We start from the raw sequence: 55,811 nt of genomic DNA on the forward strand, positions 1-55,811 counted from the left end.
TACCGGAAACCTACCGACCGCCAGCAGTACCTACATTTCAAAAGCAGCCACCCACACCACTGTAAAACCAGCATACCCGACTCACAGGCCCATAGATTCCGACGGATTTGCTCTGAGCTAGATGACTTTGACCGCCATGCGGAGCAACTAAAAACAAATCTTCTGCAAAAGGAATACCCCCCCTTCATTGTTGATGATGCTATTGGGAAAGCTCGAGGCTTAGACAGAAATGAAATAATCAATTTTGAAAAATCACAGCAGAACGACAGGCCAACAAACCTCGTTCTTACACATTCCTCAAACATGCCACGGGTTAATAATATCCTCTCGAAACATTTTAATATAATCCAGCAAAGCAGTCACTTGTCTTCCATTTTCAAACAGCCACCGAGAGCAGTGTACCGGCGCTCTAGAAACCTAAAGGACATGTTAGTTAAATCTAAAACGACCGCCAATGCTAACCCTAACCCCGGATGTAAACCGAGCGGAAAACCACGCTGTGAAGTTTTCAATCATGTGCAGGCGACAAATATTGTAAAGGGCAACTTCTCTGATTTCACCTTTAAGATCAAAGAATCCTTGAACTGCGACAGTGCCAATGTGGTATACATGCTAAGCTGCGATGTGTGCGGCATGGAATACGTCGGCCAGACCGAAACACCATTCAGGTTTCGTTTCAATAACCACAAAGCCCACGTCCACACACTGCCAAATCTCCCTTTTTCTAAGCACCTGTGCCTTCCAAACCACACTTTCGAAAACATTCGGGTCATTCTCCTTCAATCAGGCTTCCAAACAAATCGACAAAGAGAACAAATAGAATCGTACTTCATACACAAATTTCAGACTCTAACCCATGGTATTAATGAAACATTGGGCAACTTTGCCTTTCTGAAAAGCCTACATAACTAATAGACAAGGCCTTTATCTCCCCCCATTTGCCCGCTCCTAAGAATTTCCTCCTTCTCACGCAAACTATACTGTTCGTTATTTAGCTCCTTGGCCTCCCCCCTCTGGTCGGTTTTCTATCCCGCAACAAACGTCTTCACTTAGGACACGCTCGCGGGAACCACTTGACGCGAATGCCCGGCTGCGGCATTGGGTTTCGGGTTTCGGGAGAGCGCGTCTGGCCGACGGCTCTTTCGTCGCCGCGGCGGCGCGCCGCCCTGGCTCCGATCGCTGGCGTGTCGCGGGGTGGAACAACTCCGTCTAGAACACATAACTCTTATCCCAACGGTTTCTTGAACACCTGCACCGCTGGGGAGCGGGCCGTCCTGATGTGCATGCTCGCGTTGTCTGTTTTTCAGTTTCTATTTTTTTTTTTACTTTTTTTTTATGTTATTCTGCACCTTCCATCGAGAGAGACTTGTCTTGCTTTTAGTGTCGTCTTCGCGGAAGCACGGCGCGTATGTAACATTCGTCGGCTCTCCACTTTCTCTTTTTGCCCCTTTTCTCTTCCCCCCCCCCCCTTTTTTTTTTTGTTTCTCTCTTTCTCCGTCTTTGTTGCATCACCAGCCAATAATCAACTGGAGCTTTTCGCCCTTTCTATCTATTCAGTAATGTTTGCTTCTCCAAAGACGGAGAGCGAGAATTCCTTCTCCCTCTCCTAACAGTGGCGTAATGTGCAGACTTATTCTCCATACTCAATTCTACCTTGAAGAAGGACGGTCCACCGTCCGAAACTGTTGGAATAAAATAGATAATCGGGAAAGTTGTGTGACATCCTGTTTGAATTTAACTCTGGCCCATTAGTAACAAGCAATCCATGTCTATATATATATATATATATATATATATATATATATATATATATATATATATATATATATATATATATATATAATTTTTGTTTCGCAATTACTAAATTAGCTAATTATGTTAATTTTTCTAATTTAATAAATATCGACTTTAGACCAAACATGGGAATTGGAAACTTGCAGAGCACCTTCAGAAACCCCCATTCCATTAATTGCGATAAAGAAAGTCTCACGTGTATCTTTTTTTCCGGGCTGAAAAGAAAGCCCGCGAAATACAATTAATACCACGTGACTAGCGCATTTGAGCGCCGCGATTGTGGTGCTCTCAGTCGTGGTTTGAGCGAACGAAATCAGCTGCTGCCGTGACCCGATTGTCCCGTTGCAGCGGCAGGCAGAAATGTTGGCGATGGTTAGAGCGAGCTCGAGCTCGCCCGTCGCCACCGCGATCTTGGCCAGGCCTACGCACAGCAGCAGCCCACATCACGACAAGCGGATGACGATAAAGAACCGGCAAATGAAGATGCAGCGCTAATTTTAGTCGAGTCATATGATGTCATCTCGCCCCTTTACCCAAGCCTGTATGCGCAGATCACGGTGCAAGATATATTCTTACACCGGGGCGCAGATTCAGTGGATGATACCGTATCGCTCATCCATTTGTCGTGGCGTTCGCTGATGGGAGAGAAGCAGGCCTTGTTAGAATCTCCGTGGTGTCGGCTCGCCGCTCTCGCCGCTACTTGCACCGTCACGTGGGCCGGCTGTCTGACGCGGGCGAAGAAGCCATTGCAGGCATATCGGCCTGCCGCTTTAACGGGGCCGAGACACGGCCGCCGCTAATTTCGTTCGCTCAAACCACGACTGAGAGCACCACAATCGCGGCACCTAAATGCGCTAGTCACGTGGTATTATTTGTATTTCGCGGGCTTTCTTTTGAGCCCAGAAAAAAAGATACACGTGAGACTTTCTTTATCGCAATTAATCGAATGGGGGTTTCTGAAGGTGCTCTACAAGTTTCCAATTCACATGTTTGGTCTAAAGTCGATATTTATTAAATTAGAAAAATTAACATAATTAGCTAATTAAGTCATTGCAAAACAAAACAATGCCTGTAGTGCGCAAGGAGGCTGGCAGTTGAATGCAATTGGTTTCACTGACCTACCTTAAATGTATTATTTTGCATCCCTTGGTTCAAGTTGGCTGGGACACCCAAGTGGCAGGTTTGGTGAAATAAATAGTTGGAAGTCAGCGCTCTATTCTCTTGTGTTCTGTTCTACCCTGTCCCTTATGATTTGTTCAAATCCATGCGAAAGAAGATCCGAAGATATGCTGCCCTGTCCGCCCCCACCCCCCTCTTTCCCTACCTATCGAGAGCTACTCCTATTCGGCCCATACCGCTCTTTTCGGTTGGAAGATCGGCCTTCCATTCTATATTTCTATATTTTCAGCCATGGACGAGCACCCGGGATGCGCCGCAGCCATAACTGATGGAAAATATACCTGAGCCGCAGATAACTGATGCACTTTATTTTCTCAAAGCCGTAGGAAAATTGAATAATTGCGCCAATAGCGCCGTGCCTCCATCTATTGTGAGATAAACGAACCCAGGCGCGTACGGATCGCTGACGTATGCGTCGATGTTTATGGCTTTGGCTACAAGCTGCGATTAATAATTGAAAGTAGCATCTTTTGCTAGGTGTTTCACGTCCGCTGCAGAAGCACTGGACTGTCGGGCTTAGCGGAGTAAAAATGTCCCGCACAGCTTTTTTCGGAAGCGGAGAAGCAATGATTTATGGGGAAACTATTTGCGAGCTGCCGCCGCGCGGAGCAACACAATATGGCGGGCGCTAGTGTGCGTTGCTTTCTGCGTTGGTGACTGTTGTAGTAATGCGGTGTATTTTTCATTGCAGTAGACGCCTTGTGTCGTGACGCGATGCTCCTAGTTTAACGCAAAGATGAAGAAGATCGTCCTGAGGCCCGTCGAAGGCGGACAAAAGGCAGTGGAGCTTACTATCGGCAAAACCATCATTGGCCGGGGACCGCTTCTAGAAGTAAGTCGCCGATCGCTCCTGAGCGTTCGTTTCTGGATAGCGCGGCGCGCTGCTAGTGCAGTAATTTGTTTCAAGCTTCGATCGTCGAACTTGCAATCTGCTAACTTCTTGCAGGTGCATGCATACCGATACGGCTGAGCGTTTGTTTCTAGAGGCGCCTGTAAAACGGCCCAGATCCATTACGGCGGCGTCCCCAAATTTTTAGTGCATTTTTTGTGCGTGCGTGTGTGTGTGTGTGTATGTGCGCATAGTTCTTCCTTCACGGCAACAGTGTGGCGGGTGACTGACCGGGCAGGCAGGGCTGAAACAACGCGTCTTGAAATGAGCCATTTCTTCCACTTACTGTGCGTGATGCTGCGTCGCGATTTTTCGCTGGCCCAATCGAGCATTGGACGGGATCGCTATCGCCCAGGCCTCGAGCGCTGGGATAAGGTACATCGTACGCGCGTGGAATTTGCGAGGTTCAACTTGCCTGTTTACTTGACCCCGGTGTTTTAAACTCGCTTGGCGCATGCGGTGCACGTATGCTTCGTGATGACTTAACAGGACAAGAGGCTTTAAAATCATATAAAAAAAAAAAAACTGCGACTTGAAAATGATGCAGTGCTGTCTAAACCCTGGCTGACATCCGCCGGCACTGCGCGCTGTGTGAAAAGCCTGATCACTTTCTTGCAAAAACTTCTCGCATTCTCGCAAAACACCTGTTAAAACATGCATTGACACCTACCACAGTTCTAAACATAGGTATTCGTCTAGGCGGCTTTTCGATGGCTCAAGAAATACCTCATCACTTAAGGGACAGAGGCTTGCTTGTAAACTGCCTCACCTTTGATAGTTTTAATATCACTCGCTTATCACCTTACTGTCATTATTTCATGCAGTGCAGCGACAAGAAGGTTTCCAGAAACCATGCTGTGTTGGAAGTCACAGAAGGGGGCGAAGTCTTCCTCACACCTGTGAGTCTTTTGTGCTCACATAAGTTGTGTTGAGTGGAATGAGTAAGCGTAGTCAGCTTGCCGCACTGCCTGTTTGTGTTTGAATGAATGCATGCATGCAAGCTGTAGCCTTTTGTTGGTTTGCGAGTCATAAAGGCAGTGATTGCGATTCTCTATTACCATTTCAAAAGCATAAAGCTTTGAAGAATGCCTACTACATTTTATTGTTCTATAAAAAAAAAAAAAAAAAAAAAAAAAAAAAAAAAAAAAAAAACTCCTGTCCAGCTGAAAGAGTTCTCTGCCTCTCACGTTAAGTGTTTGCTATTTTGTAACAGGTTGTTGTTTAATAGAGTTTCAGTACTGGCTATACTGTTTGTGATGCTGAAATCTGAATTGAGACTTGATCTATTTTGTAAATGTACTTTAAAACTGTACCTTTATCGTAGCGAGCACGTGTCTGCCTGGCTGTTTACAGCAGCAGTTATCCTACGTTCATGATGCCATCTGTAGTTGGCACTCTTAACCAAATGACATTTGTCAGGATTTTTATTTGATTTGCAAAAATATCTGGAAAATCATAAAGCCATTCTTTATTGATTGTTCCCCTACTACACTGTGCGCTTTCACCTACAGCATTAGTAGGGCTTTGGTGGATAAGTGGCTCAATTAGCTGCAATAAAAATGACGTTACAATAGGGTGTGGGTTCATTTGAAGCGGGTTGACAGCTTAAATGACCAAACCAGTTTACAGGGCCATATTTTGTACATTAAGTTTGCCTTGGCGCAGAGATGGTAGAATAAGGCCCATGAAGTCATGAATGGCCTCGCTGCTTATGCATGACAAAAGTTGATTTCCCAAAGTTGCAACGCTATTTAACTGAAGGAGAACACAGATGGTCTCTGTAGGGAGCTTGCATGAAGCGATGCATGCTGGGTGATCCGCCATGATGTTGTCTCTGGCAGCAGACGGTGGGCAGCGCAGCCAGGTTGAATTGAGCAAGTGCCTTGTCGTTTTCAACGTTCCACCGAGCAAACAAGCGTCTGTTCGTGCGCTGCCATTCAGTTCAGTTCAGTCGTGTCCGACTCTTCGTGACCCTATGGACCATATCACGCCGCGCTTTCCGGTCTCTCACTATCTTCCTAACATCACATAACTTCATCTGCAGTGCCTCGAGGATGCCATCTAACCATCGCGTTCGCTGCCTCCCCCTTCTCCGGTGACCCTCAACCTTTCTCAACATCAAATCTTTCTCCAGTGCCTCCTCTCTTCTCATCAGATGACCAAAGTAGCTGAGCTTTAACTTTAAAATTTGACCCTCCAATGAGCAGTCAGGGTTTATGGTCGACAATATCGACTGATTTGACCTTCTGGCAGTCCAAGGAACTCTCAAGAGTCTCCGCCAGCACCACAATTCAAGCGCGTCAATTCTTCGGCGGTCAGCCTTCTTCACAGTCCAACTCTCGCATCCATACATCACAACTGGAAAGACCATAGCACGAGTTTTACGGATCTTGGTTGGCAGTGTAATGTCTCTGCTCTTTACTAGGTGGTCAAGGCTAGCCATGGCTCTCTTTCCCAGAAGCAGATGTCTCCTAATTTCATGGCTGCAGTCTCCTTCCGGGGTAATCTTGGAGCCCAAGAAGAGAAAATCTGTCACAGCTTCCACTTCTTGTCCTTTGATGATCCAGGACTTGATAGGGCAAGACGCCATGATCTTCGTCTTTTTAATGTTCAGTTTAAGCCCAAACTTCTCTCTCTCTTGTTGTACGCGCATCAGAAGTCTCTTGAGTTCCACTTCACTTTCTGCCATTAAAGTGGTATCATCCGCATATCTAAGGTTGTTGATATGTTTCCCAGCATTCTTCACTCCAGCTGAAGTCTCGCACAGACCGGCCTTCCTCATGATGCACTCAGCACATAGGTTAAATAGGCAGGGCGACAGTATGCAGCCTTGTCTCACTCCTTTCTCAATCTGAAACCAATCAGTAAGGCCATACCCAGTTCTGACAGTGGCCTCTTGCCCTTCATACAGGTTTCTGAGGAGACAGATAAGATGAATTGGAACTCCCATCTCTTGGAGAGCTTGCCACAATCTGCTGTGATCTACGCAGTCAAATGCTTTCGCATAATCAATAAAGCAGAAGTAGATGGGTTCCTGGAACTCTCTTGCCTTTTCCATGATCCAGCGAAGGTTGGCAATCTGGTCTCTAGTTCCTCTGCCCTTGCGAAACCCAGCTTGCACGTCCGGAAGCTCCCGATCCATATACTGCTGCAGCCTACCTTGAAGGATTTTCAACATCACCTTGCTAGCATGCGAAATAAGCGCGATCGTGCAGTAGTTGAAACAATCTTTGGCACTGCCTTTCTTTGGAATGGGGATGTAAACTGACCTCCTCCAATCCTGTGGCCACTGCAGGGTTGTCCAAATTTGCTGACATAATGTATACAGAACGTTAACAGCGTCGTCATGGTTGAGGTTTTGAAGCAACTCAGCTGGAATGGCATCAATTCCGCTAGCTTTGTTCTTAGCAAGGCTGGCTAAGGCCCATTCAACTTCGCTCTTCAGGATGCCCGGCTCGAGGTCAGTTATCACAACCGTCTTATGTTGGGTTTGCACATCCGGGTCCTTCTTGTACAGTTCTTCTGTGTATTCCTGCCACCTCTTCTTTATCTCTAATGCTTCAGTTAGATCCCTGCCTCGTTTGTCCTTTATTACGCCCAGCTTAGCACAGAAGCCTCCTTTGATATCTTTGATTGTCCTTTACAGAGCTGCCATTGTGTGCCTGCAATTGTCGGCAGGTTCCTGAGGAATGTACGCGTCGACGTTCTGTTCGAAAAATCGGGCGCGCATGAAGAAATGCAAAACAGTGCGACACGGACCTCTTCAAGCTTTGTGCAGACGACTGACAGCACTTTGCGTCTGAACCTGTGGCTATCCATCCACATCGCCGATATTCATGATTTCTATTTCTGGCGAGTAGTTTATACTTGCCCGGATTGGTGTCGATCTAACGTTTGTTGGCCCGTGCGAACCATTTGTGTCAGCGTCGCTAGATGAATGCTTTGCCTTCTCGCCCTCGTGCAGACGTAAGTTTGTTTTTGGAATCGTGAAGAGCCAGCAGTAGGCCTGTCCGATCGCGCCAGCATTGTCTGCGCGGACTACACGACCATGCAGACAAGGCTATGTGGCAGTGCCGGGCTGCGTCGTCTGCTGTCAATGACAACATGGCAGATTACCCATCATGCATCGCTTCATGCAAGCTCCCTATAGGAGGTACTCACTGCCATACTACCAGATGGTGTGAGCATCGTCACGCCTCGTCTGCCGTGTCGGAGGTCGCCAGTGGCATTGGCTCATGCAGCATTAGGTTCGCTGTCAGGTGCTCGTTGTCTATTGGAAGGGATCAATAAAGTTTTGCCAAGTTGTTAAATACTTTCACATCCACATCTCATGGAGCCCTTTAAGCGCATGGAGTCTGCAGGGGTATTTTGGTTCTCTGGGACATAACAGTGCCTTTTCGGTGTTGCAATTAGGCATTCACCCATGCAACAGCTCGACAACAGAAGCGGCTGGCTGCCCATTGTGCGCAACACGACTTTCGGCTCATTAAATCCGTTGTTAGCTGCCACTGAGGCAGAACACATCTTGAAGAGACAGCGCAATTGCCCCAATTCCAAAGCTGGCATGGCCACAAAACGCACAATTCTAGTGATGGTAGTTGGCAAGCCGCTGATCGCAGCTTGCACAGACGCTGTTCCAGCAGTATTGCTTAATTTGGGTGACAGAAGGTTGAGCAAATACTGTCACATGCTCGCAGCATAAATGGTATACCCAGCGAACATGTTTTACAAATTTAGTGTCGGCAACGTAACTCTGCTTAAAATGCGCATAAACCATTGAACCTAGATTCGCAACAACGTGATGTGCTGCGATAACCCTTGCTAAGTTGCAGCATGTTTTTTGCAAGTCTGCAGAGGTGACAGCGCTAGCTAAAGGAACAGACGCGTCGCAATTTACTCACCTCTAAAAAAAGGCATGCCAGCCATTGATGTCCTCACGCACGTGTGGCTCTTGGCCTCGCTCGCTTACGAAAAAATTACTGTACATTTTAATTTCTTCACCCCTCGCAAAACTTAAGACTGCACTTCACAAGGCAGGCCCCGAAGTCGGGGAATTCAACGCGAAGCTGTGGTCTTATAGTACACCGCACACCACGACGAAGTTACCGCAGTCATAGAGGCAATGTTTTAATCGAGGCTGTCGTTTTCCTTGTTCGACGAAGTGCACTGGTGTATCCACTAACTCTCATGGTTTTTGCTGGCACACGCAAAAATTCCGACAAGACAAGACGCTCATCCCACAGATTGCAACGAGTTGAATACTACGACTAGCTGCGGCGGCTGCACACCCAACCACGCATGTGGCGAATGCCGCACCAGCCGCTAGCGCCCCTTGCGGATGACGTTACGTGCATACCTCCTATAGAACTGAGAGTATTGTTAGCTCTCATTTCACATGCAATTTGTGGTCATGGTACTTGTAGCTAGAATTCTCATTGTATGAGCACAAGCAAAGTAAGTGCCTATCACATCAGCAGTTACATGGCCTCCGTTGCACATGCTGATTAGTAGTGCAAACAAATTACTTCTTTGCATTATAAAGCTGCCTAATCACAGGTTCAGACTAAATTTAATCAAGTTGGCTCTGACTAGACAGTCATTGTTGTTTGATAAACCTAACTTAACATGTTTCTGTTTCCAGACCCATGTCAACCCTTGTTTTTTTCAAGCACAAAACAAAGGGCCATCGAAAGTTATGAAAAAGGACAAACAACAGTTGCTGCAATCCGGTGACTCCATAGCGCTGCTGCCAAGTAGTTACAAGTATATTGTGGAAGTAACCAACTCATCGTCATCTTCATCCATGTATGTCATGCTTGAGCAGTTGTTCTCTTTGCCAGTGTTTTTCATTGAGGGTGCTGTCGATCCACCAACTTCTCTCAGCGTTTGACAACGGAGTCGATATGTCTCATTACTTATCTCGTTCCACATATTATGGATTTCCTTAGTTCTGTGTTCATATCACTGCACTTTTAATGATTGTTGGCTTAGTCCCGGTTTATTTTACAAACAGCTGGAGGCAAGCACTTCATGTTCCATGGGGATTTATTTGTGTGCTAATTTTGGGGATTCAGCTTGTTTGTTTTACTCTCATACTGTGCGGTCTTTGTTTGAAAGGGAAAGAATATGCAGTGTGTGAATAAGATCAGAGGAAACAAATACAAGAAAGCATGTTGTATAAGTTGAGTGTTACAGTTAATTGGGGGTAATAGGATAAGAAATTGTATTGCGTTCTTGGCTAATATCGGAAGCTTGTTGTATGTAATGATGTTCTGAAGCCTCCTCACTTTTGTAATAGATATGTTTGTGCATTACTGCATACTTGCACTCGTTTCTTCACAAGTCCGAGTCTGCCCACGTTTTGCTCATGCCATGTAGTCGTGTCTGAAGTTTTTGTCACTTGATATTTTGCACAGAACAATCACCGGGAGATAAGGTAGGCTGCCGTATTTTACATTTGAACAGTGTCACCTATTTTTCTCGAAGTATTCAGCCTTATCTCGCATGGGGCTGCATTTGCAGATCACCAGACCTGAAAGAGTCCAGGCCTGTGGACGATGCTGACAACAAGGACAGCATTGGTGAGGCAGTTATTTGTCAGGGCCTGCTTGAATGGGATGCGAGAAGGTCGCTGTTCATCCTTACCACTGTGGTGTCTAGCTGTCTGAAAGGATAGCAGTAAATGCCACTCGGCTGGTGTAATTGTGCACTGCGTCACTTTTTAAAATTATTTTTGAATTTTTACAGTACCTACAGCGCCCTGATGGGCATTGTTGTAGTGGGGATTTATACATAAATATAAGAATCAGCAAGAGCAGTCTACAGATACATCAATAGTATGTTTGCAGACACTGTGTACACTAACATGTTAGTCTCCAAGTTTCACCTTGCGAGTTGTCTAAACTCTACAGCACTGTGGAACTGTGGATGATCTGAACCAACCAGAAAGGAACATGTTATTTGTTCCTCCGTAACCATCATCCCGTGACTGATGGCTCCAGCGCAGAGAAGAAAAAAACACTCTACTGGGTGCATTCCAAGTTTACAGTTGGCAGCGCACCACCTTGTGACAGGTCTTCGTGGTGCTATCTATGTGGACCTCCACGACTAGTTCTACCATTTAATGAAACACTAGGTGTACTTCTTGAAAAAGAAGGCATCATTGCTTTTCCAATCACGGCGATAATGGTTCGAAAAGTAGTTTGACGTTGCACAAATATTTGGTGGGCTATTAGCTGTGCTCCTGCAGCCCTGATAGGACAAGAGAACCATAGGTTCCGTGATGCTACTAATTGTTAGGGTGAGTGTAGGTCTTAGTACTTTTTATTTGTTACTGTTACCTTTCCTTAGCGTTAAAAAAAAAATAATAAAGAGAATATAAAAAAAGAAATGCCGGAAGAGCAATTACATGACATATTGTTTGCTACCTCACTCTGGTGAAAGGAACCGGATAGGAAGAGGAACCATAGCTGAAAGGCAGCAAAAAAAGAGTGTTGCATCACTCATTGTTTTGCCAAAGCACGCTTAAGAATGCCTACAAAAAAAAAGAGGCAAAGAGCAACTAGTGCTCATTTTTCGGTCTTTCCTTGTGTATGTGTTCTTTCAAGCATTCAACCATGAAACCATTCACTTGACTAGTTAGCCATTTTGCTCAGCCTGTTTGCTGCATTGTCACTGCCAGCTGAATTTCGTTGTGCTTGAGCACTTGTGTTGGTGCAGTAGGATTAAATGCCTGTCGAATTTCGCAGCCGAGAAGCCAGCGACGGCAGTCATTCCATCTGAGGAGGCGAAGAAGAACGGGAGTGCCGAAGAGAACCACCATGTGACCACATCCACCACCACCACCACCAAGACTGAAAATGGGGATCGGGGCAGCTCGAAGGAGCCCAGCCCTGAGGCTGTCTCCAAGGTGCCACCAACGGCGGCAGCACGGAAGGGTGTGGCTGGCACTACTGCCAAGGCGGGTGACGACAGCAAGAGCAAGTCTGTGTCTGGGGGCACGAGGACGCTGCCACGTTGGCTGCTGGACAGCGCGGCCAAGTCAACATCAGTGCCGGCCAGCGGGAAAGCCAAGGCGACCTCAAATGTACAGAAGGGAAAACAGGCCACCGCTGGTGAGTAGATAACCTGGTGGAGGTCCGTGCAGGGCCTGTATTCTGGGAGTGCCCACGAAGCTACCATATCCTGAGTGACGGCATCTGACCAGTAAAAATTCATCTGGGGCCCTCCTTTGTGTCATCTATGCAGCTATGGGATGCTAAATCTCTCGTACCCTACTGTGCTGATTTCTTTTTATCATTACGCCCTTCTGTAGCTTGGCGGCATGTGTTTCATATGGCCTTGAACATGTGGCACGCGGCCTCCACACTGCTCACTATTTCGTGTGGAGCAGGTGGCATTCACTTCTGCTGCTTTGCTGCTTCTACATCGCACACCTGCTTTTTCTTCTCCACACACCTAGCAAACTTTATTCGTACCAGTACATATCTTCACAAATATAACAACATTGCCTGACACAATACCACACAGCCTTCCCTTTCTTGCCACCGCTATACCCATCTGGCTCGCCTTCTGGGACCTCCCCCTTCGAAGTGCCCTCAACACATTTGTGTCATCTAGAATTGTAAGGAGAGTTTACTCAAGGCTAATGTCCCACTATACAGCATTAACAGTGGCACTAAGTATCCGCCGTTACCTCCTGGAGTGCCTTCCTTTTTTTCATTGTACGCTATACATCATGCTAATGAGTTGTAGCCATTTCTCTGCTGTAACTGTGATTATCGCAGTGGGTTCCATTTCACTGGAGTCTCTATGTGAAGGCTGTAGGTTACTTGTGAGTAAGCTTCTAGTTGAGTGACTGAAATACCACCAAATTTTAAAGCTGTAGCCTCTAATGGCTCATGCCTGTGGATCATGTCCGTCTGTCCATCCGTCCATAACGCTTTTGTTACATAGGAGGCGGTAACTGGCAGCTGACATAGCCGAGCACTAACATGACGCAGGACTTCCTGACATTGCATTTGACAGGAGCTGCCAACTCTGGCCTCTCCTTTCATATGGGAGGTTGACATCACAATCAGCCTGCCAAGACCCTTGCATTCATGTTATCGCTAGGCCACGCAGGCGCTTTCATATGTCTCAGTTAAAGCGGGACTTTATATGTTGGCTGGTAGCTTACGCTATCACGTCATCACGAAGGTGGGAGTGAAAACGGAGAGAAAGAGGGGCCGTAGTGGAGGGCTTCGGACCACCATGCAATAGAGGCTTTCGCCTCATCGCAGTCTAGTGATCCAAAGTTTCCCTTGAATTTTTTGTGCCTTTGTTTCGTATTGTTTAACACAAGACTGCACAAAGAGAACGGAAACGTGATAGGCTAAATTTGATGGTATACTTTCTGCCGTATTTTAAAGGGATAAACGAGTGTTTCCTGATGTCAGTTGTATAACTCTCTGGGTATCTAATGTTACAAAGCTGAGGGCTCTGGGTGGTGCAGAACTTGCTGGCGGTCAGCAAAATATCCCGCCATCTGTAGCACTCCACTGAATTACTGAAGGCTCCATTTGTAAACATCTAGCTGCCCACTACTATGATTCCGTAACTTTCTAGCGGCTCTGTAACCTAGCATGCAAAAAAGAGTGGACACAGGAACTCTCCGTGCATTTTATTTGTTCCGGGGTGGCTCAGGGGTTGAGGTGCCCAATGACATAGATTCGATCACGATCACAGCATGTCGGGTACGTTTAGATGGAGATGAATTGAAAAGCACTCGGGCAGTGTGATGTCATTGCACATTAATGAACTCCAGGTGGTCAAATCTCATTCAAAGCCCTCCTCTAAAATGTTTTCCCCTAACTAGCCGATGTCTCTTGAAGACGTTAAACTTCATATATTATACCATATATACTGTACATAATCTACTTTTTTTTTTTTTTTTGATCCTGCATTTTTGTCGTACTATGGTTGCTGAAGTATTCTCTCTTTCTTGTTTTTGATTTAGAACCAACGGCACTACGAAAGAGTGCAAAGGAGCCAGCGGCCAAGGTTCGTGGAGGGCAAGCCAAGGTTTCTGTGAGTGGGGCCGAGAATGAGCCCGAGGACCATTCAGAAGATGAGGGTAGCGAGGAGGAGTCTGAGGAAGAGTACAAGCCCAAGAAAAAGAAGACGAAGAAGCAAGAAGAAGAGCGTCACCCTGCTGTCCCCACTCGTGACCGGAAGGGTGGCCGATCCTCAAGGCAAAACCGGGGGCTCATGCAGAAAATCTCCTTAGGTGAGTTTTGTACAGTGGCTGGGAGGAAGCGTTAAGCAATGACTCAAAATAACAGTTCTTTGTGGTTGCTCTTCTCTTCCCTAGTAAACCGAGTAAATTTACCAGTTAGTGCCTTTCGCCCATATTTTGTGTTGTGGTAACACCTCAGCAAAGTTTGCAGAGAGGAACAATTTCAAGATACTTATCCACAGATGTTAGTGAATCAAATTACATTTAGTCTTGGGTCACAGTAAGGTGTATTTCTGATAATTCAAGCAAAAATACCTGCTGCATACTTTTTAATGAACTGCACAACCGATACACACTGGGAGCTGCTAAGGTTTTTGACAGTTGGCTCATAAAATATTCAAAGAGGAATCTGAAGTTTACCAATGAAAAGTCTGTTCATCCAGTATTTGTGGAAGCGGTTGGTTATTTTCCACAACTTGATGCACCACGCAGCACATGTCATCCGACCAACTAGCTCGACTTTCTACTCTATTATCTTTCCACAACGTGTTTCAAAATCTTATTTTTCCAACATTTTGGATTCACTATTATAGTGGCAGTCAGCCTATTTCACGAAGTTACTGTTTTCCACCGTGCAAAGGCTTGCAAATGTTACAAAGAGCAAGATATTGGTAATGATCGGTGGCTTCAGCAATTGGTTGGTCAAGAGTTGTGTTCAAGGCTAGTAGCTTATCGTCTTGTTTTCCGAAGTTGGGGAAGTTGTTGGATGCTTAGCTCTGACTTTTTTTTTTACTTTTGAGAAAGTGCTTTTATACAGTCTGTCTGGCAGGAATTTCATCATAGCAACAAGATTTTCATTGCTGCTTGATGATCGAGGGCATCCACTGCTTTCCTCATTTATACTGTCTACATGTCCGCTTTGTGATTGCTGAAAACATTCCAAAACAGGGGTCCGAGATGGGGCTTTCACTCCCAAGATGTTTTTCAAGCTCGACTGGTCACTGGGTGGAGGCTGAGACCATGGTGAAAGGGGCACAGCCTGACTGTTTGTTTACCCATTTGTGGACCACTTGATTGTGCTCACAGCAGTTTCAACTTTGTTTGTGTGCCGGTCATTACGCTTTTTTGGAGAAGCTGTGTGAAACAGTGATGCCTCTATAACAGTAGTAAAATCAGGTTCGCTGTCTTCTTTTCTTCACTTCTCCTGCACCTCCTCACGGTGTTCTTCGATTTTGTGGGCGGCATGTAGTTCACACACACAGTGAGACAAAGGAGGAGAGACTTGCAGTAACAACAAAAACTCAACTTTATGCAATAAAAGCACGATGTACGGAAAACTATTTACAAAACACAGCAAGACGACTACACTTGACAAATGAAGCTGACTCATGCTACACACTGCTCCTCGAGCAGGCGCATTAACTGAAACGTGAGCTCCTAGCTCTCTTCGTGACTTCGTCTAAGCCGGGGTCTGCCTGCTACCGCTGCCATAGCTTCTTGAAAACCGGTGATCGCTGCATGGCGTGCTCTCGAATAACCACCACCGAATGTTCGAGGCGCGGAGAAGGAGTGCAAACAGCGCGGTGCTCCCAAAGCTATGTTCCTCTCCTTCGGCTCGCTGGAGAAGCTTGGAACTCTCGAAGCCATGGTCTGCAAGTTTGGCCTTCTCAAGGACATGAATTGAGGAGGACCTTCGGCCTTCTCAAGGACAACAAATCTTTCTCCAGTGACTCCTCTCTTCTCATCAGATGACCAAAGTAGCTGAGCTTTAACTTTAGAATTTGACCCTCCAATGAGCAGTCAGGGTTTATGGTCGACAATGTGGACTGATTTGATCTTCTGGCCGTCCAAGGAACTCTCAAGAGTTCCTTGAGCCTCCACCAGCACCACAATTCAAATGCGTCAATTCTTCGGCGGTCAGTCTTCTTCACAGTCCAACTCTCACATCCATACATCACAACTGGAAAGACCATAGCACGAGTTATACAGATCTTGGTTGGCAGTGTAATGTCTCTGCTCTTTACTAGGCGGTCAAGGCTAGCCATAGCTCTTTCCCAGAAGCAGGCGTCTCCTAATTTCATGGCTGCAGTCTCCTTCCGAGGTAATCTTGGAGCCCAAGAAGAGAATCTGTCACAGCACAGCTTCCACTTCTTGTCCCTTGATGCTTCAGGACTTGCCACGATCTTTGTCTTTTTAATGTTCAGTTTAAGCCCAAACTTCTCACTCTCTTCTTGTACGCGCATCAGAAGTCTCTTGAGTTCCACTTCACTTTCTGCCATTAAAGTGGTATCAGCTGCATATCTAAGGTGGTCGATACGTTTCCCAGCAATCTTCACTCCAGCTGAACACTCGTACAGACCGGCCTTCCTTATGATGCACTCAGCATATAGGTTAAATAGGCAGGGCGACAGTATGCAGCCTTGTCTCACTCCTTTCTCAATCGGAAACCAATCAGTAAGGCCATGCCCTGTTCTTACTGTGGCCTCTTGCCCTTCATACAGGTTCCTGAGGAGACAGATGAGGCGAATTGGAACTCCCATCTCTTGGAGAGCTTTCCATAATCTGTTGTGATCTACGCAGTCAAACGCATACGCATAATCAATAAAGCAGAAGTAGATGGGTTTTTGGAACTCTCGTGCTTTTTCCATGATCCAGCTAAGGTGGGCAATCTGGTCTCTAGTTCCTCTGCCCTTGCGAAACCCAGCTTGCACTTCCGGAAGCTCCCGATCCACATACTGCTGCAGCCTACCTTGAAGGATTTTCAACATCACCTTGCTAGCATGCGAAATAAGAGCGATCATGCGGTAGTTGGAACAATCTTTGGCACTGCCTTTCTTTGGAATGGGGATGTAAACTGACCTCCTCCAATCCTGTGGCCACTGCAGGGTTGTCCAAATTTGCTGACACAATGTATACAGAATGTTAACAGCATCGTTACGGTTGAGGTTTTGAAGCAACTCAGCTGGAATGCCATCAATTCCGCTAGCTCTGTTCTTAGCAAGGCTAGGTAAGGCCCATTCAACTTCACTTTTCAGGATGCCCGGCTCGAGATCAGTAATCACAACCGTCTTATTTTGGGTTTGCACATCCGGGTCCTTCTTGTACAGCTCTTCTGTGTATTCCTGCCACTTCTTCATAATCTCTGAGGCTTCAGTGAGGTCCCTGCCTCGTTTGTACTTTATCACGCCCAGCTTAGCACAGAAGCTTCCTTAATATCTTTTATTGTCTTATACAGAGCTCTTGTGTTCCTCAATTGGCTGTTGTCCTCAACTGCTTGGCACTGTATGTTCAGGAAGGCATTCTCATCTGTTCTTGTTATTTTCTGAAAATCTGCATTGAGAACCTTGTATCTTTCTCTTTCCCCCATAACTTTTGCCATCCTCCTTTCCTCAGCTATTTGCAAAGCCTCTTCAGATAACCAGTTTGCTTTCTTGCATTTCGTTTGCTTTGAAACTACCTTAAGCAACTTCTTGTATTATATCACGAACATCAGTCCACATCTTTTCAGGCTCTCTGTCTTCTAGATCTAATTCTTGAAATCGATTCCTGACTTCCACAGCATATTCTGATGGAATTTGATCCAGATCATACCTGAAAGGCCTTCTAGTTTTCTGCGTTTTCCTCAATTGAAGCTTAAATTTGGCAACAAGAAGCTGATGATCGGTGCCACAATCGGCCACAGGCCTTGTTTTTACTGCTTATATAGCGCTTCTCCATCTCTGCCGGCAAAGAATATAATCAATCTGATTCCTGTATAGACTGTCCGGTGAAGTCCATGTGTACAGGTGCCTCCTGTGTTGTTGAAAATGAGTATTTGCTATGGTCAGGTTGTTTTCTTGACAAAACTCTACTAGCCTCTGCCCAGCTTCATTTGGCTCACCAAGACCGAACTTTCCTGTAATTCCGGATATTTCTTCACTCCCCACCTTAGCATTTCAGTCTCCTATGAGAAAAAGGAAGTCTGATGATGGAGTGCAGTCTAAAAGCCATTGCAGGTCAGCATAAAATATCTCGTCAGCTTCTTCAGCAGTAGGGGTTGGTGCATAGACTTGGATAACTGTTACGTTGAAAGGGGGACCTTGGATCTGAAGTGAAATCATTCGGTCGTTTTTGGGTTTGTACTCTAGCACTGCTTTGCCCATTCTTCTGTTTACTATGAGAGCGACCCCATTCCTTCTCCTGGATTCGTGCCCACAATAAAAGACATAATGGTCGCTGGAATTAAATTCTCCCATTCCGGTCCACTTGAGCTCGCTGATACCCAAGATATCAATGTTCAATCTGTCCATTTCTCGCTTGACGACGTCCAGTTTACCTTGCGTCATAGATTTTGCATTCCATGTTGCTATGTGATATATCTCCTTGCAACATCGGACTTTCCGGTCACTTCCCGACACATCCACAACTGAGCGTATTTTTGACTTTAGCCCAGCCGCTTCATTCGTCCTAGAGCTACTAGGAATCGCCCTTTGTTCATCCCCAGTAACATGTGGGATGACTTCCAACCTGGGGGGGCTCATCATCTGGCGCCATATCATTAATGCTATTGTGACTGGCCATAGGGTTTTCTTGGCAGGAAATACTGGAGTGGGTTGCTATTACCTTCTCCAGTGAATCGCATTTTGTCAGAACTCTCTGCCGTAACCATCTTGGGTGGCCCTACACAGCAGAGCTCACTACTTCATTAAGCTTCGCAAACCCCTCCGCCACGACAAGGCAGTGATCCATGAAGGGGATCTTAGCTAGTATATCGATATTGCATATGTTGAAATAAAAGCATATATCAAGCTGTCAAGCTATCCCTTTGAAATTCCCTTGCAGAAGTACATAGTAACAGCTCGTTAATTCAAACTCTGGGGGGACCGTAAAATTGTTTGAATTAAGCAGAGTTCAAATTGATGACCGGATGCTAAAAAAAGCGCCCATTGCACCCGGCCATATCTGGCATCTTTATCACACTTGCGGTGCACGACTATGGGCATTGAAATCATGGAGTCCGAACACCGAAGGAAATAAAAAATATCCAATCAGTTTGTGCGCCTGGAACTAATGCCAAAATGTATCCACGTGAGCGTCATGCTTAATGATAAAATATGACATTATTTATGCTTCAAAAATTTTTATTAACAATAGAATGTCGAAGCATATCAAAATGAAAAATAATCAGTGATGCGGATTTGTTTGCGCTTTCTTTGCCGCGACTCAGCAAGCATTGTCAGCAACTTTCCCAACATCTCCGCTGCGGCGTCCGAATTCTCATCAGTGGAGAAATAGCATGCAGCTAGATTGAATGCCGGTACTGTTCACATGCACTCGGGTGTGGCAACGGATCGTCGCTTCCTCGGACTCGTCGTAGCTGTCAGCTGTGCTCGCAATGCATGAGTCAGTCGGGCAGCGTCTGCTGACAGCACGGAGCCTCGATAATCTCGGCATCACTTAAAGGCCCCGGTGTCTCCACGTCACTGTCTACGTCCACAAAACTCCCGTAGTCAACACCCTCCGATAAAACAGCGTAGGCAGGGTCCAATACAACGGAGTCATCACTTTCAACATCCAAGTCTGCCATGCAGCAAGCCGCACTTGCGGAAACAGTTTGTGGTGACGTTGGTCTTGACGGCGTTCCATGATGTTGTAGCATGTGGCAAGTTCTGAGTAGGTTGACATCATATGACTTCCCGCTGTCCATACATGCAAGAATCTGCTTTAGGAGGTGGTGCCTGTGCAGTGTCTTCAGATTTTTAATAATCCCGAGGCCCATAGGCCGCAGTACAGCAGTTATGCTTTTTTGGCAAAAATGCCAGACGTATTGCCTTCAATCCATTAATGTTTAATTGTGCCAGATAGTAGCCGACGAACACTGGAACAATCCTGTTCTGTGCCGCAAGCTTTCTTGCTAGTGTGCACAGCCAGTCCATGAAAATTGCTCGCATCATTCATGACCTTTTGTTTCAGGTGTAATCAACAGGCAGAGTCTTCGGGCTTTTAAAGCAGCGAGGCTTCGCTGCTTTGCCTGTCACTAGCAAGCGGCACCATTCCGTGCCCGTCACGTTCGCACACACCAGCGCCGTTACCCTTTCCTTGCTTCGCTTCCTGCCTGAGCATGTATCGCCTTTATAGCTAACTGACAGTCTTGTTTGGGAGCAACCTAAAATAAAGCGCAGTTTTATCAGCATTGAAGCTATCGCTGAGCAAGTAATCAGCTGGATACTCTAGTTCACCTGAGACCCAATTTTCACAGGTTTCTTAGTCGGCTGCAGCTGCTCCTCAACAGACTTAACATCAGCCCGTGGCGGGCCTTGAAACGAGACAAGCAGCCTTCTGATGCACTGAAGTCGATGCTTATTTGGCCGGCGAAGTCCACTGCCTTTGCAGCAATTATGGGTCCTCATAATGGAATGTTCCTGCTGCGAACTTCCTTTATCCTTGTTATGACAGCATTCTCCATCTCGGGTTGAGCCAATGTTCGTTGTCGTTTCTGCAGGGGCTCAAAATATCTTTTTGATAGGCATCGATGATAAGAGTCCTTGTTCTCTTGATGTAGGTAGACATAAGGATATAGTTCTCAGCGCAAAGGCACGCGGCCAAAAAAAGGGAGGAAGAAGACTAGGGACGAACACAGCGCTGTGTTCGTCCCTAGTCTTTTTTTGTCGCATGTTTTTATGCTGAGAACTATGTCCTTAAATCTTAGATACCAACTAGCCCAACAACTAACTCTACTGAAGTAGGTAGACAGTCTACTTCTTTTTTGATGACATATTTCTCGGCCATCGCTGTCTTTGTTAAGAGACCACTGTCGACCTACTGCAATATTTCCATCTTCGTTTTTAAATTCCTTGGCAAGTACTTTCCTCGGCTCGCCGTCCTTGGCACAGTCGATGAGTCTCACCGGCGAGACACCGAACCAACGAGCAAACTCGTGCAGAACAAACCAGTGTGGCAACAAATGTAAAATAGACTACTCATTGTGATGCATCCCACCCTTGGTACCACCGATCGGGGCCGCAGCAGCGCAGCGATTACCTGCAACAGTTTTCTGCGATGCCCCCGCGTTAGCGAAAGCCTGCTATGGCATGCACCGGAGGCTCCAGCAACGAAATTTGCGTCCCGCCTTGTGCTTGCCAAAATTCGCTCTGGCTTAGTTTTCTTTTTCATCGTTCTGCTTATTAAAAATAAAGCAAGTAGATTGTGCTCACCACAAAGTGACTTCTATTTATGAGAAGCGGTGTCAGCCATTGGCTCCTAATTCAAATTAACCGGTGTGGAAATCGGCATGTTCGGATTATCGGGAGTTATCGCCCATTGATATACATATGGCTCTGCACGGACATGGGCGTTGATTCGAATTAAGCTATATCATATTAACGAGCTTTTATTTTAGCACTGTTGAGTGCATTTATTGAACTTACTTAAAACATTTGATATGTCAAACCATGCCCCTGCAAGTTAATGTTTTTCTAATAACACTACTTTGGGCACCTATGTGGGGTGCTAGCCACATGAAAATACTATAGAGCTACATGATATGAGGAGCGTGGCCTAAGATTGGTAGTAGCCTTCGCTCTGACAGCACCAGTTTCCACACAACACTGCTGTCATACGGGTAAGTCAGCGTTCAGCATAACGGTGGCCATGTAATGAAGCTAACCTAGTTGACCGAAGACTACCAGCGGCTCTCATCAGGCCTGCTTCGCTTGCCTTTGTTTCGAGGGCGTTACAAAATCCAAGTGTGCCTTAATCTTAGCAAAAGATTATTGTACTAAAAGCACCTTGATAATGTGACTAGGCTTCCTACACTAGGCAGTACTGAAGTTCAAGGTACAGGCTGCGGTCCAACGAGTGGTGCACTTCCATTTCACCTGCAACTACAATGTCACTGCAAAATGTGTGTCCATAGCTCTGGTGCACCATGCTCTTGTTCATGGCCGCATTTTGAATAACAAGTTACCAATATGTTGAACTACATGTTTTGTGGTCCTCTTTACATTCAGTATACCCAGGATTAACTGTATTTGATGGATGGAGGCACTTGTGATGAAATTCCTGGCTGTAGCTGGAGGAAGAAGTTACAAGTTCAGGCTAAACTATTCTGGTTCAAACTGTTTGCTCAGGGAGCATTATAGTTCACAAACTTCATCTATCTGACTTCCTTTTACATTGTACATTGGTGTATCCGTCAGGTCAAAAACACTAACGCAGTGTTAGAAGCAGTGTTGCATACCTGCCAAGTTTTACAATTTTATCGTAAAGTGCCTTATTTTCAGTGCTTTCTTGCGAGTATTGTAGTGCCCACTCTCATTTTACGATTTTTCTTGATATATGTCTTGACTAAAAAAAAGGTAGCAGGGTTAGACCGAGTAGACATGCGAAAACACGAACACAACTGCTTTTGTGCCGCGTACGCCATTTCATGGCAGGCTGTGTACTCCGTGGCGCATCTTATTTGTTTGCCACATCACTTGTCAGCGCCTCTATTCAATCAGATCATGCCTGTTCAATAAAGTACGGCTACATCGCAATTAACTTTTCGGCTAGCTGAGGCTGCCAAATTTTAGATAGGCTTACTGTGTTGGCAGCGTAGTTGCTGCGGGTGCAATTGTGAGATGTTTACAAGAAATACTTTCAAGTGTTCGTGCCCAAATATTCAACGAATTTTTTGTGCATACAAAAATATAGCAAAGGCGAAAGGTACGCTTTGGGCACCTACTGCCGCTTGATATGCCGCATGCCGGTCGTCGGGAAATTCTGCTTCATCGCGGTACAAAGAAGAATAAGGATTCGGCAAGTATTGTTGGCACCAACGAGAAGATTAGTGGGTATTTTATTTCTGAAGTGGACCAAGCCGCTATTCAAACCGAGTGTCTCTTCATGGCTTTTCTGATCGAGTAGAGGTAACCATTCGGGAGTGCATAGACGAGCAAGGCACGCTGCTGCCAGTCTTCAGGACATTGAGCATACTTTCAAGTATGATAAGCTCTCGGAAGTTACATTGGGCATTCTGACTCTCCCATGCAATAATGCAGAGTGTGAAAGAGTGTTTAGCAAAGTCAAGAAGACGTGCACCAGATTTCGCTCCTCCATTTCAAAAAAGGGCCTTGAACAACTGTTAATTGTCAAATGCAAGGAGTTTGGAGTTTGTCACAATCAGGTGTTTGGCAAGGACTTCCTGCAGAAGGCAAAAGCAGTAACCTCCCGAGTACTTTCCCAACTTTTCAGTTCAAATATGTGTTTCTGAAGTTGTGTTTACGAGACTTTTCGGAACTCTAGTTTAGACTGCTCTGTTTTCCATCATTCAAAAGAGATTTTGAGTAATAAAAACATTTTAGTATTTTTCACCGATACTTAGTATTTTTTGGCATCCTCTATAGTAGATTTAGCACTGTGGGGTTGGCAGGTCTGAGTGTTGCCAAGGTAGCGTTTTTTTTTTTTCTGCTAAATTTAGCGAGTTTTTACACTGTTTAGCAGGCAAAAATATTGGATTACGGGTAAGCAAGATATTTAGTAATTTTTAGGTCCTATTGGCTTTTATTTTGGCGATTCTTGGTGGCCCTACAAATTTTGCTTAGACTTGTGCAAAAAGCCTTAAAAATTATATTCATTTATGCAAGAGAATGTCGCTGTGAGTATATGTCGCTGAAATGTCAAGGCGGCAAATATTCAAACACGCCCAGTAAATATGCCCTGAATTGATATACATGATATTTTTAATGCAGTCGTCGAGTCTGATGCTGCCAATGATCTGATTCAACTGACTGGGAGTTCTCAAGTATGTGCTGAAGTTTAGAAAGAGTGGCTGCAGGACCATAGGTTTCGACGCTGCATACTGGAAGTTCGAAATACGAAGGAAAGAGTTGGCAGTGCCTCTTATGGAAATCGTTAGGGTTAGGAGAAAAAATTGCTAATGGAAGAAGCCCACTCTAATCAACTGGAAAACCGTGGGAGCACGGCTGTATTCTAAGATGAGGTGAACTGGTATAGAGATTCTTTCGTCAAAAATTCCTTCCTTGAGTTGGCCGAATTTCCTCTTTCAATGCTGATACTCCTCTGGTAGAATGCTTAAGTTGGACACATGCTCTCTCAATTAAATACCATCAAATGTAAACAGGGAACCTAGTTTGAAGAGAGATGGTGAATCCCATCTTTATTATTCGAACCGGGCTCTGAAGGAAGAGTAATTGCTGCTTAAGGCATGAATGTATATGTTGGCAGCAATGCTGCAATTCCACCTAGAACCAGCGGTAAGCAGACAGTCACCAGCAGAGTGCCCGGCATATCAGGCTGAAGTAAATAACATTTTTGTGAGTGAAAGTGCCTGAAGACAGCAGCTTGTAGTAAGAATAGAGAAGGTGCTTTCGCAGTCCTTATTTAGACCTACAGAAGGCAGTGTAGATATTCCTGAGAATGAAACAATTTGTAGTTCGAAGTTTGTAGTTGAAAGAGAAAAGACTGCTTTCTAGTTGTTGTTGTTTTTTTTTTTCAATTCAATTCAATTCATTTATTTTTCAGTGCAGTTACAAAGCAACTCTGAATGGCCCTGGGCTAAAAGTTGTACTCGGCAACTTGGCGACGGCCCAGGGGCCAAAGTACAAGACAGCAGAAGAATGCTAAATTGGGCGAGTTGGTGCATTCGCATTTTAGGAAAACGTAGCGCAAAGAAGACAAGGACAAAAAGAGAAGGGCAAAAAGAGAAGAGAAGCGCTCGTGTGTGTTTCCTTCTCTTTTTGTCCTTGTCTTCTTTGCGCTACGTTTTCCTAAATGTACAAGACAGCAGTCGACGCAGTTTTCAGTGTATATAAACAATAATAAAAGCAAGCCACTCATCAAAACCACAAAATTATGTACAAGCCTAATTAGTGCCAAACGCAGATGCATATAAAATAGAAACTGTTATAATACAGAAGCACATCACAAACCAAAACTAGCAACTACATCGTCTTACCTAGGCAAGGCATATAAACAAAGTTCGAGAAGATGAAAGTAGCGCATATTATTTTAGCACAGATTACAAAAGTATATGGGTTATATCTTTTGCAGAACAAATAACAAATATAATGCGTGCGGATTGGATTTTCAATGCAAATATTGAATTTAATTGTTTATGCGAGCTTTCGGGCTTCCTGTTGTGGGTTTTCTGTTTTTGAATTGGTAACGCAGATTAGGAGCTTTACAGAAGCCCGTGACCTGGAGTTAGGCACCACGTTTCCTTCAGAGCTATATTCAAAACCATGGTACAGTGTGAGTTCAAACAGGTTTGTACAGATTACAAGAAGATGAGAAATTATGCTCTGAATGTACTTCATGAAATTCCTAATGATTTTAGTCTTACAAATAACAAGAGTGAGATGGTGGTCGACATAATGAGTTGGTGTGCAAATCTGTTATTGTGTGTTTAGTCAAACTGTTTTTGCTGTGTTATGTACTTTGCATTTGTTGTCGATTGAATCAAATTTATGTACATAGGTCTACCTCATATTAAAAATTATGGTTTGCCTGCTGCATGGTTAACAATGAAGCAGAGTAGTATTAGCGGCGTCTGAAAATTCTCATTCCCTAATTGTTTATCAGAGAGCTCTCCTGCTGAAAGGTCATTGTGTGCGTTTGTCGCTTTTGCACATGATAGAGTTAATGGTGTGTACCAGTGTGAGCGTCACAGGTCCTGCTTCAGACTGATGATAGGTTAACCTTTTTAATATTCCTCTCTCTCGTTCCGTCCTTGGGCATTTATCCTTCACATTTTCTATGCGCAGATGATTTCATCGCGAGTGATGACGATGAGTGGGACAATAGCTCTGACGAGTGGAAACCAAAGAAACGGCGAAGACAGGTGGACGACTCTGGCAGCGACTGGGAAGAGGAGAACCGCCGGACCAAAAAGGCTACTGTGCGCTACGCTGCATCCGACAGTGACTCCGCCAGTGACTGGGAGCGTTCGAGCCGGAGGAAGAAGGTGACCAGAGCATCTTTTCCGCTCACCAGCTGTGTTTCATGTTTTTTTTTTTTTGTTTTTTTTTTTTTTGTTTTTATGTTGTGCAGAAAGTCTTTACTAACTCGGCACACTCCATATTTAACTTGGACCCGCCAGGGTGACGCAGTGGATAGGGTACTCAACTGCTGCGCCCAAGGATACAGGATTGAATCCCAACTTCTGTGGCCACTTTTCGATGGAGGCGAAAAGCAAGGTGTCTGTGTGCTGTGCGATGTGTTACATGCGGGTCTCGGCCCCTTGGTAGCGTTGGCTTGGCAGCATCGTGGCTCGGCTGACGGCAACAGCGGTTCCAGCGAAGACGAGGTGTCTTCTAACAAAACAAACGTTTAATACAACATCATGAAGGAACGGGCAGAGAAGCTTGCCCGGAGAGAAAACTGACGCTCTCACACAGCTGGTGTCTGGCGTCGTCTCAAGTGTCTCCCTGGCAGCGAAGTCTGTCGCTACTTTTTGTACGTTTGTCAGTTCAGGGGGAAAGGGAGAAACTTCGTGTCTGAACAAGACTAGATGACTCAATCGTCTGTGGCGCGCGACAGAATCTCCTCTACCTCCTGCAGACGGGCGAGGGCGAAGCTCTCCCTCTCGAGCGCCGTGCTTGGCCAGCGTTTGCACACACTTGCACGCACGCACACACTAGGCACGTGTGACTTCAGCGTGCCGAGACACGCCCGCGGGAGGAAGCGTAGGGCGGGCGGCCGGACGGTGCTGAAATGGCCGAAACGCTTACTGCTTTGCCTGATGCTACGCTACGGCCACGTCGGTTGTCGCACATGGTGGTGGCAAATCGTAGCAAATGTCGGTGCACGTTAAAGAACGCCAGGTGGTCAAAATTTGTGGAGTCCTCCACAATGGCGTCCCTCATAGCCTGGGTCGCTTTGGGACATTAAACCCCATAAACCAAACCTCTTCCATTTCCCTCTGTACAGGGTGTAGTGAACTGGCTTTCTCCTGGTTAACCTCCACATCTTTCCTTCTTCCCTCACCTTCTCTCTTCCCGTGTCTTCATGCCAAATATATTGCTACAGTTTTAATAAATGATTTGTTTTAGGTACAACCTTTATATTTTATTTTTGCCTTTAGGTGCGTGCATTTCAGGCCAAGACACCACCAGCTTGGATCAAATTTCTGCTTCAGAAAGGGACTTGACCCAGGAGCAGCTGTGTCACTGATTTTTCTCTTACAGTGGTGTTTCACGACTTCAACAGTGACAACAATATGAACTCTTGTGCAGACAACCTAATATTGCTTATGCACCGTAGAGCCCAACATAACCACCAATAACTTTCTAAAATATGCAAGGCCCCACAGCCGTAGATTCATTGCTGTAAAAGTAGTCATTGCTGTCAGAAAGTATGATTGGTCAGTCATAAATGGAAACAGTATAGACCTTTCAATAGTAACTCTGTAGTGTGGTCAAAATGCACAAATAATATCAGTGCATCAAAAAACCTATTGTAATCTCACTCTTGTTGCTGACCATTGCTAGCTGTTTGCTCTAGATTTAAAGGCAGTCATGGCAGCACGAAGTTTTGCATTTGTTTTCCTTGAAATGTCTGCTTTGAAGCTTTGGGGCTTTTCCTTCCGTGGTCAGCCGGTGATGGAGGTGTAGAACAGGAGAAAAGGGGCAGCCTTGGAAATCAGCAGCATTAAAGAAAATAATGAGGCATCTCTGTTACGATAAACCTCATTGCACTCTGCAAAGCTGCTGCTCTCTGTCAAGTTGTTTTCATTGCGGCTGGAAAGTGTTCACCTTTTCTTTCTTGGTAACAGTGCACAAAAGGCGAAAAAGGCCAGCTTCTGCCTCTCTCTGTTCACTGGCGTTAGGTTTGGGGGAGTAAAATATGGCAAAAGGAGATTTGAGTTGCAGGGAAAAAAAGGCCTGAAATCTGGAATTTCGGGCTTAATTTTTGAAATATTCGGTTATAGCACATGAAGTTGTTAGCATTCTGGCTTGAAAATGTTTGCTTTCGTGCAGCCTACAACCAGGACCCGCAACAGGCGGAAGAGATCAACCTCAGAAAGCGGCAGCTCCGAAGAGAGTGAAGAGGCACCTGTCCGGAGGGGCCAGAGGCGCCAGCCTGCAAAGCGGACGACGTGCAAATACGGCAAAAAGTGTTTCAGGTCAGCACACTCCTTTACGTAGAGACCTCAAGAGTCACTTAGATTTGGACATTGTAGTGCATGAAAGATAGACAAAAACCCTTCTTGGTTTTCTTTGGTGCCAGTACAGAGAACCTAAAAAAGTTCCTTGTGGCAAGAGGGAATGAGAAAGTTTTGCATACAAGCCTAGGCATAGTTGCCAGCATATGAAAGGAAACCTTGCATTTTATGCCGTTGTGTAGCGTGCGTGCATTTGTGCTTGCCAGAGAAACTGTGTGCGACTAAATGTCAAAGCCACACTCTTTACCAAAGTTAATACGAAACGTGGCCAAAGAGCATGCAACATATTTAGTGCATGGTCAGTGTGGTCTTTGAGCCTGTGCGGTAGCATGTTGTTGGGGCTTCAGAGGGCCAACTATGGTGACCAACCATTTTAATTGCATTTTCCGCTCACTTTTTTTGGTGGCAGAAAAAATGCACAGCATCTGAAGCAGTTTAGCCATCCAAATGACTCCGACTACGAAGGCTCCTCGGCTGATGAAGAAGAGTCCAAAGACGAGGAAGAGGCAAAGGACCGCACTGACGATAGCGATGCAGGGAGTGACGATGACCGAGGCAAGAAAACCTCCAAGCGACCTGCTGCCACTGCTGCCACCAAAAAGCGCACCAAGCCACAGCAGGGAGAGAGCGACCGCGATGGTAGCGGAGATGAGGACGACAGACCAATGTGCCGATATGGGAAGGAGTGTTTCAGGTTAGAATAGCCTCACAAACGAGAAAGGATGGATCAGACCATGTTCATTGCATGAGAAAGTACAGAAAGCCTGGCTTAGCCCAATGCATGCAAGTAAATGCCACCCTTGGACTGACTTGACCTTGTAATCCTGCTGCCCTGCCAATGCTTGCTTGCGTTAAGGACAGTGCACAGAAGGCACTGCTCCTTATTTGTCGCCATTTGAATCAAAAATAAATTTGAATGCTTTGAAATTGGCAGAACTGATATTTTCGTGACAGTTGCCATAATCTCCAACATATAGTACCTCAACTTTGAGCCCGATACCTTTCCTAAAGCTAGTATTAGGTGAAGGCGCGTCTTACTTCTGTGGCCAATTGCATTGATGAAATTTAGGTCTGTTCTTGCACGATCATTTGTCCTGGTGCACGGTGACAGTTGCACAATCGTTTGTTGTGAACCACTGCAAAGCAGCCAATAAAGTTACATTAAACTAAATCAAAAGCAAATGGCTCAATTCAAACTCAGTTCTCTCGTTTCATTAGGTGGCTATTACTGTGAACTAGTTGGTGGTGTTTGAGAATCTGTTGTGTACCCATCGAACTGACTGATCATGAAATTTTGAGGGTTTGTTTCTAGCCCCTTCAACAAAACTCTCATGTCACATGAGCAGCAGAGAGGTGGATACACTTTGTAGAACTGCATGCTATCACAATGCAAATCTAAGACAAAGGCACGAGGCTCATCATAACTGAAGCAAAATCTTTGCATGATGCACATCTAAAGCCATTTTTTGGCTAAGTTTCTTCTACAACACCCACCATTGTGTGCGGAGGTCTTGATGTACAGCCTCGGAAAACGGGCCAGAATTATGAGAGGGAAAATGTTCTGTGAATCCAACTTTTCATCTCGCAGTTTTTTCTTAGCAGGTTAGAAGCTACAACTATCAGTCAGTGTATTTTAACACTTGCAGGAATGTTCCACCCGAACATGGCGGTACGAAAATGCTTCTATGCTATTCGATGATGTCCATGCATGGGGTCTAGGTGGCCAAAAATGGCACCTCTCATATCTAATGTGCTCCTTTGGGGTGTTAAACCCTTTCAAGCCATACTGTCGCATCGCATTCATAGTTTCTACTCCTCTGCATGCAGTATTTTACGTTCTGATCGTCAAGACTTTCAAATATGTTCCACTTCAATTGATGTCGCGTTTGCGATGGAACTGCGCACAGGGCTTGCATATTGTGGTAAATTTTGTTTTAGGGCAAGTTTTACAACGGTGCCTGCTTGGTTGCGCTGTGCACAATGCAAAAGCATAATCGTCTATGTCGAGATCAACTATTCGAAACATGAAAATGCCGTTTTCTCACTGAAGGGAGGTGAAGTTCAGGCTTCTCGCTTCTTGGAGAAGTGCAGAGAAACTCATAATGATGTCATTGTTGCTAAATTTTCAGATTTCCACTGACTTAGCCCACATGCTGCCATGTGTCATTTGATGCTATCAAAGAACAACATGAGCTATATAATTGGTGTCACCGGTTTCCTCTTTTCAAACAACATTTCTCCATCTGAAACATGGCACCGCTACATGTGATGTCATTGTAGCCCCAGCCAGAGGTGCTGTACACTGTGGAAAAGTCTGAGCACAGATGTCACTTTGCCAATTATATTGACAGTTCAAATGCTAGCACAGAAGGACTCGCATTCTTACCTGTGAGTTTCATACATTTATTCCGTTTAAGCACGTCGAACTTCAGAACCTCTTCAGCTGCCCCTTAAGGCTAGAAGAGCTGGTATCATAGCATGCAGTCTTGTGCCATAGAATAACAGCTCATTGTTGAGCACACTACTGCACAGAGGCCAATAACTGAGCGAATGCAAAGAGTAGATGAACAAGTGCGCTAAATTTGGTGTTTTCTTTTTCACTTCACAGGAAAAACGCCCAGCACTTGAAGAACTTTAGGCACCCTGCAGCAAGCAAGAAGAAGGAGCCGCCAAAGCCGACGAGCAAGAAAGGTAAGTGGAAAAAGTTTCTGCCGTCAGATTGAACTGGCTGGTGTTTTGGAGATGGTGGCAGACATGCACAAAGTGTGCTTGGCAGTGTTTGGAGGTAGCTTCCGGGTAGCTTTGCATTCAAGTTTGGCTTGTGTGCAGGTGTGCAAAATTATGAGCTGAATCTGAATTTGTGCTTCTTTATGTTCTGAGTACAGGAGTCGTAAAAATAGTGTGACTGGTTTTTCGCCGTCTGTATGCAGCATTTTGCCACGGCTTATAACCCCCTCACAGTGGACATTTAATGTTACGTTCACCCAGCGTAATCCATCCTGTTTTTGTCACTGTTACGTGATGAAACCTAACGCCATTCACAGTTGATGGTATTGCTGATAGGAGCAGTGCCATGTAAAAAAAACTACGTCTTAGTTGGACATATACTGTCAGCCACCATCTTCTCGGTGTTGACATGCCGCCAGCTTGCAGGACCTTTAGATGGCACTGATGTTTTTAGTATGCCACCGGATGTTGGCCCTGTTCCTGAAACGGGGACCAAAAAGAAGTTTGGTTAGTTGGCTATCAAGTTAGGTACGGAGAGGGCACCTCAGCACTAGGGTGAGACATGAAACTTGACGTCCAGTCATGAAGACAACCGCAGAGCTAGAAGTGGCTTGGCTATTTCTCAGAAAGTGCTGGTCTTTACATGTACCGCATTCATGCTCAAATGAAATAGCGCAGTTGTTCAAGACATCATTATGTGAAGTAACATGTTACACACTGCATTTCACTGTAACTACTATATTAAGTCTCTATTCAGCTCCGGAGGCAAAGGCTTTATTAATATGGGCTGTTTTCTGTGGCTGAGGGCTTTCAGCGCCAGGTAGTCAGGTGTGACTATCCTAGTCAGAAAAGGCTGTCATATGCCGTGTTGTATTGTGCATTTCTCTCAACGTTTTATGAGCTAATTTGTGCTCTTATTTTGTTTCTGTTTTCTTGTAAGCATCCTATGCAAAGTCTGCCTTTCTTTGTTTTCACATGTCTTGGGCGTATTCTGAAATTCCTTTAGTTTTTACAGGAACAAAACGAGCTGGAAAATAATTGCTTCCCAGGCGGATGCCTTTGGTTACTGTGCTGTTGCAGTGTACTCCACATTGACTGAAAAACCCCTTGGGGTACCATTCTTTAAACGGCATCACATAACAAAACTGCTGGAGCATAACTGTCCTGGATTGTAACTATCCTGGAGCATAACTCTCCTGACTTGTAGCTGTGCTGGATCATAAATATTCTGGATCATGACTGTACTGGAGCATAAATATTCTGGATCATGACTGTGCTGGAGCATAACTATCCTGGATCGTAACTGTGCTGGAGCATAAATATCCTGGATCGTAACTGTGCTGGAGCATAAATATCCTGGAATCGTAACTGTGCTGGAGCATAAATATCCTGGGTCATGACTGTGCTGGAGCATAAATATCCTGGAATCGTAACTGTGCTGGAGCATAAATATCCTGGATCGTAACTGTGCTGGAGCATAAATATCCTGGGTCATGACTGTGCTGGAGCATAAATACCCTGGGTCATGACTGTGCTGGAGCATAAATATCCTGGGTCATGACTGTGCAGGAGCAAAAATATCCTGGATCGTAACTGCTGGAGCATACCGTATATTGCCGACTATAAGTCGACCCCCCAACTCGCGACCCCCTTTGGGCAAAAAAAAAGACTCCGAATTTAGGTCGGCGCTGCCACACCCTGCGGGCCTAGTTCGCCCAAAAAGTATTTCAGAAGGTCGTGTCATAAGGAAACATTTATTCGTTCACTAGACATCTGTTGTCGCTTGTACCCTGCCGGGGTGGCGCAGTGGTTACGGCGCTCGACTACTGTTCCCAAGGACGCGGGATCGAATCCCGGCCTCGGCGACAGCTTTTCAATGGAGGCGAAAAGCAAGGCGCCCGTGTGCTGTGCGATGTCAGTGCATGTTAATCCTTTCACTGTCGGCTGTTTCTGACCGGGACGCACCCCCAGTGTCGGCTTGGTTTCAGAGAACGAGCATATCAGGGAACGAGTGAAGTCGAAAGAGAAAAAGATGGAAAGAGGCTAAAACACTCATGTGCTGCTGCTAATGGCAAGCTGTCCTCAAGCGAGGGCATGTGGAGAGAGCAAATGCAGCAATCGAGTCATATGTCAGTCGGAGAGAGGCAACTGCGTGCGGCCCTGAACTTGCCACGCCGTAGCGGAAGCGCGACAAAGAATAAAAATAAAAACCTCCAAACCTGCCGCAGATGGCAGAACAAACTTTGAACCCATAACCGCACGCGCGCGCCGAAGGATCGCTCGCTCGAGAGAGTAGCGTCACGGAGCGACCACGCCCCCTCCCACGAGCAAAGAACGGGCGGGTGCGGTCGCACCATACTCTTCCATATATGTGTCATATCGGCACGGAGCGAGCATATCAGCTTGTAGAAAGATTCAACAAATGGCGGAGCAAGTCTAAGCGCGGTAGCTTTACGGTGAGGCGCGAAGATTTGAACGCAAGATAGAATACGTACGGGTACGTTATTGACACTGCGGGGAGGAAACGCGAATGCGTACCGGTACGTTCGTGACAGTGAAAGGGTTAAAGAACCCCAGGTGGTCGAAATTTCCGAAGTCCTCCACTACGGCGTCTCTCATAGCCTGAGTTGCTTTGGGACGTTAAACCCCTCAAACCAACCAAACCAACCAACCTGTTGTCGCTTGTGAGGACACAGTCGCGATCATCATCTTATGTGCCACTGCTGCCGCTGGTCGTCGGAAGCGGCGCCGAGATACTGCACGTGGAGAACACCGTAGAGACCATGTCTGTTGGTAGTCCATACCAGGCATCGTTGACCCATTGAGCCACTTCGCCCAAAGAAGCTCGCTTCAGCCTCCGTGTTGGTGTCTTTGGATTTTCTTGCTGAAGCCACTCGTAGAATGCACCGATGTGGTCTTTGAATGGCTTGTTCAGTGCCACATCCAGTGGCTGAAGAATAGGTGTCAATCCAGCCGGAATGATGACCAGGTCGCATCCCGCGTCCGCTACTGCTTACATTGTCGGTTATGTGGCCACAAAATGAGTCCAGGATGAGCATGCTGCGGGGCTTCAGCAGTGCCCCTGGACACCTGCACCACACGAGACGAAACCATTCGAGGACCATTTCATCATTAAAAAATCCCTTCTCATTCACCTGCACAATGACTTTTGGCAGGAACTTTTCCTTCGTCGGGATCGTTTTCCTCTTGAACAGAAGGAATGGCGGCAACTTGTGCCCATCTGCCGTACAGCATAACATGACCGTGAAACGGTTGTGCGTGTTGCCTTGTCAGCAGGCGGACCTGGCGCTCCCCTTTTGCAGACACGGTCCAATTGCTAGGCATTTCAAACCAGACTGGAGTCTGATCATCGTTGCCTATTTGACCAAGCAGAAATGAATGTGTTGCCCGCAGGTCATTCACGTAGCGCAGAAAGACGCTTCGTTTTTTTTTCGTAGGCTTCGGGCAACCGTTGGCATACGGTCGGCCATCGCCTCAGGCTTAGGCCGTTCCTCTTCATGAAATTCATCACCCACTTCTTAGACACTTTAAAGTCGGTACGCGGGATGCACATCTCCCCTGCGACAGCGCGTGCCTTTGTTTCAATGTCATTGTAGCAAACACTCAGGCTCTTGCTTCTCTGGTCGTGAACCCAATCTCCAACCGCCTGCTCAACACCAGGGTATTATTTGGACTTCGGCCCACGAAAGGAACGGCGTGTAGCAGCACACGCAAAAAGCTTACTTCTTTGTTTTCTCCAGCCTCTCACGCACATTTCTGAGACGTCAAACTTCCGCTCTGCTTCGGCGTTGTTTTCCGACTCGGCGTAAAGGATGACTTGTCGCTTGAAAGCAGCGCTGTACTGTTGCCGAGGTTGCGGCGGCATCTTGCAAGGCCTCCGTCGAGTGACACAAACCACATACACCGCTGTTAGCTGTCATATCGGCTTGAGTCCAGGCGGTGCGACGAGAAGAAATGGCGGAAGGCACACAACGTTGCACAACACGTGAAAATGGGCCTTGGAAAATGCTTCTCGGCTCATGTGAATGGTCACGTGTGGCCGTTTTGGATTGGATTGGATTTGTAGCTGTACCATTTGTATCAAACATTGCCAGCCCGCCCGGCTTTGGCCGTTTTTTTGTGGAATGCCCACGGTTTGTCGATAACAAGTTGCTATCGTAATAAAGCAACCCTTTGGTGCATATCTCAATTAAATTCTTTTTTTGAAGCAGATCCACTTTCGCATTGTGTCTGACAACCTTTATGAAATTACGAGTGCACGGGGCGTGGTATTATCCGCGACTCGGTCGAAATTACTTTTGACCCCGCATATAAGTCGACCCCCCAACTTTTGGAACGACATTTTAAATAAAAGGTCGACTTATACGCAGCAATATACGGTAACTGTGCTGGAGCATAACTATCTTGGGTCATGATTGTGCTGGAGCTTAATATCCTGGAGCATTGTTTTCCTGGATCGTAATTGTGGTGGAGCATAACTCTTGGTGCATAACTGTGCTGGACCGTAACTGACCTGAAGCTGAAACATCAACAGCATGTACGCCTTAGTAATGGCCTTGTTACCGCTGTCTGACCCATGTGCTAAGCTTTGGCCAGCAGCCTCTAACAGCCCAAAAACTGGATTCCATTTCAACCGTAGAATTGTGCCAGAATGCAAACCATTTTATCTTTACCAGCAAAGCCACGAAGGATTGTGAAAGGATTGTCTGAAGAGGAGGAAGAAGACGAGAGAGGGGAGCAGTTGGGTGACGAGTACGAGTGGAAAGACGATGAAGACGTCAACAACGACAGCAACGAAGGGGATGGCAGCGAACAACAAAAGAAGGCAACCCCCACCAAGCGGAAACGCACGGCGGAGCGAGCTGCCGCAGCCTCTGCTGCAGCCGATGACTGAGTGGCCTGGTGGTGACTGGAGTGTGTGCCCCTTGGTGGTGTACAAGTCCGTGCGTGTGTGTGTGACCTCCCCATGGTGTTTAGTAACAGTACAATGCCTCCTCCTCATTGCAAAGGCATTTCATTTCTTCTCGCACAATCCCCGTCTTGTGCTCGAACTTCTGCAGTGGTGTAACGTGCAGTCTCTCTGCCTACCTTTCCCAGTTCTTGTAACCCCCCCCCCCATTTTGCAAAGTGAGTAAGAAAGTGTCTTGTGCAGTTGGTTATAACCCCCTGCTGAAAGTTGAAACCATTCAAGCCACCACATTATTCCCATCTGTCAGACATCGCTTCTTTCGTCATCTTCATTGCCCTGCTTGTACCATAGCTGCGTGTTTTATTTTGGTCTTTTTTTTTTCCTTCAGATAGAAGCGAGTGTCTGACGTCTCATTTTCTGTCTGCCTGTACTGCCTGTACTATCGTTTCCAAATTGCTATGACTAAAGGCACCGTTGTGGTCATTGAGGACAGCCCACAGTGAGCTAAGAGCGAGCCCAGACTTTAAAGCTGCCGCACGAGCGTTTGCTAGTGCACTGGTTACTGGCTGGCCTATCCGCAGCTGCTTGGCAGCAACAGATGATTTCGCACGGTGGCATGCAAGCCAGGCTTTGGGTTCACGAAGTTTCAAGCAGCTGCCTTCCTGAAAGCTTTCTCAAAGCTTGTCTAGTAAAAGAGGGAAGGGGTCTGCCTAACTTTCTGGACTGAGCTTGAGCTTGCACAGGTTCATCTATCTTGGACAACTTTTAACTTTGATTTCTTACGTAAAAGTTTTATAGCCGCAGATGTTTGAGGAGCTTTTTCAAGGGCTTTTGATAGCCTGTTGGCACTGTCAGCTCTTAGAGCAGGATCTCGCAGTCCGACTGAGATGTGGGGTGAGAGCAGATGTTAGCTTTGAAAGATGAACATTTCGGGTTGACGAGATGCATTGATCGTCACTGCTTCACTTTGGTAGAAAGATCTGAGATAGTTTTTCGTTGTCTTACTGTTAAGCTACCCTTTTTAAAAAAATCTTACTATAATGCACTTGAAAAAAAACAACCCCAGTGGGTTATTTTGAATTTTTTAGCAATTTGAGTTGGTTGCATTATGTTCCTGATATTTATCTTCTTTACAAGAAAGTCTTTTTTAATACTAGTGGACCAGTTTCGAAACAGCAAACCAAACCTTGGCTCCGTGATTAAGGGCAATTTGGCATCGTCACAGCCATTATTTGCCAAGTTCCCTTACACGCATGGAGTTGCCAAAATAGCAACTGCTAGTAAGGGCTACATTCACAAAATACCAGAAGTGACTGAATTCAGGTCTGACATTATTTATTTGACAAGTAATGCTAGTGAGCTATATTGGTAGTGTCACACAGTGTTGCCCATGGAAAGCGCTAGAACTGATTTCATGAGAGCGGCCAACTTTAAGCTTACTTTGGGCAGGAACTAAACACATATAGCCGTGTTATTTGGCAGAAATGATCACCATAGAGAGGGGAGCCTATGGTTTAAAATTCATTAAATGTGTGAACCTCAAAAGACAGACTTATTTGAAGTTGGTATACTTTAGCAAACATTGAATGTCTCAGTGCACAGGGTTATCCATAACATAGTAAAAGCCCACTGTTGCTGCCCTGAGGTTTTAATAAGAGTTGCAAAAAGCATAGGAAGAACAGCAGCTACATTATGAGGACACTGCTGTTTTTCTTCCCTTTCTCTTTAAGACCACAAGACGTGTAAGCTAGCCAAATTTTGCAGGCATTTTAAAGCTTCTTTAAAAGGAGTCAATGCTTGGTTTCTGGTGATTTGTTTCAAATTTTTTTCCTAGCTCGTTGCTGTCAACTTGGCACATTCATGAAGACATAATTAGTTTTAACAGGGATATGCTTGTAATCTAAGGAGGTAGTAATAGTTGAGCTGTAAATGCAGATTGTCACGCTTTTTACATTTCCACAAAGGAAGTCAATTTTTGCACTATACTATATAATGCGTAAATATTGCAGCAGAATAAGTGTATATAGGCTGTGAGGTTAACATTAGACTTACGTGAGAGTCCACCCATTAAAACTGGCTTAGCTGCGAGGTTCATTTATTTTTTTCATGTGCTGGCTTTCCAGTTTGCTTGGCTAGGCTGTAGATAGATTCTTCTGTTCACAAGTTTCTGCACTATGGAAGAAAGGGTGTTAAGTTTGTTAAATTTTTGTGTTACATGAAGACTGTCCGGTAGTGTGCGGCAAGAATACATGGAACGGGCATCTGACCAGAGGGAGACAACTGGATAATGTGTTATGAAAAGGATCGTACATTTGTGGCACCTAGTCTTAATTCGTGCCCTTCAGGCATGAATTCAAGGGACCATGAAGGGCTATTTACTAAAGCTAGAAAACTCGCGCAAAAAATCTGTATTCCATTGCTCAGTTCTGGAATGCATAAATTTTTCAAGCTGATTTTGCTAACACCCAAGACATTAGAGATAAAATATGATGTTCCTTCTCCCCCCTTTCAACTCTGCACATGCCGGTTCCTGTTAGAAAGATAAAGAGGATGGGTCATTACTGCTTCCCACCATGTCCCATCCCGCCCATGTCACTTGAGCCGCTCAGTGAGGGGGCATGCCCAGTAGTCCCAGTTTATGTCTACCAGAGGGGGGCAGGTTAGGGCCTCTCGATGAGGTCTCACCCTAATTGGTTGTGAGCAGCTGTGAGGAGCAATTGTAAACATTAGTTGATTTTAGGGTGCGCGTGAAGCATTCAAATCTGGTTAGAATACTCACAAAGGCCACATCTACAGATGTGTTGCAATAGAATATGACCATGATTATCTTTTCAGTGTCGCTTTAAGTCCAGAGGTAGGGGAGGGAGAGATAATTTTTTTTCTTAACAAGCATGCCAGGATTGCACACAAAAAAATGTCCAGCCATTCCCACTGGTTAATTGTGCTACTTCTGTCAGGCCCTCGTATATCTTTGTTGTTACTTCACACCATCTTTAAGGGTTTAATTGCACTTATTTTGACTCATTCCTCTTGCAGAAGGTCATTTGTAAAGAAATCAACTCATTTTATAGTCACTTTGGAATGTTTGCACTAGCAGAAAGAAGCAAATACAAATTGACCCTCACCAGATCCACGCCGGAACTATCGTAAAATGTGGAACCATCCAATAAACAAAACGGATTCTTGCGTTCATTTTGCATGCCTGCCTCAGCGTCTTTCTGTACAGTGTTGTTCAGACATGATGAACGCATTATTTACATCCACATTTGTGGAAACTGCGCCTTCTACGGGCAATAGCTCAATGTCTAGCCACTGCACCCACATATGTGAGCGCATGCAGTGCCTGGAGAGACATCTGTTTATTAGTAAATGACTGACAACTGGCACATTCTGAAAAGACAAGGGGTTTGTGCAGTGGTGACACCTAGCGGCGTGAGTGGATAGGGCATCTCTTCATTGGCAAATAAGCCAGCAGTGGCTCATTGCAAAAAGCCACCCATTGGGGCTTGTACAGTGGTATCACCAGGGGTGGTATTCTTCCGGCGTTGCCTTTTGCGATCCATTCATTTCAGTTGCATTGGTGTTACCCTAGCTGGCACCTCCCCAGCTTTCTGCTAGATTGTCAAACCCGCCACTCAACCTGATTCACTCGAGCCTGCAGAAGCAGTGGTAGGGCCAACTTGAGTAGCAACCATGCGACCAAAGCAAACATGTCGCAAAACGCGGCATTGAGAAAATGCCCCTTTTTACTGTAAGTGGAAGCATCCTTCCACTAGTGCCTGTATTGAGGAGTCAGTGTGGATTATAGGGTACCTGAACCACTGTTTGAACTTTGAAAGTTAGTGAAGAGTGAACTACTTATGAAAATGTGAATTGGAGCCTGAGCAAGCCTATACATATAGAGGTTAAAATAGCCAGTGCAATAAGGCTAGGAGTTCTACCTGGTAAGCTTTCTCTTTTTTTACTTTGAGAATTTATTTAAAGGGATACTGAGAAGAACTCTGTCATGTTGTTGTTCTTAGTGAAGTGTGATTGTTGGGTCCTTCATTAATGCTGCATGTTTTATTCAAAAAGTGTCACTTTCTAGGCAAAGAAATTTTAATCAAAATTGCACTGTTTTTACGCATTGCTGCAGTTTGAAGTCCTAACACTGGTGATGTTGAGTGGCCTAAGTTTGCTCAGTTTATTTTTATTTGTTTATATTCATTCAGTTGAAGGAAAGGTAGCATTGGTGGTCTGCGGTAACGGTACGTGTCTTCCTTTTGGCTTTCACTCCTTTTTTAGCCCCATTTTTTCAGAGGAAGTAGTCTCTCGCTCCTTAGAAAGTGGTAATGAGTCAATCTCTACTGACATCCGTTTGCATTCTGTGCCCCTGACTGTCGCATGCAGCACAACATTAAGTAACCTCCTGGGACCAATCAGAAGTGCCGGGAGTCGATTCGTGGGCCCCTTGGGAACTCCGCTGTAGTTATGGTCAGAGAGCCCGGCACCAGGCGTAAATGGAGTTGCATCGATCCATCTGCTTGTGTGCTGTCATGGCCTGTTCTGTTTTCGAACTTTGCCATCCTTCTCTCACTTTTGTATATTGTTTTTGTGCTGCGTCACATGAAGAAAGTACCTGCGCTTGCCATCAGCTGTATGTAGTTCAGTTGAAGCATTGTCTGTGAAGCTCATTTTGCATCCTTTGCATTATTTTTGGAATACCTCGAGGGAACACACAGCTTGCGTCTGCACTTTCCTTGGTTCGCAGTTCTCATCAACCTTTATCCTATACAGTTTTCATGCTTGTACTGGCACCTTGTTCAGTGACATTTTGCACTGCTTCCACGGTTTTCTTGCAAGTTCTTATTGTGGATTGTCTCCTATCTTTCCCTTTCCACACCCCCTGCTTGTTTTTGTGAAATTGTTTGCTTATCATGATAGGAGTAATTCACAACTTTTATTATGCCGAATTTCTTGCACCCTCCTTTCAGGCAAAAGGTGACAAACTGTAGCAGAAGGTACCAAAGACTCTGAAGTCTAAATTTTATGTGCTGAAGCTGTCCGGGAGGTTGGCAGTGGAATAAACATTTGCATATGTTAAACGAAATCTATGCAAAGAGTGCCCTGTATATATAAAGGGTACGCAGAAAACACCTGTTACTTCAGGCAGTGTCAAAGCTTGCTTACCTCGATTTTGCTTAGTCCAGTATGCTGCAGGTCGGAATGATTTTCAGACACAAGGATATTAAAGTTCTGCATTTACATTCCAAGAGGCCCGCTGATTTATGTGGGTAGAACGCCCTGGAATTTGTAGCAGAATAGACTTGCAAAACTGTCAATGAAACATAATTAATATTGGTCCTGTTTGCATTTGAATTACCACATGCCAATTTGACCTGGACCTAAATGAGCTGATAATGTGTCTTTTGGGTTAGTTTTCTTTTCAGACAGCTGGAGTGCTTTATTGAGCAGTCCCCATAACAACAGCTTTGTGAAAGGTATAACATATGTGAAAAGTTTACGAGGTACAATGCTGCCTGCAGTATCAAGCTGCAATGCACTCTTCATTTTAATTTGCTTCAGTATGCATTTTTGCTGCGAAGGAACTGTCTGGCACTGGCAAGTGGAAGTGTTGGCACCTTGTGGAACTGTCGGAGCATCTCGTTTCTTTTCTGATTGTATTTCCTGGGCTTGCGTTCTTGTGTTTGCACGGTGCATTGTCACAAGTCAAAGAACAACGAAAGTGTGCTTGGAAAATAGCTGCTTATTTGTGGTAGCAGAGTGCCTAATGCAATTGGTTGATAAGGCATGCTGATCTGCTTAAGAAGTTTTTACTGGGGCCTTCTAGAAGCATTGGCAGCATTAGAATCCCTTAGGATTACTCTGCGTCGAATATAGCTGACAGAAGCCTGCAGCATCACCAGGAAGTAGGTCGTGCAGACTGCAAAAATGGCACTAAAGCCAATCACATAACATTGTTTAAGGCCTGGTGAAATGCATTCAAGTACCTGCCGTAAGAACTTTATTGTTTTGTTCCTTTTTTTTTTCTTTTTTTCTTTTACCTTGCATGATTGCTAGCAGCAATATATGCGACTGATAGCTAAGGCAACTGTCTGCTTTGCGATTCGGTAGCAGTTATCCCGTTTGCTGCGATTGGTACAAAATTGGTATGCTGATGGGTGTGTTCGGGGCATGAAGCCTTGACTTGTGCGGTTGTCACAGGTTTTTTTTTTTTGTCACAGAGTTTTTATCAGCATACTTGCACTGTAAGGTCAATTATACCTTCTGCATTTTTGTTCATCTCTTTATGGACTTTTTTTTAATATTAAGGGATGAATTTGGAGGGTACCTACTCTCTTCAGCGCTTGATAATTATTGCTTTCTGTCAGCCATCTTCTCATGAGCTGCACCTGTAGTTGAAATGCTGTATTAATGCAAACTTATGCATATCCAGCACCACTCCTCTTCCTCTTTTTCTTTTTTTTTTTTTTCTTTTTGTGTGTGTGGGGAACTGTGTAATGGGTGCTTAGATTTTAGTGTGTGATCACTATTTCGCTTTCCTTTTCTGGAATAAGGCCGTCAAAAAGTCTGGATGCTTGAAACCACAGAATGCTTAATTTCCCATTAATACAGTGCCCGTATTACCTGTACGTACGCTGTGACCTGTGAAGACCGATTGATGTGCTACATGTTCTGGCACTGGTGAAACATGCTAGAGTTCCCTATAAGCATTGCGATGTGTAGTTTCACTATTAGAGGGGGTGTGTTGAAATGCTACTTGTGCTTATGCAACTGTGAGTGCACATATTTGTGTGAGTGTGTGTGTGATTGGCATGCTTGTGTGTGTGCGGCGCGTGTGAAATATTGCACTTCCCGGGACATTGGTGGTGTTATATTTGACACGACCCAGCGTGGTTTGTTTTGCAAGAATGGAAGCCAGCACAGCGCAGGCTCGGCCGATGTGCATCTTTCCTGGATGGCACAAGTGGTACGAAATAAAGATATTTCTGCATCCAAAGCTGCAAAGCCTCTGATGACATTCGCATATTCATCTGTTGCTAGTCACTTGACTCTGAGTTTTCTCATCTGCGTTTAAACGGCCCCTAAAACGCCATTTACGGTCGTATTCTGATGCTGCAGGTGTTTAGAGGTGGCCTTAGTGAGCATTGAGATGATATTTGAAAAGCTCAGCGTGTTAGCTATAATTTACATATAATTTTTGAAAATTGCCCCTCGCAGCCGATTAGGGCGGCTCGCCACCGTGCGTTTTCAGCCGCCCAGCCCATGCGACGTCATTGGGGCAAGTGTTATCATTGGCCATGGCCGTATGGCGTCACGTGCAATTTTTTGCAATTATAAATTTTAAAATGAGCACTATTGTTTCTTGAAGTAATATTTTATTCGTTGGTTATTATTGCATAATAAAAAAAAGGTAAGAATTCTGAGCGCATCTTGATGGAAACAGAACACTTCCAGCCAAGACAGATCCGTCTGCTCGCAAAAGCACATGTTGTCCGTTTTGAAATCTCGGGATACCAACTGGTGCTGCTTTGTTTCTGGATCGGAATGGGCCACCATTGCTGTGTGGTCCATTCTAAGCCGAGGACAGAAAAGATGTCACAATGCGACATCGTGTCCCAACAAAACAAGATGTCAAGCGGGAAAGCTGGCTCCAACGCATCGGGCTGTCATTGTCGTACAAACGCCAGGAGCTAAGAGTTCGTGGCCGCCACTTTTCCTTTTACGCATACGAGCAGAAATTTCAGTTTGACGCAGCTAACTGGCCTCAACGTGAGACGACAACGCCTGAAATCCGACACGTTTCCGACGCAGTTTCTCCCTGGAATGGTAAGTTTTCTGGGTTGTGAGTTATTGTGCAAACACGCGTAGCACGGCTCGGAGTCTTGCATGGGCGTGCATGTTACCTAACACAAGTTTTGCAGGCACAGACCTTGCGTGCATTATGTGGGAAAAACATTGTAGCCCATAGGATGAGATTTCGATCACTCTTGTGAGAGAACCACAACTACAAGTTAAGGCGCTGAAAATGCATGAAAAGGAGCTCACGTCCTGCGCGCTGTACGAGCGCGGATTTTCCACTTCCGTGCACAGTTGTCAGCTATAGCTCCTGCTTCCTGGCGCGTTAATTCTGAAAGCGCATAAGGAAACAAAAATAAGATGATGCGAGCTGCGCACATTGAACCATAAATTAACATACACTAACATAGGTGATCAGAACTATCACATTATATAATTTGTTTGGGTGATGCAGTGGGTTAGGACGCCCTACTGCTGTGCCGCTTTTCGACGGCAGCGCAAGCAAGGCGCCCGCTTACTACATGCGTTGTGCGATGTCAGTCAGTGCTGTGTGGCGTTGAACCCCACAAAATAACACCGGGCTTACAATAAAATAATACAGCACACTTGTAAAAATACAGACCGCCTGCCCCCCCTCCCCCTTAAGAAATGCTTATGATTTTACAGTGCGTAGAGAAAATGAGGGGCTCGTTATGATACAATGAAAAGAGCCAAAACTCTGAGAGTCTAAGGTAAATGTAGCTTTTTTCTTTTTTTTACCCTTTTGTGGTTGATATTGACCACAAGTAGTCCTGTAATGATTTTAGGGAGAAAGATAATTACATACAAAGTAGAAGGAAAAATAGCATGTGGTACACAGATAAAAAAAAAAAGATATCCCCTATTTTTACCTTGGACTTACCGACTGTTGGCTCTTTTCATTCTCATTCATGTGCAAAATAATGAAACTGCCATTAATGCTATGTTGATTACGCACAAGTTTCCTTTCTTTTCCTAGCATGGTAAACCATCATTGCCAGGAAGCCCGAAAGACCTTAGCACTACAGAAGTTTCCACTGGACAGGTTAACACTGTGATTAAAGCATTAATAGCACGTATACACTTAAATTTAGGCTGCATATATAACTTTGCAATATGTTGCACACATATATGATAGATCTATTGCTTGAAGCTATATAAACTAGTACAACTGTAGCTATGTCTTTGTGCTTTCATGCAGTTATGTGTTAACTATCGCTTGAGGCACCTACTGGAAGTGATCCAAATATTGCAGCTCTTCCTGTAGAGGTGGGAATATTTTGGATAGTGCATTTTGTCCAGTGGATGATGCAAGTCTTTTGGCATATGAGTATGTACGTGTTTAGTTTTCAGCTGTACTGAACAGCTTTGCATGTATTGCATATGATGGCTCTGTTGCCCGAGTACGTAAGCTATGCAAATTAGTACAACTGTTATGTTTTCATGCGCTTCCATGCACATGTTCAACCATCGCTTGAGGAACCTTCTGGAAGCAATTCAAATGTAGCTCTTCCTGTAGAGGTGAGATTATTTTGGAGTTCAAATAGTTCATTTTGTTCAGTGCATGATGCAAGGCTTTGACGTGCACTGGCGCCCCAAGAAAAGAAACTCTGAGCTCATATATTAACTGGAATAACATGCGAGACAGCTACTGGATTGGTTCATAAAACAGTGTAGTAGTCTACTACCCTGCATTGTGTCTTTTTTGTATGTGCTGCTAATATGCCTCCAAATTTTGCTGAGATCTTGGAACTCAACAGTTTGTCTGTGCAAATTTTTTAGATATATCAATTCTCCATTTACAGAATATTTGTGCATGTGTAGCAGGTTCACAATGTTCGCATTTTGTTATGGGCAGTTCACTTTATACAGCACCTGAAAATGAAAGCATGAAAAATTTCAAATCTGTAACCATCACTATATTTATGAATATCTGTCTGTAGAAGCATCGCAAGCGCGGCCTCAGCTACTCGCACGCATACTGTGGCAACACAGACAACGTGAGAGCACCGTTCTGTTGGTAAGTCATTATTGATGAAGCTGTAGTAGTGTTGCGAAAATGCATTAAAGAGAGCTGTGTGATTGATTACATTAAACGTAGATGGGGTGCTTGCCAACAATTCTAAATATATGAAATTTTTCCAGGTACACAGGTGTCTATTGGACTGAAATCTCTTGTCAGCACAAAGGTTCAAACAGAGAAGCCTGCCACCAGAGAAGCCAGGGTAGAGGTCGACCAGGGAGCCTGTACAGCTAGGAAAGCGCACCTAGCTGCAGCGGTACTTGATCCGCTGCCACCTGCAGCAGGGTACTTTCACCCTCCTCGTGGCTCAACACCCATCCCGATGGAAGTGGATGACTCTCTGTGCACTGAAGACGACAACAAGCTGCTGACTGCAGACAGGGACATCAGTTATGTGCTGTCATTTGACGCTAGCTTGTGCAGGTAATGGTATTTCTGCTTCACCAGAGTCTCATTATTTAAAACCAAAAACTCCAGCTACAGGCAACCATGATATTGTGCATTACAGTGAAAAAGTAGATTGGTTGCACTTATTCAAGCTAGCTCAATGACATACCAAGTAGTATGTCTAGTGGGAGCATACAAGTATTCAAAATTTCCTAGTTTAGTTCATCTTTAATGAAAAACAGCATAAAAGCAGATGTCAAACGAAGAAAGAGAAGCATAGTACATTTTTAGTGTGTACTTGTGCCTGTCTGTGTTGTTTTTCCTTTGAAATGGATGTCACCATACTTTTTATCTGCTGCAACAGGGTCAAGTAGTGCATGTTCACAATTATTTCAGCCAGATCAGATGCAGACTTCAGCTTTCAAATATATCATGCAGTTCCAGAAATAATGTTCCAAAGTTCATCTAAAGCCCTCGCTAGCTTCCTTCTTGGAGTGTTCCAAAGACAGGATCAAGACTGCAATGCCCCACAGTGCATGGGATGGAGTGCTTGGCCGCAATATAGGAAATGTAGTTTTGCACGTTGTGAACAAACTAACACGTAACATGGTGGTGACGTAGCATCTATGTCATAGCCTCCTTCCTGGTTATTAGGAGTGAGCATGTTGGGATGTGAAGAATTGATGCGAGATGGCAGAAGGAGCCATGAAGTCTGCTTCTCTGCAGTGTGCAGTACGTTCATGGTGGGGCCAAGAAGCAGAAGAGGGAGTTTAAATATATCTGAATTATGGCATTACATCATGTAAATAAGTGAACCAAATGCAAAACTGGGAGCTTGATTAGAAAGGGGCCTATATCGGGCTACGGTAGCTTCATAGGCAGCCAGTCTGCAGTGTCCATTGACACGCCGTAGCACATATCCTAGCGAGAAAAGAAAATACTTTTCAGGCGCTTTAGTAGTCCGTTTTCACGCCACCTGCATGAGCTGACACGCTTTGTCGAAGCTTTGCATGACCTGTAACGGATAACTGGGCTACATAGAACTGCAAAGAGCAATTAGATAAATATAAAGCTCGAGCACTCAGCCAAGCGGAGTGGGAGGCAGAGCTGGCCCACACGGGTCTCTCTGAGCACCGCAGCCTGCTCACCAGGGCCCGGGAGGCAGCCCAAGCTAATGGGATCCTGGACTGAGGAAGCCACCCACGCAATTCTGTCAACCAATTAAAGTTTACTATCTCTATATATCGAGAGCGCCTGGGCAAAGACATTATCTGTCACACGCGTAATTGTAATGCTGCTGAATATCCTCAGTCGATTATCGCGAACCAAGCAGCTAAAAACAGCATTTTTGAGGCGCACTGTGGAACAATTGCAGCACCACCTAGGCAGTGCAGGTTGCCTATTATTAAGTGCTCGGTACACTTTCCTGTGGTCTGGTATTTCCGGCTGTCACTGGCTGCACGTTAGAACAGAACTTCTTTCAGCCACCTTTGTGCATTTGCTGGCCATGCCAGGGCAAGAAAATTTGTCATTTCAACTCTGTTCATTGCGCAAAACGAAAAAAAAAAAAGACGAGATACATAGATGCGACATATATGCTATATTACTGATGTGTCACATGTTCACTCATTCACAACCTGCAAAAGTACCCTCCCCGTGACACAGTTCATTCGAGTGACAGCGTTCATAACTATCATACATGATTTGACATGATTAAGGATGTGGTAATGCTCACAATGGGTCAACAAATATTGCCTTGATGAGTCTTTAGAGGCCATGGCTCATACATACCTTGCACACCACTCATCTCGGACGATAGAATATTCACAGTTGCTTCAGGTAGCAAAAGGGCAGTTCTTCCTTGTCAGTGGTCATGTTGCAATATATATATATATATATTTTTTTTTTTTTTTTTTCAGTAAATGTGCCGTGAGAAAAGCGAAAGGTAATGTAGCACTTGAAAACTAAAGGGCTCCTCAAATTCTACTTGCGGCAATATTCTAATGCAAGAAATTTATGAGATGGTCTTTGCAAGTATTCGAGTCAAATTGAAAAGCTTTGTGTGGAGCCTACCTTTCACAAATAAATTTTAAAAAGTGCTCCTTGCAACACTCGCAACCGACTTCCGGAGTCCTCCACTACGGCGTCTCTCATAGCCTAAGTTGCTTTGGGACGTTAAACCCCACAAACCAACCAACCAACCTTTTTCAAACCTCGCCAATGATGTCAGTGGGCCCTCTACATCACTGACAGTACCTCATCTGAGAAATAACTGTGGTCATGTCTGCTACTTCTTCACTGCTTGAACACCGATTATTCCCAGCTTCCCACAATATGCGCCCTTTTTCTTCACTGGTCTGCCCTCACTTCTTCCTCTCCTTCTGGTAGATCGCAACTAGTTGCACGAAGGAAATACTTGCACAACTGACTTCAGGAATTTCACCGTGGTCACAGCATGGCCATAAAGAAAAGCTTCTTCAACCATAGTTAAAAGAGTTCACCAGCCAGCTTCACAACCACCATAGCGCAGCCAGCCTTAAAAGAAATAGGTCTTGGAGGTTATTGCTACAAAATGCTAAATTTATCCAATGAGTGGCTGTAGAAAATGGTGTTGGGAGGTTACACATTAGACAAGCTGTGCTTCTTAGCAAAGTGGAAAGCCCTCAAATACATCACTTCAGCTGGAACCTGGCCTCCTGGCCTAGAAGGAAAGCTTTCTTGGACTTGTTAAACAGAAAAAGGACATTTCGTTGCATAACAGGCCAGTCAGGTGGCACAGGACGTGCCTAGCTTGGACTGAAAGACTCAAACTTTTGCATACAGATGATAACACAAGATGATCAGGTCGATCTGAAAGCTTAAAGGTCGGCCGACGAGATTGATCACTCACTTTTTTTTTTTCGTCTTTATTTTCTTTATTTGTGCTAAAAACTACACGAACAGTTGGTTGGGCCCATGGCCTTTACGGCTAGTAACGGGTGCCACAATACAGAGAGCCAGCAATGAAAAATAGTGAGGTTTCAGACAAACACTCCAGAGCTGTCTTAGGAAATAAAAAAGAAGCTCGTTATACGCTCTAAAATACCACTGAAAACATCACCACAATTCATGAATGAAGCTGCGCCTGGATATACGCACAGACACCACCATTCACAACGGTCAGAAAAACACATCCGCACTGCTAGCATGACACATGTCCAACTAGCTAGGTCTCCTGCACATCATATGAAACCAGGCAGAACATCGCAATGCAATCTCTAAAATACATGAGGCACTCTCCAAAACTGTGATGATTGCTTCATTTGATGGTAAAAACTGCAGGACTTCTAAAAGAAACTGCACATCAACAATATGCAACCAATGGCACAGGTCCTAACATGGATACTGCCACACCTATGAAACAAAGGGGAAGCGGAAACATGTCACAGAACCAGTTCGAAGACCAATATCTTGAGTGTAGGTTATTGTAGCCGTTCCCAACGAAATTATTGGCATCCGGCTCTGCGTGAACTTGACGCAAGCCAACAAAGCCATCCGAAGAATGATACCCAATGCCAATGGTTCAAGCAACAACAGGACCCAGTTCTGTAGTATCATCAGCAGGAACTTTGTAGAAGCTTCCTGGGGCATAATCTTTACAGATACTGTAGACAACAAAAGCTGAAGTTCATGAGAGTTCTTCAAGCAACACAAAAGCAGGCAAGCGCTCAAGTACCGAGAAGAAACAAGCAATGTTTCAGAAAATGTCACGGCATATAGCAAGGATATCGAACAGACCAAAACTGCAGGAAAGGTATTATATATGCTAAAGCATGACAAACTAAGAATGAAATGAAAGTAGTGTGTATTTGCTGCCAACAAATGACACATCCAGATGAAAATGACAGAACCAACAGAGATGAGAAAGCCCCTGAAAAGGTCAATGAGCTGCAAAAATTTATGGGATTTGCCAACTTTGAGGAAAACCTCGTGGCACAGCTTGCATCCTAGATAGTCCACTGAAAAACCTGCACCCCCCCCCCCCCCCTCTAAGGAAGTTCCTAAGCACACTCAATTGGTGCAGTAATGTGAAAGCCCTGCGAATTATGTCATGCTGGTTGGTGGATTGGCCCGACATTACATTAGCAAACCTCAGCCGCACTCGGCCAGATGCCGTATGTGTATGCCATATTTACCCAAGTTAAATGAATAAGTTGCACAGATGGTACTTCGTGAGGATGATGTTCTCCGCACAGCTGAATAGTGTGTTGCAGTTGGAGCTTGATGAAGAGAATGACGCTTACTGCACAGCACGAGTGTGTGTTGCTCGTACCGTAGACGGGGAATGCCTCAGCTCACGGAACCGAAGCAGAAGCCAGTGGGGACCACGCCTTGGCATGAAAGCCGCTGGAACCGTCGAAGCCGACAGCCCACACACCAACTTAGCTAGTCGAAACACTCTGCACCGGGACACGTGACCTCTTTCCCTTCTCTAAGTGCTCCCTTCTTTCTCCTCTCCTAGCAAATTTCATCATGGTCTTTTCGTAATGCTGTAAATTCTTCTTTTCCATTTTTTCTTCGTGGTTCTCTGTTCCATATTGCCTCTCTTTTTCCCGTGACAATCCAGCAGGAAGAAGAGACTATGAAAAGAAGTCAAAAAGGAGGACACGTGGATAGAAAAGTGACTGAAAAAAACAAGAAACATATTCACTGATCTCAAAGAACCAACAAAACAAGCGAAGCTATCGACAATGTCCAGGCCCCAGGTGCTAGAAGTTATAAAGAGAACAAGTTAAAAGCATCCTCATCAGCAGTACCCAATGTTTCGCCGAACAACTCATCTTCGTACATCGCTTGGACGCAAGGGCCTTATTATCGCTCTCTCTTGAACTTCATTAGAACAGCCAAACTTTTTTTCTTTCATTTCATACCCTTTGAATTCTTTTAACATATTCCATTATGCCCTGAGGCAATAAACAACGTTATAAAAAAACAGTACCAAATGAATGAATTATGAAGAAGCTCCTCATTCTATGAAACGCATGAGGGATAAATACTAGACGAGGCAATGACAAGGTCTCCCTGCCCGACCAAGTGATTCCTTTGGGACAGGCACCAAAGAGAGAAGCAATGGCTACCGTAGCTGGCAGAATTCGTGGATATTCACTGGTGAATGGAAAGCGGGATAGTGCACAGTAGACATAGCTGATAACCAAGGAAGAGGGGATTATGTCCAGGCATAACAGCTGGCGGTAGCCGAGAGAGCTAAAGTAAGGCTTCCAGAGCATTAGTGCTACTCCTCCCATGCACAAACCTCGAAGTGAATGCAATGCTGACTTTGAACTTTCATGCTGTGCAGCAAACATTGCCGCCTTTATAGCTCAGGCACAAGAGCACTATGTTATTGCCACAGCCTATCACATCTTGTTGTAAAACTGCAACACACTCTTGCACTGTACAGTAAACATCATTGTCTCCATCAATTTCTAACTGCAAGATATTTTCATGCACTACATTGAACAGCATCTTCAAGTTTCATCTGCGGCACTCCTTCATTAAACCTAGGGAAATACGCCGTATACATACACCCACTTTCTAAAGACAGCTGCAACCGTACCAGACAGGCTGCCGAGGCCATCGAACAATGAGAAGCCAGGCTAGCCCGTTGCCAAAAAGTGCTTAGCAAGAGTGCAAGAGAGCCAAGATCGAAGTGACAGCAACGACTGCGGCCAATGGCTAATACTCATGAAATTTGGTTCAAGGATGGTTGAACCTCCACAACTTTTTGCAAATTGCAGTACTGCCCCTACACTTTGGAGAACACAACCAAAAGGGACCAGCTACTACTGCGGCTTGGAGATAACAAATGTGACATTCTGCAAGTCTATTTGGCTGTAAATAAATTGAAACTAATATTTCAGCTCAGCAAATACAGGAACAGGAGTTGTGGTTTTATCTGTGCTTCACCTGTATTACTGCACTGCTGGAATGGCTGCATTCTGCGATTTGTTACCATGCATTCACGGCTAGGAGTATCAATAAACAAACCTTTAAGCACTCATTTCCTTGTGTCAATATTGCACATTCGCATGGTATCAATAGTAACATTGCATATAGGTTACGCCTGCTTAGTCCAGGCTGCCTCGGCACAAGCCTTCTGTGTTTTAACTTTTTTTTTCTGCAAAATTTTTATTCCAAATGAATTAATGTTTATCGTAGATGCTTGGAAGCATGTGCCCAGAAAGAATTGGTGATATGCTCAGCGTTGTCCTCCATTTATAGTGAACTAGAATAATGAGTATTCTAGTTCACTATACCTCCATTCTAGCACCTTGTTGTTTGGATGTGTATTTGTTTTTTGTTTTTTTACCAGGATTTGAATTTCTTTCCAGGCTTTGTTCGTTTTTCGCTTGCTAACAGTGCTACACCTTTCTTGCTTGTACACCTACAAGTTCTACAATAGACATCCATTTGTTTTTGCAATTTAGAGGAATGAGATGTCTGTTCTTAAACAGTGTCACAAAGCAGACACTCGACAAAGCGCATAACTTGGTTTTCATAAAATAGTAGTCTCTATCTGTCCACCCTAAAAATAAACTGCCACTACCGTGCACCACTAGAAGCAGTGCGCCTGGTCGCCGACGTATATTCGCGCCGAACGCGGCTAACGACGCAGGCCGGCAAGCACCACTCTGTCTTCGCTCAGCCTGCCCCAAATCCACTTCTTGAACAAGCGGTAGGATATGAAGCGCTGCTGCCTGAAAATACTGCACGCTACAGAAATTGGATCACAAAAAATATGCGCATCTGCCACCCGCACTACCTACTTATTTGTTCATCTCCGTTCCCATCGATGTTCGCCCCCTTCTCCAGTGCAGTGTGCACAGCCCGAAGACTTCAGGCCATATATGTTCGGGCGCCAGACACGCTTCGGAACGCTGGGTGGTCAGTAATGCATCCGTCGTCCTGTTGGCACACCACCACCTCCGGAACGCTGCGGCAGCACACGTCTTCAGGTGTGGTCATGCGTTCGTAGCGGCCGCAGTGGCATCTGCGTATACGTAAAATGTGAGAAGGCGCCGAAGCAAACATGAAACGGCATTTTGTGAAATAATTAAGTTTCGATAACTTACTATGTGCCGTCGCCACCGGGTGGTTCAGACGGGCCAGGCGATGACATGCTGCTGTCGTCGCTGTCGTCCAGCGGGTCACGAAAGAGAGTATAGGGGGTATTCACTGACGCGCTGTGCATTGTGGGTAATTGAGACGCAGTCGGCCATTTTTGTGTCCACGGAACGAACAGGGCGAACGTACGTATCAAGTGCTGTCGTGCGGTTCTACAAGCAGTGACATCCGCAACTATGTTGTTTATTGAGCTATCGTAGACTGTAATAGACGCGTGCACAGTGTACACAATGGAAGCTGAAGAGCTGCGCGAACGACCTTGGCATTTTAAGGTTCCGGAAGTACACACTAACGACTCCACTCGAACGAGACACCTCACCGAGATGCGACGTCACGTATGGCTGGCACGGCTCAACCGCACAAGTATCATGGAATATGAGAAATGTGTGTCAAAATGGGCTGGACAGAAATGTTCCGGCTGTGCCCTAGCAGCCAGCTCTGTCACTCTCCGTGCACGACTGTTCTTCACTCACTCAGAAGACGCATTCCCGGTAAACGAGCAGCGCGGCAATGTATCGCTTCTGGTCATGCGCATGCATGCAGCGCGCCGCCAACACCTCCTCGTCGTGTTTTGCTGCAATAAAATCCTTCAAAGAGGGCTCGCTAAACTTCGTGTTTGCCGTACTTGCCTCATTCGATCAGAAGAAGTCGGATGCTCGCATCGTCTGTGTCGGCTGCTAATCGAAGCAGACCGCATGCAGATTAGGCGAAGAGACGTAGGCGAGCAGAGTTGTTTTGCAGAAGGTTTGAAGAACTTTGTAAACTTATTTATCTCTAATAACAAATCAAGTTTAGCTTGGCCAAACTGCGCTGTATTTCAATAGTATTGTTGCAAAAAGTTATTTCGAGCCCGCAAGGCAACGAGGTGACACCACCAGTGTCATCGCTATGGCATGTGGCAGCCGTTTCTTTTACTTCCTTACCGCAACAGACGATGCAAACATCCAAACTTCTGATCGATTGGGGCAAGCACACCAAACAAGCTTTGTATAAAAGATACTGGCTACCAAACGGCATTTCTATGTAGAATATCAGCTACAAAAACTCGGCGGTTTAGTTGGTTAAACGTTGGACGGCACGCACGTAATTGCACAAAGAGCGAGTTCGTCTGCTTCAACCGCGGCTCTTAACCCAGCCGCTTGTAACGTAGTTACGTTCTTCGAGTGGTCAGTAGGCTTGCGATTGGTTTCTTGTGACGAAGCTCGTCCGTAGGACAAGGAATTCATGAATGTCGCACATGTTTATGCGTGGGCACATACCGACGCTTACCGTGCAGTTGCGCATATCGACTGCACACGGGTCGGTATCAAAATTTTGTTTGTTCCGTACAGGTCTCTGTCCTCATCGCGCACACTTTGCCGATAAATCAAACTGTCACTCATGATACCGCTTGAGTTTTGGTAATAACGGTGCTGGCATGAGGCAGAGTGACCAGAGCAAACGGACGCGCACCAACAGCCGCCCCGTACTAGTACTAGTCAGAACAGGACGCAAATATGGCGTCGGCTGCATACTGACGTCAGCTGTGACGTCAGTATGCAGCTGGCAGCTTCGCGAAGCCTCGCTTCGAGCTCGAAATCGACGCACATTTCCAATGGAAATAAAAGTTGTGTAATCAACCAACCACTGACTCTCGGTTTATTTACTTCCGGTGGTGCTACAATTTTGTCGCGTTTCATCCGTCGGTCGCCATGGTCCGCATGGGTCCCGAGCACGAAGCGAGGCTTCGCGAAGCTGCAGCTGAGTTGGATCACTACGAGTATACCGGCGAAGACGGGGAGTCCAAAGTGGGGAGTCGTGCGCCCGCGGATTAGAAGCTGGCAGGTAGCCCTTGGCTTGTTGCAGTGGTTGCAGCCTCTTCCGCCAGATGGACGGTGCGGTGCTGGATAGCAGGGTATCCCAGGCTTCTCTACCTGTAATATTTTGTCCTATCCCTGGAGATTGTGGGCACTCCCAAATTATGTGGTCGAGGGTCCCTCTCGCCCCACAGTGTTTGCACAGATCATTGTCCCCAAGGTCTGGTTGCGCGTGAAACGCCCAGGCCGGATTCATGAACGTATTAGTTTGTAGCCGCCTCCACGCGACAGCTCCTCTATTATTTAGGCTAACATCTAGCGGGGATACCAGTCTACGTCCCAATTTATAATGGTCGATGATTTCCCCGCAATTTTGCAGACGGTCGTCGTATGCCCAGTGTTTGATGGGCTCGACGGCTACCCGGAAGTAGAGAGCTCGGGCTAGCTCGTGAGCCGCCTCGTTACCAGGGACGGCAGCGTGAGCGGGTGTCCAAATTAACTGAATTTTCCTATTCAGCGTTCTTTAGGTAAGAATTTTGGCTACCTCCGGCGATATTCTCCCCTTTCCAAAAATTTTGACAGCAGTTTTGCTGTCGCTAATTATGAACTTTGCTTCCGTTCCTACGCAAGCTAGCGCTATCGCAACTTCCTCCGCAGTCTCTATGCTGCGGCCTGTGATGGCTGCCGCGGATACCGACGCCCCTCGGCCCTCGGTAGCCTTGGAACTGCGAGTGACTGCTACGCC

General features: G+C 45.4%; 1 protein-coding gene across 4 annotated transcripts; it reads left to right on the forward strand.

Moving 5' to 3' along the window:
- Nucleotides 1-3,407: 3,407 nt before the first annotated feature.
- LOC146175434 (uncharacterized) lies at nt 3,408-42,917 on the forward strand. Of its 4 annotated transcripts, XM_084581777.1 has the most exons (12): nt 3,408-3,606; nt 3,665-3,805; nt 4,687-4,761; nt 9,504-9,667; nt 10,385-10,443; nt 11,611-11,976; nt 13,860-14,129; nt 25,823-26,022; nt 28,037-28,182; nt 28,631-28,915; nt 30,830-30,912; nt 35,646-42,917. In XM_084581777.1, exons 2-12 carry the CDS (start codon nt 3,710-3,712, stop codon nt 35,861-35,863), a joined length of 1,962 nt encoding a protein of 653 aa, XP_084437903.1. In that variant the 5' UTR covers nt 3,408-3,606; nt 3,665-3,709; the 3' UTR covers nt 35,864-42,917. The 4 variants fall into 4 exon arrangements, with proteins under 4 accessions (XP_084437903.1, XP_084437906.1, XP_084437907.1 ...); XM_084581780.1 differs by having other exon boundaries at nt 3,409-3,805; nt 38,915-42,915; XM_084581781.1 differs by having other exon boundaries at nt 3,409-3,805; nt 40,268-42,908.
- Nucleotides 42,918-55,811: the final 12,894 nt, after the last annotated feature.

Source organism: Amblyomma maculatum, chromosome 10 (assembly GCF_055883805.1).
Source record: "Amblyomma maculatum isolate TAMU_Amacu chromosome 10, ASM5588380v1, whole genome shotgun sequence".
Taxonomy (NCBI): Eukaryota; Metazoa; Arthropoda; class Arachnida; order Ixodida; family Ixodidae; genus Amblyomma; species Amblyomma maculatum.

Excerpts from the sequence above, each read along its gene's own strand:
- LOC146175434 (XM_084581777.1), top strand. The coding sequence starts at position 3,710 with ATGAAGAAGATCGTCCTGAGGCCCGTCGAAGGCGGACAAAAGGCAGTG. Across the intron at positions 26,023-28,036 it reads GTTCGAGCCGGAGGAAGAAG|CCTACAACCAGGACCCGCAA; the intron begins GTGACCAGAGCA and ends GCTTTCGTGCAG. Across the intron at positions 30,913-35,645 it reads AAAGCCGACGAGCAAGAAAG|CAAAGCCACGAAGGATTGTG; the intron begins GTAAGTGGAAAA and ends TATCTTTACCAG.